The 72,089-nt window shown below is 37.6% G+C and overlaps 2 protein-coding genes across 23 annotated transcripts; both read right to left on the bottom strand.

Annotated features, from left to right (window-relative positions):
• Positions 1–32,239: 32,239 nt before the first annotated feature.
• LOC114302254 (putative mitochondrial-processing peptidase subunit beta, mitochondrial) lies at positions 32,240–39,546 on the bottom strand. 22 transcript variants are annotated; one of them, XM_082868957.1, is made up of 11 exons: positions 38,995–39,545; positions 37,028–37,992; positions 36,778–36,822; positions 36,651–36,680; positions 36,395–36,514; positions 35,998–36,108; positions 35,820–35,913; positions 35,115–35,216; positions 34,779–34,847; positions 32,810–32,974; positions 32,240–32,636 (listed from the first exon to the last, which is right to left on the bottom strand). In XM_082868957.1, the coding sequence occupies exons 7-11, from the start codon at positions 35,850–35,852 to the stop codon at positions 32,613–32,615; spliced, it is 393 nt and encodes a 130-aa protein (XP_082725083.1). In that variant the 5' UTR covers positions 35,853–35,913; positions 35,998–36,108; positions 36,395–36,514; positions 36,651–36,680; positions 36,778–36,822; positions 37,028–37,992; positions 38,995–39,545; the 3' UTR covers positions 32,240–32,612. The 22 variants fall into 22 exon arrangements, with proteins under 22 accessions (XP_082725083.1, XP_082725086.1, XP_082725087.1 ...); XM_082868960.1 differs by having other exon boundaries at positions 37,825–37,992; XM_082868961.1 differs by having other exon boundaries at positions 39,082–39,544.
• LOC145791430 (uncharacterized) lies at positions 36,420–37,754 on the bottom strand. The gene is made up of 4 exons (XM_082871786.1): positions 36,978–37,754; positions 36,778–36,822; positions 36,651–36,680; positions 36,420–36,566 (listed from the first exon to the last, which is right to left on the bottom strand). Exons 1-4 carry the CDS (start codon positions 37,752–37,754, stop codon positions 36,420–36,422), a joined length of 999 nt encoding a protein of 332 aa, XP_082727912.1.
• Positions 39,547–72,089: the final 32,543 nt, after the last annotated feature.

The following is a 72,089-nucleotide window of genomic DNA, read 5'->3' as shown; positions in this document are numbered from 1 at the left end:
GATCAATGAAAATTATAGATCAAATTCCCACGTGAGTTTAATTCTTAAATCACTCTACAATTCTCCATTGCACAGTTTCATGTTAATTTATATCAAATCCTTGATTCATTAAACTTAATTTGTGCCGATATTCTTAGTGTTACTAATTTTTGAATTAGAATATATTTATGAAATTCTATTTTCCTGTGTATTGATCTAATATATTACTAGCTGATTCTGCCCAACCAAGAGGAAAAATATTTATATATACATTTTGAAATTATTGAATTCAGTTGGCTAGCTTACTCAATAGATCATAGGTGTACGTTAATTTGAACATTTTGAATGATCAATGATATATCAAATCTCTCGTGTGAGTTTCGTACTTAAATTGCTCTAGAATTCTCTATTTAACAGTTTCATGTTAATTTATATTAGTCCTTGATTCATTAAACTCAATTTCTGCCAATATTTTTGGTCTTACAGCATGATTTATCCAACAGGTACTTCTGCCATGCTTCAGGTGAGATGGTTGTCATATCCCAATCAAATGATGAGAACTACACTTTTGAAGCAGGGAATGGGTTTTTGTTGTCTATCATGCAATTCTGGTATCAAATTTACTGATGTTTTGCTAAATATACACACAACTTGTAAAATCTATTTCTGTTAGCGGATTGGGTTGAAGTTAAAGAGCTCGTCTTAGTTATTGATTTTTAACTTGGTTTTGCCTCCTTCATATGGTCAATAATTTAGAATTGAGATTTTTTTAAGAGAGCATATATATAATTTTAGAGGAGAAAATTGGATAACATTTTCAAGTTAAAATTCTTTGGCATTTTGATTAACTAGATGATAATTGCATGTTTGTGTCTCTGGTTTTGTTTGCTAAGAGATGGATAAGGAGAATAAGACGAATGGTTCTTCTTCCTCTGTGTTTTGTATCTTTTTTCCTATAAGTACACTAATTGGTGATTTACACATGATTAGGCAAGAGGGCTACTATATTTTATTACTAGATAAAGTGCAAATGGTGGAAGTTGCAAAATCATATTCAAGAGAGGGGATGATCTTTGGTAAGACCAGTTGGTAGATTAAGTAGTCTATTCAATAGATGTACGTCTTTTCTTTCTTCCCTTCTCTGTCTCTCACAAACAAATATGCATGGGAGAGGTAGGGGTGGAAGGAGGGCGATCAGTTGATTTGATATATTGATTGTGGTCGCTGTAGGTTATTCAAATGGCATTGTTTATGGATCGTTTGATCTGCATTTGACTCCATACAGGTCCTAGCAACTGGACATGATGAAGGCATGTTGGAATTTATACCATCTAGTTCTTTAGAACAGGTATGAGATGCTTCTGTTGTAGTGCAAGTGAGCAACAACTTATAGTTACATAACAACTTATAGTTACAGTTTGCATAGTTCTCATTGATAATTGAGTTGCAAAGCATCATCATTATCACCTTTATATTAACAAATTCAATGCTTAATTCGGTTAACATGCATTTAGTTCTTCTTAACATTGATTATTGTTATTTAGCTTCTCAAAAAATTGAAATTTTGAGTTTCAAGTATCCTGGTCTAATGGAATCATACTTTCAATTTCAAGGATGACATGGTTTTTTTTTTCCTTTGCTTGAAGTATTAAGTTGTTCATCCCTAAAGGCCTACTCACATCTATGCAAATTACTTTTTTGTGCAACTATGTCTAGTGCGTTTCTAGTTCATTAGGAAAATGGCTTTGAGAGGAAAGTCATGCTAATAGAATACGTTTTGGCATTCCATTTCTATTATAAATTTATATTACGAGGAATATTGATTACTTTGAGGAGTATTAGTTGCATTAAAAATGAAAGGTTTATGGGTTCTAAATTTTTTGTATGATGTATATCTGTTGAGGACGTTTTGTAACTAATTTATCTATATAATTGCATGTGCCACCAGATAGGTTAAATTGCAGTGTCTGATCACAGTGTTTGTGATTTCCCATAATATTTAATGATTAAAGTGGGTGTAGTTTTAGCTTTGTCGTGGATTGTCACAAATACCATGTTGCAATGGGTTCAATAGAGGTTAATCATTTTGATTTCTAGATACTCTGAGAGCACCAAAGTATTATAAGCTTCTGATCTTGAAAAGGGCATTACCTGTTTATTTAAAGAATATAATTGTTTATTTTTGTATGACCATGTTTGTGATTATATCCTTATAGCTTCAAGAGAAGTTTCGGTTGGACTTGGATGATGAGGAGTGCATACATTTTTTCCAGGATCTCATCAATGAGGGTGTCAAGGCTTTGTTCCCTCAAATACATCGATGGGCCCAGCACTAGCGTTGACCCCCACAAAGTAAAGAGTTATTCATGTCTTAGCTCATTATAATTTCCAAGTTGTTTGTGTTTTTGTTGCATAGCAAATGATCAATCTGTTCAGGTACTAACTGGAACAAACTTAAATCATGTTGAAATTGGGTTTTTATCAATTTTGCTGAAAACTGGTTTTGGACTTCAGTTGGCTGTCTCTATGCCATATCCGCTTCCCTCTCTCGACATCTATGGATTCATGCACCATGGTAGGTAACAATATTTTTCTCATATACACCTTTATCATTGTTTCAAGACTAAGAATTAAAAGTATAGAATAATTTAGTGGATTGAAAATTTTAATGTTCTATTGTTCTTTGAATTTTATTACTATGCAGGATAAAAATCGCATACCCAATACAATGGGGAGCGCCTACTTTTAACGCAAGTCATCCTTTTAGGATGATGATTGTTGTATTAGTCTCCATGATTGAGGTAATTTTTTACACAAAAAAATCAATCAAGTATATTTTTATCAGTGATTAACACAAATATTCATATTGACAGTCAACTGGAGCATTTAAGGCTGCGTCTCGTCTAGCAAGTGCCACGCCACCTCCTACTCGTGTTCTTAGCCATGTTATTGGTTGGCAGGTCTGCAAACTACACAAATCTTGAAATTTGGTGAAATAAAAAATAAAAAATAATTTGGTATTTGGTATTTGGTATTTGGTAAAAAGAAAAATAATTAACTCGTAATCCATGTTGCAATATATTGACACAGAACATCATCATATAGGGAATTGGGATCCTTTTCAATGGACGTTTTGGGACAGTTACAAGATCTACAGTTTCTGTGTAAGTACTAACAGAGACTTTTCTATCCAATCCTTTGCTCTTGAACACTGTTCTAGTTGGAAATGGATGCTAACAATTTTATTTTGAAAAAAACCAGAGAAAATGTAGGTCTTCTTCAAACGGCTCGTGTTGGAAACCGCAGGGTCGTACAAATTTCTTTTTTCCATTTGGCTTCTACTTCATTTCTTTTTTCCGATTCCTTCTTTTTGTGCATTTCACTTTGTGTTCCTAGAGCCTCGGACCTTGTTAGTTTTTTTGATTTCTTGGTTCTTTTAATTTTTGGTGAGAGCAGTTTCAAGAGTGTGGTTTGAAATTGAATTTTTAGTGATTTTTTTTTTTTTTTTTGTCAAATCACAGATTGTACATACTGTTGCTCTTGTATACAAATAGTAAATTCTCAAGCTTTTTTCTTTGTTAAATTCTTTGGCCCAGTGTTATGTCATATTTTGGTTAAATTGTTTGGTTGTGTTATGCTATATTTTAGTTACATTATTTAGCTGTGCTATGCTAGATTCAGAATCCCCCTCCCCCCCCCCCACACACAAAAAAAAAAAAAAAAAAGTGGCATTTTTTTAAAAAACGCCACTAAATGACATCATCATGATGTCATGTGACGGAAAGGTAGCAAACGTCAATGTTTTTGCGACGTTTTTTAAAGCGCCGCCTAATGTTTTTAGCGACGTTTTTAAACGTTGTAAAGCTATTACGGCGGCTGTATCAGCGACAAAAATATTAAACGTCGTTGTAGCTTATGATGGCGTTTTTGAGACTTATAGCAGCATTTTTAAAACGCCGCTAAAAATCAATTTTCTTGTAGTGCTATCCCAAAAGATAAATACTTGAACCACTGAACTAACTATCCCATCCTGTCCTATAATGTCATATACATATGGTTAAAACCTTGGTTTATGTAGGCCTATTTAAGAACACAAACATGTATCAAACTATCATTCATTTTATTTGGTTTTAGAATCAATTGTTTGTGTTTTGTTTGGTTGGGTCGGAAAATGAAAAGAAAATAAATAAATATTTCTAAAAAAATCACTTTTTGTTGTTTAGTTACCCACTAAAAGAATAAACAAGTACAATTAATCTAATTTTCTTTCTTTTTATTTTTATTTTTTACTTTCCCTCGATAAATTATATATTCAAACATAACATTAGCACTGAAGTTGAAGACCTAGAGGGGGGCACTAGAGAGCTTCTCTCTAGGCGATTTTCGGCACCCCTCTGGCGACTTTCCAGCATGTCTCTAGTGACCTTCCAAAACGCTATCATATTCAAACATAACATTAGCACTGAAGTTGAAGACCTAGAGGGGGGCACTAGAGAGCTTCTCTCTAGGCGATTTTCGGCACCCCTCTGGCGACTTTCCAGCATGTCTCTAGTGACCTTCCAAAACGCTATCAAAGTGTGTATCTAAATTTTTTATGCTTAGGAAGAGAGGTTTGAGAGTTTCTTCTCTAATTTTAGACATTTTTTGATTTTTCACACCTACAGTGGTTCTCTCTTCTCTAAATCCTCCTCTCATACTATCGTGGGTGTTCTTCCTCCTAGTTTCTGGTGTGGACCAAAGTACGACAGTGGTAACAATGGAGTTGGGAAGTGGTGACATGGATGACGGTGACGGCAGGTTTGATGTAGATCTTACTTTTTCAAACCACATCTATTAGAAGATTGGTTATTTTTCCTAAAACATAATTGTTTTATTTTTGCGGCTTTGTATTAGGTTGTTTGTAGTCCTTATTTGGTTGTTTGTTTGGCCTTTTAGCATCTTGTTGTTTTTATTTTTCTTTATCAGTATGTTGTTTACTTTTATTTTAATATAATTGTTTTATAACTTTTCTCAAAAAATAAAAAAGAAAATGAAAAACATTTAGTGTGTTTGGTTTCAATTTTCTGAATTCAATTTTCTAAAAATTGAGTCTTTTATTTTTCATATATTTTTTTTATTTTTAATGATTATTTTCAAAATTTTAAGTATTTTTTTTTTGGCACCTTACTTAGATTCATCTAAAAAGTAAAATATTAGTAAAAAAATATTTTTAAAAAATCAATAAATACACTAGAATTCAAAAAATGTACTGAATTTTAAATTTTAAATTTTTTTTTTTTTTTTTGTATTTTTGGTAATTAGTGAATTTTTTAAAGATTATTTTCACAAACATTATACTTTTTAAGTCTATTTATGTTAAGTGTATCTAAATTTTTTTTTTTAAATGCTTAAAATATTTAAAAAATTAAATAAAACAAAACAAAATTACCAAAAATAAAAAGTTTCAATTTTCTAAAAGGTGAATTCAAAATTCACAAACCAAACAAGCTGATTGGCACTCATAGTTTTGGATTCACTTTAGGCCATATTTATTTGGATACACTAAAATGGTATTACCATTATTGGGATTAACAATCTTAGGATTATTCCCTTTGATTGTATAACAATTCCAGTTTAGACCCGACCCATTTATTATTTTGGATCTGGGATTCTTGTCTTATTTGGTTGTTCTTACCTTTATACATCCTATTCTTGATTGAGTTTGGTTATTTGGATGTCATTATTGCATTTGGAATAGGCTGGGTATTCCTTTTTTTCAAAGAAGTCTTTGCCCAGATTTTGGTTAGTTCGCTCAAGCGATCCTTTGATCACTCGAGTGGTCCCTGTGAACTTCCAGTATATTTGCAAGTCTGCAAAAGTACTGGAAGGTAGTGTTTTTCGCTCGAGTGCTTAAGCGATCTAGGCTCTAGCAATCCTTCTTATGCTCGAGCAGTGTTTTGGAACTCTCAATGCTTTTGTAGGCCTGCAAAAGTACTGGAGGGTGGTATTCTTTGCTCAAGCTGTCACTTTGTTCGCTCGAGCAGTCTCACTTTTGTGTTAAGTCGCTTGAGTGGTCTGCGCGTATATCAGTTTGAAAAGTAACTTTTTGGATCAGTTTTTCATCTCTCTCTCTCTCTCTCTAAACATTTCAAAACCCTAAATCTAGACACTCTATCTCTAAAACTCATCTTCAACCCTCAAATACACTATCATCCATTGATCTCTACATCGTAGTCCCTTTGAGAAAAAGGTAAAGCTCACCTAGAGCTTCCATTTGATCGAAGCAAAGTCTATTTTTGACTCCATTGAAGTTTCAACTTTTCTCTTACTTGTCTTCTAACTTGAGGTAGGGATTTATCCGCACTTTAGTATGATTTTTAACTTAGTTATTTGATTTTCTAAACAAGATTGTGATTTGGGAATTTTTGGATAAAAATCTAGGGTTTTGGTTTTGAAATCAAAATACGAGTTTTCAATGGATTCGTGAAAATGGCCGTGGAATTGAAAATGTGGTTAGGTTGTGATAAAATGGTATATTTTACCCTTGGAATTGATTTAGAAAGAAAATGAACTTTTTCCCTAAAAATATGAATATTTGATTTTGTAAAAAAGAGATGGAAATGAGGTTCGGTTTTATGAAATTGAAATGATGATGATGATGGCGGAGTTGGATATGCATTATCACTTCAATCTTAAAATTTTGGAAAGTTTATCTTTATTGGAAACTAGCTATCTATTTAGAGATATTTGTTTTGGCCTATAAGTGGAGGATAGCTATAATTTTTCTAGAAATTGCATGAGAATTAGGAGAATTGAAACTAATTTCTCATCAATTTGCATTGAGCATTGTTGCATACTTAACACATTAAAAATGTTTATTGTTTTGAGAAAAATTGATGAATAAATTGGTAAATCTGGGTAGGGGGTGTGGCTGCAGTATTTTTGTTGGCCTATGTATCCTTAGTGAAAGTCCAGAAACCCGTACGGTTAGGTGTCGAGCCTTCCAGTTAGTACCGGTAAAAATGACAATTGGTAGTGCTTGTATAACCTACTTACAGACACGTACCTAGAAATTTCCAATGTTGCATCCACTGTACTGTTTTCTATTGTAAAGAAAATTATTTCATGAGTTGTGATCTAATCTGGTATTGCATAGTTTTGGAAAATGATATAAAACGTTTTGACATGAGCATTGCATATGCATTCACCTTATAACTTTGTTAAGATTCATACACTATGTTAGATTATCTCTACTAGATTTTGGCTCACCCTATGTGGAAAATCATTTTCAAGTACTGATGATATGCATCCACCAAGGCTATAGCTTGGAAGAACTTGAAGCCGAGAGTTTCTTGTTTTGTTTTTCTGTATTTATTTTGTACAAGCCTAGAGCTTTATTTGTATTGAGTTTAAACTCACTTTTGGTGTAACCAAGCATTGTCTTGGAAAGTTGTATCCATTAAGGCATTTATTGTCGCGACCTGAACCTGCCCCTATGGGTTAAGGCCATAACCGACCAGTAATCACGAGATTACCTACAGTCTCAAACTTACTAAAACAAAACTCGTCAGAGTAAAGGGGCCAAACGGAAGCAAATTTAAAACTTTGTCCATAGAGCTGTGCTTATATGCACACAATAACATTTCAAACATTTATATGTTAATAACTCATATCAAAATATGTACTAACACAGAGCACTATACATACAGGATCATACAAGTTTAAGTCAGTCGAACCCAAGACTTATATACAAAAGTAGTCCAATGCTTTCGCCGACATAACAAAACTATGAACAAAGGACAAAGGCAAAGACAGTCTCGTGCGTGAGTCGTTTGGGCTGACTCCTCAAAACTTGGACTGTTTCTCATAATTTCACCGAAGTTGGTTCTGGATGTCCCTTGGCTCACCTACATGTACATGAATGAGCATGAGCGAAAGCCCAGTGAATAATATCAAATAAGGAAGATACGTAAGCAATCTTTGAAACAGTTACAGCAGACGGCCTTTGGCCCAATCACTTGTATCAATCGGCCTTCGGCCCAATCATTCATATCAATCAGCCTTCGGCCCAATCCTCTATATCAATCGGCCTTCGGCCCAGTCATCTATATCAATCGTTGTCCGCCATACAAATTAATGAACTTACAAAAATTTCATAGAAGTAAACAATAAATATCTTGTTAAGATATTACTCACATTGATCGGTTGGTTGGTATGCCCTGGAGCTCGACCCTACACATTCCATGAACACAAAAGGGTCACAAACAATTCGATCTGTTCTAAATTCACATATTCCTCTTTAGGCTTCATTCTTATCTCTTTAACCCAATTACAATGCTTAATGCATGCCTAAGAGTGCTTGCAAGTGAAAGAGAACGGAAAACGAAACACATAACGATCACACAAAATTTTCAGAAACAGGGTCCCCGCTCGAGTGTGGACTTCCCCGCTCGAGTGTGGACAGCGGGCCCAATAGGTCTGCAAAAGTACTGGTTGCATCAAATTCGCGCTCGAGCGGAAGGTCTATCTACATAGCTCCCCGCTCGAGCATGGACTTCCCCGCTCGAGCGGACTTCCATGTCTGCAAAAATACTGGGAGCACGAATTCCCCGCTCGAGCGTCGGTTCCCCCGCTCGAGCGGACATCATAAATTCTGGGTTTCCCAAAATGGTTTCTTGAGTTCAATTTCGACATTTCAACCACATTTCTTGCATATAATTCAAATATACTTGTGCTAACATGCTACAAACATCAAATTACAACACTTTGAAGCTCAATTTCATAAATCAAACACATGCATGGCTCATTTTCCACCAATTCCTTTATCAACATAACAATTTCATGCATTCAACACTTACACCCTTATGAATGGCACATGCATGTGACTTATTACTCTCATTCTCAACTTATATGATGGAGAGATGGTCAAGAACATGAGCTTCAATTAAAAACTTACATGGATCATGCATTTGGTGCTAAAATATGCAATTTCAAAGTAATTTCATACATGCACGCACATATTGACCTTTAATCCAACAAAACCAACTCAATTCCATTTAAATCCTCACTCTTGATTACCCAACTAGCTTGAATACATAATTTACAACATTAAACTCATGAATTACTCACCAAGGAGCCTTAATCTTCACAACTATGGTTAATTCTTGAGCTAGCCCTCAAGACTCCCAAGCTTCAAGAGCAAACTTAGATGATTCCCCCCCTTCTCTCTCAATTTCGGGTCTCTCTCACTCTCTAGAGAGTTTAATCCGCCAAAATCATATAAAAGGAAGGAATTGAACATAATAAGGCCTTTAATATAGCCCCACTCACACACATTGTTTTTATATAAAAATAATGAGCATTAAGTCATTAATTTAATCTAATTAATTTGACCCGAATAAATTTTCCATTAAATTTCACTGTAGGCTCTAAAAATTACACTAATCACAAACGCGCAATCGATTTCAGTTTCTGTGGCCGATAGGGCCTTCAATCTAATTTCCAAAGTAGATAGTCAAACAGATATTCCTACAGTGAACACATAGAAATTCAAAGCCACATATTTTCATATGATGGCACACAAAATCACATTAAACACATAATCATATTCATATTTGTAGACACCCCATTTTTGACCAACCTTAAGACTCAGACATCACCAGTTGAGCACTCGGTGATATTGCATGTTGTGCTTGTTCAGAAGTCTCAGAGTCGCGGCTGCGAGCCCTGCCTCCGGGCTTCCGAACCCTCTTCTGTGCCTTGCCTCGGTTTGCGAACCAGACTCGGTTTTCTCTGTTTCTTTTCCTGAGGGGAGGGAGAGGTCCCGTAGACCATCTCTCAGTGGCCGTGAGCTACATTTGGTGGCCGTAGGCCATTTTGCCCATTTCGGAGCCCGGTTCTCGGTTTTCGGAGCCGTCAGGCCGTGTGCCTCGGTTCGGGACCGCCTAACCACCTCCGTTTACTCTAATTTTCGGCATACTTCTTATTTGCTCCCTTTTGAGGGACACTGGGGTCTGAGAAACCCACTTCGTGGCCGATTGCCATTTTCGGTGCTTAACAGCCCATTTTCGGGACTCCAAACTGCGTGTTTTGGCCCCCGAGCATTCGTTTTGCATCGATTTTTGCTCATTTTTGGCAGGTACCTCTGTTTTATCACCAGGAAGGTCACTAAAGGGTGGGAGGCTAGTAATTGTTGCAGCAACCAGTTATCTCTCCTCCGGAGCCTCCCGGCGCCCGTTTTTCCAACTTCCGGGCCAATGTTGAACACCTTGGAGTTAGTGTTGCCAACTTTCGACCACATATTTGTGATCTACACACTTGGGAGGCTCCTAAAAGTTTATGGCCGGCCATTAATTTTTCTTTCCATTTTTGCCCCTCCTCTTCCGGGCCAATGTTGAACACCTTGGAGTTAGTGTTGCCAACTTTCGACCACATATCTGTGATCTACACACCTGGGAGGCCCCTAAAAACCCATGGCCGGCCAGTAATTGTAAAATTACTTTTTTACCCCTCTCTTCACATGCAATGTTGAACACCCTGGAGCCTGTATTGCCAACTTTCAACCACATATATGTGATCTACACACATGAGAGGACACCAAAAGTTGGTGGGAGGCTAGTAATTTTGCCGAAAAGCCAACTTCTTTTTGGTCAAAAGTGTTTCAGCATGAATCCGGGAAGGAGAAAAAGCTGCGCGGCTTCACCTAAACGGGCGTAACTCTTTGTACAAGAGGAATTAAGATATGAGGCCACCACCATTGGAAAGCTTACTTCCGGGGCTTCATTTTGCACTCAAGAATCTCCCAAGTCCAAGTCCGGGGGGGAGAGATGTGGTTGGTTGAAGTCCGCTTGGACTGAATCTGCGCGGCTTCACGGAAAAGGGCATAACTTTTTCTACAGGAGGAATTTTAATGCAAGGTTTGCGCCATTGGAAAGCTAACTTCTAGGGCTTCATCCTAGGGGGTGGCTGGCCATTTTTTCTGGCCGGCCGGCCGTTTTTTTCTTTGATCTAGCCGGCCGGCTATGTTAAGTGGCCGGCCGGCCACCTGGAGCAAAAGTGATAGGCCGGCCTGCTTCTTCAGGTTGAGTGCATTCTAGCTGTGCCTTGGTTTTCTCCCAAAAATATCTACATCCGGGGGGACCCTTTTGGGGGAATTTTGCTCTCCTTTATGCCCCACCTTTACACCCTCCTTTTGGTCCATATAACCAGCTGGTGGCCTCCTTTGTAAGGGTTAGAAAAATTTCTCTTCAAGTCTCCATAGCCAACTCCATCTTCTTCCTTCTCAATTCTTCAAAAAACCCTTAGTCCCTAACCATCATTCCTTATACACCACCAAGCTCTACCACCACCATCTCATTTCCAGCAACAAGGAAGGATTCTTGAAGGCTAAAGAAGCTGCAAATCCATCCAAGAAGCAACAAAAGTTTGAATCTTCAAGGGTAAGTAATACTTTTACCCTTTTGACCCTTTTTCTTGATCTATTTCTAAGCCCCACTTCCTTTTTGTTTCAAGCTCCGGCCCTAACTGAAAAGGGCCATCTTTTGAGCTCATCTTCACTTTTCATTAAGGGCTCAACCCTGTTTGAGCCCTCCATGACACACTTGCTTCATTGATCCTCTTGTATGTCATAGTTTTGCATGCTATTTTTGACCCATGAGCAATTTATTTTCGAGCATGTTTTAAACTGATATAAGGCTTATTTTGAGCCCCTCTTCAACATTGGAGAAGGGCTCAACATTGTTTGGTATCTCCATGTGTCACTTGTAGTTATATCCTTTATTTGGCCCCATTTTTGCATAAATTGGTAGTCCTCTTTGCTTCTGTTTTTGGACCTTGGTCCGAACTGAAAGTGGTCTTATTTTGGCCTATACTTCATGTTTCATTAACACTTTTTTTCTATTTGGTGATTATTTTGTATACTTCATGTTATAGCACCTTTTGAGCCTTGTTTTGCATCACATTTTTAGCATATTTGTATACTGATTTTGAGGTTGCCATATACTGTGAATGTTCATATTTTTGGTCCATCTTCAGTGTTGTAGAAGGAAATTTTTCAGTTTGGGTTTTTCTTGTATTACTTGCTTCATTACCCCTCTTTTGGCCTCTATTCTTGCATGCTATTTTTTCCTTACCTATGCTTGCTGTTTGACCATGTTTATAACTGTGAAAGTGCATCTTTTGGGACTTTCTAGCTTCTGTCTCTGCATTGCGTGTCCATATTGTGCATGTTTGGCATGGCTATAGGCCATTTTGGGTGCCTAATGTTGCATTTCGGGACATTTCCTTGCATTTCATGTCATTTCGCTTCATTTCGGGACTGTTTTCCCCCATATTTTGTTGCTGAAATTCCATTAGCATACTTGCATATCATTTTTGCCATGTTTCATCGCATTTTGCCATTGTCTCGGTTTGCGTGCCCGTGTGCACGCATTTCGAGGCACTCCTTTTTTTATCCGCCGGCATCCGATGTGAGTGTGGCTGAGGCTCACTCATGTTGGTATAAGCCCATTTATCATTTCCATGCCATTCCATCGCATTTTGCCATTGCCTCGGTTTGCGTGCCCGTGTGCACGCATTTCGAGGCACTCCTTTTTTATCCGTCGGCATCCGATGTGAGTGTGGCTGAGGCTCACTCATGTTGGTATAAGCCCATTTATCATTTTCATGCCATTCCATCGCATTTTGCCATTGCCTCGGTTTGCGTGCCCGTGTGCACGCATTTCGAGGCGCTCCTTTTTTATCCGCCGGCATCCGATGTGAGTGTGGCTGAGGCTCACTCATGTTGGTATAAGCCCATTTATCATTTCCATGCCATTCCATCGCATTTTGCCATTGCCTCGGTTTGCGTGCCCGTGTGCACGCATTTCGAGGCACTCCTTTTTTATCCGACGGCATCCGATGTGAGTGTGGCTGAGGCTCACTCATGTTGGTATAAGCCCATTTATCATTTCCATGCCATTCCATCGCATTTTTCCATTGCCTCAGTTTGCGTGCCCGTGTGCACGCATTTCGAGGCATCTCTTTTTATCCGCCGGCATCCGATGTGAGTGTGGCTGAGGCTCACTCATGTTGGTATAAGCCCATTTGTCATTTCCATGTCATTTCATCGCATTTCATCATCGCCTCGGTTTGCGTGCCCGTGTGCACGTACTTCGAGACACATATCATCGCCTCGGTTTGCGTGCCCGTGTGCACGCATTTCGAGACACATATCATTTCCTCAGTTTGTGTGCCCGTGTGCGCGCACTTCGAGGCATTTCATTTTCATAGCATTCTGTGTATGTTAGGATTATATCTTAGTTGCATTTCATGCATATCATGCATATTGCATCATGTCCGGAATAGGAGTTAGCCCGGGCACGGGAAACGAGGTACATTTCGTACTCCGAGTGACGGAATGTGTCTCAATTCCCCCAGTCACCGACACTCCGGATTATCCATGATGGAGTTAGGTTTTAGCTGTAGTTTCATGTGCATTCATCCTATATTGAGTTGTGCATTTCGACTCCTCGGCCATCATGCCTCGGTATGCGTGATTGGTGGCACGAGGATCGAGACATGCATATATCTGTGCAAATACATTGCTATGCCCCTTTCATGCTCTCTGTTGCAGCAAAATCAAGAATCAGCAACTTTTTGGGAATTGGCACGCATTTCAAGAACAGGTGTAAACAGAGGCTAATTGGGGCATTCCGGTGGATTTCCGCGCAAGACAATCCGGACATGCACCATCCATCAGAAGCAAGGCAGTCCCTGGCTTGCACGCCAGTGTTATTTGTTTTCTTAGTTAATTCTTTAATTAATTAGGATTTTGTAATATTTTGGACTGTAATATTCTTTTATTCGGGACTGTAATATTTGGACTCTATATTTATTCGGACCCTCTCTGCGAGGGCACAACTGTAATAAGTGTGGGTGAGTGTGATGTATGTCTTCCAACCCCACGTCTTTCTCCCTTTTATTTATCCGCTTATGATGGTTAGATTAGGGCATATTTAAATTAGCATACAGTATGACAGCATGTTTGCATCATTCATCTGTATTGCATGCACCGGGCTCGGCGCACCATACTAACTGCATCGTACTTTCAATTCCAAGTTGAATACATGGTAATTGTAGCATTTCATATACCATCTTACAATAGCCGAGCCTGCTATAGTTGCATTTTGCATGTGTTGCATTAGGCATTTCTGTATAATTAGGATTCATGCATGGTTTCTAATAAGTGTCTATTTTGGCTTGGAGTACTCGGTAAGTTTTTATGCTTTAGCATCCTCGCATGCGTGTGGGTGTTGCCATGAATAGCATGCTTACCATGAGGCTATGTGCTTATCTGATATAACTGTCTGAATGCCTGTGGGTGAAGGTTGGATTATCTGGATTGGAGTAAATCATCAAATGTTTCAAGCCTACCTACGGGTAGCAAAACCTCTTTCGAAAAAAGGCAAACATGAAATGTTTTGTTCCAATTCGGGCGACCCGGTCTATACTTATATGCTGTGCGCATCACATAGTAACCTAGGCTAATAAACCGGAATAAGAACTCACATTGTTTTCAAAATTTGATATCATGGTTAGTAGAGGCCGGTCTATGACCGGGCGAGCGGGGGTGCTCACGAAGTGACCTTCCCCAATCGTACCCAAGTTCCCGAGCCGAGGCAACTTTGGTGATGACGGATACGTGGCCTTTTGGCACCGAGTCAGGGTTTCCTAAATTTCCCAAAATAAAATATTTAGGTGGCGACTCTGTATCTGGCAAAGCAGTCCATGTTTGGCACTACTTTTTCAAAAATCAGTTTCTCAAAACGATTTGCCGGATTTGGACTCTTTGGTTCAGATTAAGAACCGTGACTACAAATCGAGTCCGAGCTGTAGCGAGGTTCCCCGCGGGCTTGTTACAATATTAAGGACCAATTAGCATAAAACGGAATAGGGTTATCACATTTATACATCTATTTAACTTTTATTTCATACCAGGAACTTGTGGCACATGCTATAGATTCAGTGTTAGGGCTTCTGAATGTATAACGACATATGTTACCTTTTATACAATGGGATGATATGAATGGAAGGATATTATATTCAAAACTATGTTGTTATTTAATTAATATTGTGGGATGAATTATGGTTATTATTTTAGGGCTTTACAGATTGTTTATCTTATCCTACTTTTAAAATAACTTAGGATTATGAAGAGAAATTAACAAAATCTTAAAAATTTTATAATTTAATTAATTAGTCCAAACCCTTTTTTAGAGCATCTCCAATGATGCAAGTCATAATGGCTTTGTCAAAGCCACTTTTTAGCTTGCTATAGTTATGCATCTCAAATGGTTGAACCAAATGGCTTGCCAAAGTCAAAAAATGACTAGACCTTGTAAAAATAATCCTCCAATAGTAAGCCAAAACCATTGCCAAAAAATGGCAAAGCCAAACCTTGCCATTTTTTTGCCACATCATATTTTTACCAAAACTTAAACAGTTTTTTTTTTTCCACCACTTTCACAAATCAAAACTCTTCCAAAAATTTTATAACTATATAAAATTTACGAATTACAAAAACTGAATAATATTAAAAAGTATAATTTTAATTGCATAGATTATTTACTCACAATTCATTATCTTAAGACCTATAACTCTATAACTCTATATCAGCAATACTAACTTCATCTTTTATGCATAATTTAACTTCAATTCACTGTATATACTTTTTCAATGGTGAAAATTTTGAAAGTTAGTTAAATTTGGCACTTGGTTGTGCGAAAATAGAATGTCACCATTGTAGTGCTATAACTAAAAATGACTTTTTTCCATTGTAGCAAGCCAAAAAATGACTTGGGCAAAGTTATTTTAACTTGCACCATAGGAGATTCTCTTAAAAATGCCATTTTTTTAGCCATATACTCCAATAGTGACATTCTATTTTGGCACAACCAAGTGCAAAATCTAACTAACTTTTAAAAAATTTACCATTGAAATAGTAGATGCAGCAAATTGAAGTTAACTACTAATATGAGAAGAAGTGAATGTTGCTCCTATAGAGTTGGAAGTGTTGAGACCTATATGTAATTATAATTATAATTTTTAACATGAATCAATTTTTGTAATTTATAAATTTTTTATAGTTTTAAAATTTTTGATAGAGTTTTGATTTGTGAAAGTTAGAATAAATAAATAGGGTTTGAATTTCGGTGTAAGAAATATGATGTGACAACAAAATGGCTTTGTCAAATTTGAAGCCAAATTTGACTGAAGGTTTTGTCACGACCCCAAGCCGCCCCTAGTAGTTTGGTGCCGTGATGGCCAGTAATCTGTGATTACCGATGGCCAACTGCCAAAATTCACACGCAATCAGAATATAGATATAGGGGGCTCACAAGTGCGGAAGCAATAATCTAAAATATAAGTGGTCCATAAGAGCAGTGCAAAAGTCAAATGAAATGGCATACATCTGTACATAGCTTTACAACTTGAATACAAATAGAAATGAAGTACAAAAATACATCTTACATATTGGAAAAAGGCTTCTCGAGCTGACATGTTCAAAATACATAAGCTTCAAAAATTGCCAACATAAACAAGTATACAAAACACGCATCTTGATGAAAAGGCTTCTCAAGCCGACGTATGCAACATACAAGTATTACAAATCGAGAAGCATGATTTTCAAGACTGCCGACGTAATTACAGGTTAGGCCGACATAATCAAAATCCAAAATAAGCTCCAGATTCACATCTAGGCGTCGCCGCCTTCTTGCTCATCACCTACATATATATAGAGAGGGTGAGCTTGGATACTCAGTGAATGGTATAAATAATAAAGGGGTTTGCATGAATACTAGTCGAAGTCCTTTCAAAACATTACAAGACAAAACTCTATATATATATAACACGGAATGGACCTTGCCCATCTAACAGATCTTCAAAGTTTCAAGGGATACTTACTAGCATCACATATTACAAATAATAACATTTCGGCAAACATATCCACGCAGTAACCGTCCGTGGCAAAACAAGACAAAGCAAGATAGGCATCCCAAACAAGGGTGCTACGAAAGTTTAGAGTCCTCTAGCACAAGGGACTTTCAGGACAAGATGTGCTGCGAAAGTTTAGAGTCCTCCAGCACGAGGGACCTATGTTACAAAGGCCCGTAGCCCTTTAACACTAGAGTACAAATCAAGGGTGCTGCGAAAGTTTAGAGTCCTCCAGCACAAGGGACTTTCAAAACAAGATGTGCTACGAAAGTTTAGAGTCCTCCAGCACGAGGGACTTTCAAGACAAGATGTGCTGCGAAAGTTTAGAGTCCTCCAGCACGAGGGACTTTCAAGACAAGATGTGCTGTGAAAGTTTAGAGTCCTCCAGCACGAGGGACTTTCCGAGAAGGTCATCAAGGCAAGATCATACTTGGTATACAAAGCAGGGACAAATTATTCATGCTTAAAAAATACTTTCAAAACAAAGCAAAGCAAACTCTTTATCAAAACATATAACATAGCTTTATCAGAAATACCACTCACCTTGTTCTTCAAACATCGGGGTCAGGGCAAGTTCAAGTCCTGACAACACATGGCAAAGTCCATTGAATGCACTACTCAAAATAAATCTAGCACACATGCAATGACCTCGGCATTCTTCAAAACCTAAGTCAATCAAGTTGCAACACAGTTTCTTATCCTTGGAAAACACGCTGGGCAACTACCAGGTCTAGGCCGAGGTCCTACACCTCCTTGTCGAGGTGTAGCCTCGACGGCCACATTCAAAAGTGGAGTCGAGAAAAGTCTGGGTTTCCCTCTTGATAAACATGAAGAACAAGAGCATGAAGAACTTGAAGAACATGAACATGAGGAAGATGAATGCAAAGATCAAAACTTATTATACAAACGCTGAGATTTCATGCTATAACTACAAAAACGTGGACCTGGGTACCCACACGCAATGATCTTATCAAAACAAACACAAATGCATGAGCTTCGATGCAAACTTTCGGATCAAACGAGGCTTTTCTTCAAATGCACATGAAAACAGTTTTCTCTTTCTAAAACCAACTTTAAATCGATGAATGGTGTGCAAAACAGGTTTGAGCGTGCAATGCAGCTAGATGATGAAGAAGAACAACAAGAATAGGTTAAGATTCTAACCTCAAAACTCGAATCTAACGGCTCAAGCTCTAACGATCAAGCTTGGAAGTCACCTTCTCTAGCTCAAACTTCTCCTCCTTCTAACTAGAGCTTCCCTCTCTAAAAAGGCAAGATTGATACAAAAATGAAATGCCTCACACGACAAACACTGGCTTAATCCCTCTGTCGGGACACGTGGCATCGGCTGATTCGCTCAACTCAAAAAGGTGACTGACTTGACAAGACAAGACCAAGACAAAGCGTACTCAGCAAGCTAGGCGGCACGAACACACCGGCAAGTAACGACATCGGCTAACAACAAGACTCCGGCAATCAAGGGGCAAGGACAACGGCTTGGGAGGACAACACTTGACTAAACTGTGCCACACCCTGGCCTAGGTGTGCCACACCTCGATCCAGGTCACACCATTCCAGGAACAAAATCACTCATGCAAGGATCAAGGATCTAGAACGCCTAGATATTAACATCTCGGCCTAGGCAACGCGCACCTCGGCCTAAATGGTGACATCTCGGCCAATGTGCCAGGGCGAAGATGGGGGTCAACCAACGGGGTTCTAAGATAGTTCTAAGTGACAAAGGTTTCAAAGGTGCCTAGGCTTAAGACGACCTCAGCAACACACCAGGCAAGAACAAAGTATGCAAGCAATCATTCAAGCAAAACAAGACAAGATCTGCAAATGTAAATGTTAACACAAGATCGCCCATAAATATATGCAAGTATGACTAAGTCAAAATGAGGGTTGTTACATCCTACCCCCCTTAAAGAAGTTTGGTCCCCAAACTTGAGTTACCTTGTTCCAAAAACAATTCTGGATGTCGAACTTTCATTTCCTCTTCCATTTCCCATGTAGCATCCTTTCCGTAATGCTCCTTCCATTCAACTTTCACCATTGGTATCGACTTACTTCTCAACTGCTTCACTTGCCTATCGATAATCTGTATCGGCTTCTCTTCGTAGCCTAAATCTTCATTTATTACAATTCCGAAATAGTCGACCACATGTAGCGGATCTCGAATATACTTCCTCAGCATCGAAACATGAAATACATTATCGACTTGGCTCAGTCCTAGTGGCAAGGCAAGTCTGTAGGCAGCGAGGTTAATCTTCTCAAGAATTTCAAAAGGCCCGATGTAACGGGGTGCTAACTTACCCTTCCTCCCAAATCTTGTAACTCCTTTCATTGGCGAAATCTTGAGAAACACGTGGTCCCCAACTTCAAATTCTAATTCCCTTCTTCTTTGGTCGGCATAACTCTTCTGGCGACTCTGTGCGGTTTTGATCCTTTGCTGAACAAGCTTAATCTTCTCGGTTGTCACTTGAATTAACTCGGGACCAAGCAGAGCTTTGTCTCCTACCTCGGTCCAACATATCGGCGACCTGCACTTCCTTCCATACAGTGCCTCATATAGCGCCATGCTAATGCTAGCTTAATAGTTGTTATTGTAGGTAAATTCCACTAAAGGCAAATGTACTCCCCAACTTCCTTGGAGGTCCAATACACATAGTCTAAGCATATCTTCAAGTGTCTGAATCGTCCTCTCTGTTTATCCATCCATCTAGGGATGGAAAGCTGTGCTGAACTTCAACTCGGCTCCTAAAGCTCTTTGTAGACTCTGCCAAAATCTGGAAATCAGCTTCGGATCTCGGTCTGACACAATGGACATCGGCACTCCATGAAGTCTAACAATCTCATTTACATACAATAGAGCGAGCTTATCGGCGTTGAAGGTGGTCTTAACAGGCAAGAAGTGCGCTGACTTAGTTAGCCTATCCACGATAACCCAAATCGAATCCATACCCTTTTGTGTCTTTGGCAAACCAACCACAAAGTCCATGGAGATGTGCTCCCATTTCCACTCAGGAATTGGTAAAGGTTGAAGAAGTCCTGCTGGCCTTTGATGTTCTGCTTTCACTTGTTGACAATACAGGCACCGAGACACGAACTCGGCTATCTCTCCCTTCATGTTCGGCCACCAAAACGTCTGCTTCACATCTTGATACATCTTGGTGTTCCCGGGGTGGATAGCAAACTTAGAACCATGAGCTTCCTGCAAAATTTTTCTTTTCAAATCTGGGATGTCGGCCACACACAATCTTCCTTCAAACTTGAGCACTTGATTTTCTATGGTATATCCTGATCTTGGCTTTGTGATAATCTCATCGGCTACTTTCTTCAAGAATTCATCCTCCATCTGCCTTGTCTTTACTTCCTCAACAATAGTCGGCTCTAGTAAGATTGCGGTTAAACACACCAAATTTCCAACCATTTTCCTGCTTAAAGCGTCGGCCACAGTGTTAGCTTTACCTGGGTGATATTGGATCTGCATATCATAATCTTTCAACAACTCAAGCCATCTTCTCTGCCTCATATTCAATTCCTTCTGAGTGAACAAGTACTTCAAGCTTTTATGATCTGTGAAAACCTGACAAGAAGCTCCATACAAATAGTGGCGCCAAATCTTCAAAGCAAATACCACGGCCGCTAACTCTAAATCATGGGTGGAGTAGTTCCTTTCATGTGGCTTTAACTGACGAGAGGCATATGCTATAACCTTACCTCTTTGCATTAATACACAACCCAGACCCTTATGCGAAGCATCACTATAGACATGAAACTCTTCATTACCTGATGGGAGTACAAGAATTGGCGCTGCGACCAGCCTCGTCTTCAACTCTTGGAAGGCTGCTTCCCTATCCTTAGTCCATTCATAAGCTACTCCCATCTTAGTCAGTTGTGTCAACGGAATTGCAATCCTTGAGAAATCCTTTACAAATTTTCTATAATAACCGGCCAGTCCCAGAAAACTACGAACCTCGAACACAATAGTCGGCCTTGGCCAATTCATCACGGCTTCAATTTTACTAGCATCGACCGAAATACCCTCCTCATCAATTACATGACCCAGAAATGAAACAGTGGAAAGCCAAAACTCACACTTGTTAAATTTAGCATACAATTTCCGATCCCTCAAGGTCTGTAAGGTAAGTCTCAAATGCTCCTCGTGTTCGGCTTTACTCTTAGAGTAGATCAATATGTCATCGATGAAGACCACCACAAACTCATCTAGGTATGGTTTAAAGACTCTATTCATCAAATCCATAAAGGTCGCAGGGGCATTGGTCACTCCAAAAGGCATCACTAAAAACTCGTAGTGGCTATACCTCGTCCGAAAAGCGGTCTTCTCAACATCCTCGGCTTTGACTTTAAGCTGATGGTAGCCTGATCTAAGGTCAATTTTGGAAAAGACTCGTGCTCCTTGCAACTGATCGAACAAATCGTCTATCCTCGGCAACGGGTACTTATTCTTAATGGTTACCTTATTCAGTTCCCGGTAATCAATACAAAGACAAAGTGTGCCATCCTTCTTCTTAACAAACAAGACGGGTGCTCCCCAGGGTGAAGTGCTCGGCCTAATAAAACCCTTATCGAGCAACTCTTGTAGTTGAAGTTTCAATTCCTTAAGCTCAGCGGGGGCCATCCTATAGGGTGTTTTAGAGATGGGCTGGGTACCTGGCACGATGTCAACAGCAAACTCTACCTCTCTATCAACTAAGTGACCAGGCAAATCATTTGGAAAGACGTCGGGGAATTCACTAACCACTGGGACGTCGGCTAACTCAACGCTTCCATTCAAATTACTTAATATGCTACACAGATAACCTTGGCACCCTTTTTGGATCAATCTATAGGCTTTCATGGATGAAATTAAGTAAGGTGGAGATACTACCCCTTTTCCTTGAAACGTGACCTCGGCTAGGTTCGGCGGTTTTAACGTGACACTCTTTGAAACACAATTTATGGACGCGTGATTTGTCACTAACCAATCCATCCCCAAAATAACATCAAAATGGGTTATGTCCAATGGCATTAAGTCGGCTAACTATTCAACATTCCCAATCACAACAACACATGCTCGATAGATGGATGCAACATTCATAGATCTCCCAGATGGAGTAGATACAGATAATACATAATCAAGGGGTTCTAGCTTCCTATTAATCTTCTCGGCAAACTTTGCAGAAATGAATGAATGCGTAGAACCCGAATCAATCAATACATATGCACTTTGAGAGCAAATCGAAAGCATACCTGACACCACTGTCTCAACATTTTGAGTGTCCCCTGGTACTAGTGCAAAAACTCTTCCTTGTCTCATCGGTCCTTTCCCAGCGTTACCTTTCTGTACAGGGCCCGAAGCATTCTCATCTTTCTTACCTTCCCCAGCCTTCGTTTTTGGACAGTCCCTCACAGAATGACCTACTTCACCACATTCGTAACAAGCCCCAGACGCCTGACGACAGACCCCGAAATGTGGCTTCCCACAACTGGAACATATCGGCTTAGTACCACTCTCTTGTCTTGGGTTGCTTGAACTGCCGACGTTCGCTTTCTTCTTAGTACTAAACTGTGCACGGCGATTGTCATAACTCTGCCTCTTCCTCTGGCTCTCTCCTGAACCCTGGTATCTGTTCAAGTTAGCTTCGGCCAGAATGGCTTTGTCCAGTACTCCAGTGTAAGTCGGCATGTTGAGCATGTTAACCCAGTCTTGTATCGGTCCACGGAGCCCATTTTCGAACTTCCTAGCCTTCATATATTCATCATTGACCATCTGGGGTGCGTACCTCACCAACTCTGTAAAGGCACGGTCATATTCAGCTACTGTTCTACTACCTTGCGTAAGAGTCTGAAATTCGGTAGCCTTGCGATTCCGAACACTTAAGGGAAAATGCTTGGTGTAGAACAATTCTAGAAATCAGGTCCAGGTCAAGTCTGGATTGCTTTCTCGAACCATCATCCACCATCTGCGGGCGTCGTCATCTAGTGTAAAAGCGGCTAACGTCACCTTCTGGGTGTCAGTGCTGGGAAAGATCTCGAACAGCTTTTCCATCTCCAAAACCCAAGCCTCGGCCTTCATCGGTTCTATGCCCCCTTGGAATCTTGGTGGCTTCATTTTCTTGAACTCCCTGATCAGAGCTATCGTGTCGTCCCCATATAAAGCTGGTTGTGGGGGCACTTGTGGTACTGGAGGAGGTGAAGGTGGAACTACATTCCGGCCGTTCATCTGCTTGGCCTGAGTCGATGTAGCACTAGCGTACTGCTGTCTTGTCTGTCTTAACTCGCGGGCCAAACCTTCAACTAGCCTCTCTAGCCTGTCTATTCTGTCCTCCGACTGATCTCGGCCAACTGGAGGTCTACCTCTCCTCATGATGCTAGTTGTATGCAAAAATGTGGCTTTTAAAACAAAGTGAGCAAATAATCACGTAGGCAAGTAACAGTTAAGCATGTCGGGACAATGTACAACTTGTTCACATAGCAAGTAATATGATGCAATACTAACTTCCTTCTAAGGGGAAATCCTATGCTCTTTAGGACTCAAAGTGTGTGAACAACGTATACTAAGGAACTTGTGCTTTGATACCATTCCGTCACGACCCCAAACCGCCCCTAGTAGTTTGGTGCCGTGATGGCCAGTAATCCGTGATTACCGAAGGCCAACTGCCAAAATTCACACGCAATCAGAATATAGATATAGGGGGCTCACAAGTGCGGAAGCAATAATCTAAAATATAAGTGGTCCATAAGAGCAGTGAAAAAGTCAAATGAAATGGCATACATCTGTACATAGCTTTACAACTTGAATACAAATAGAAATGAAGTACAAAAATACATCTTACATCTTGGAAAAAGGCTTCTCGAGCCGACATGTTCAAAATACATAAGCTTCAAAAATTGCCGACATAAACAAGTATACAAAACACGCATCTTGATGAAAAGGCTTCTCAAGCCGACGTATGCAACATACAAGTATTACAAATCGAGAAGCATGATTTTCAAGACTGCCAACGTAATTACAGGTTAGGCCGACATAATCAAAATCCAAAATAAGCTCCAGATTCACATCTAGGCGTCGCCGCCTTCTTGCTCATCACCTACATATATATAGAGAGGGTGAGCTTGGATACTCAGTGAATGGTATAAATAATAAAGGGGTTTGCATGAATAATAGCCGAAGTCCTTTCAAAACATTACAAGACAAAACTCTATATATATATAACAAGGAATGGACCTCGCCCATCTAACAGATCTTCAAAGTTTCAAGGGATACTTACTAGCATCACATATTACAAATAATAACATTTCAGCAAACATATCCACGCAGTAACCGTCCGTGGCAAAACAAGACAAAGCAAGATAGGCATCTCAAATAAGGGTGCTACGAAAGTTTAGAGTCCTCTAGCACAAGGGACTTTCAAGACAAGATGTGTTGCGAAAGTTTAGAGTCCTCCAGCACGAGGGACCTATGTTACAAAGGCCCGTAGCCCTTTAAGACTAGAGTACAAATCAAGGGTACTGCGAAAGTTTAGAGTCCTCCAGCACAAGGGACTTTCAAGACAAGATGTGCTGCGAAAGTTTAGAGTCATCCAGCACGAGGGACTTTCAAGACAAGATGTGCTGCGAAAGTTTAGAGTCCTCCAGCACGAGGGACTTTCCGAGAAGGTCATCAAGGCAAGATCATCCTTGGTATACAAAGCAGGGACAAATTATTCATGCTTAACAAATACTTTCAAAACAAAGCAAAGCAAAGTCTTTATCAAAACATATAACATAGCTTTATCAGAAATACCACTCACCTTGTTCTTCAAACATCGGGGTCAGGGAAAGTCCATGTCCTAACAACACATGGCAAAGTCCATTGAATGCACTACTCAAAATAAATCTAGCACACATGCAATGACCTCGGCATTCTTCAAAAACTAAGTCAATCAAGTTGCAACACAGTTTCTTATCCTTGGAAAACACGCTGGGCAACTACCAGGTCTAGGCCGAGGTCCCACACCTCCTTGCTGAGGTGTAGCCTCGACGGCCACATTCAAAAGTGGAGTCGGAAAAAGTCTGGGTTTCCCTCTTGATAAACACGAAGAACATGAGCATGAAGAACTTGAAGAACATGAACATGAGGAAGATGAATGCAAAGATCAAAACTTGTTATACAAAAGCTGAGATTTCATGCTATAACTACAAAAACGTGGACCTAGGTACCCACACTCAATGATCTTATCCAAACAAACACAAATGCATGAGCTTCGATGCAAACTTTCGGATCAAACGAGGCTTTTCTTCAAATACACATGAAAACAGTTTTCTCTTTCTAAAACCAACTTTAAATCGATGAATGGTGTGCAAAACAGGTTTGATCGTGCAATGCAGCTAGATGATGAAAAAGAACAACAAGAATAGGTTAAGATTCTAACCTCAAAACTCGAATCTAACGGCTCAAGCTCTAACGATCAAGCTTGGAAGTCACCTTCTCTAGCTCAAACTTCTCCTCCTTCTAACTAGAGCTTCCCTCTCTAAAAAGGCAAGATTGATACAAAAATGAAATGCCTCACAGGACAAACATTGGCTTAATCCCTCTGTTGGGACACGTGGCATCGGCTGATTCGCTCAACTCAAAAAGGTGACTGACTTGACAAGACAAGACCAAGACAAAGCGTACTCAGCAAGCTAAGCAGCACGAACACACCGGCAAGTAACGACATCGGCTAATAACAAGACTCCGGCAATCAAGGGGCAAGGACAACGACTTGGGAGGACAACACTTGACTAAACTGTGCCACACCCTGGCCTAGCTGTGCCACACCTCGGTCCAGGTCACACCATTCCAGGAACAAAATCACTCATGCAAGGATCAAGGATCTAGAACGCCTAGATATTAACATCTCGGCCCAGATGATGCATATCTCGGCCTAGGCAACGCGCACCTCGGCCTAGATGGTGACATCTTGGCCAATATGCCAGGGCGAAGATGGGGGTCAACCAACGGGGTTCTAAGATAGTTCTAAGTGAAAAAGGTTTCAAAGGTGCCTAGGCTTAAGACGACCTCGGCAACACACCAGGCAAGAACAAAGTATGCAAGCAATCATTCAAGCAAAACAAGACAAGATCTGCAAATGTAAATGTTAACACAAGATCGCCCATAAATGTATGCAAGTATGACTAAGTCAAAATGAGGGTTGTTACAGGTTTGGTTTTGTTGTTTTTTGGCAATGGTTTTGGCTCACCATTAGAGTGTTTTTGAAAGGTCCAGACATTTTTTTGGCTTTGACAAGCCATTATTATAGATGCTCTAGTCCTTCATTTTGTATCTTACAGCCCCTATCGAGAATTAGTATTTGAGAATACTATGTTTTTGTGAATTATTTGTAACCCCAATTTTATTAACCAAATATTAGATTATGCATTTTGTTATATTATTAATCCAATTTCAAGAGTATATCGGTCCAAACAAATATGACTTCACTGATAAACTAAAAATATATTTACTTCTTGTTTGTTTGTTTGTTTTTTTTTTTTTTTTTTTAAGTATCCTATTACTATTATACGATATTCTTATGATTTGATAAAAATAAGCATCGCTTTATTGGTACAATATTCTTATGAATTAATAAAAATGCATTCATTTGAAAGAAAAACCTAACTAGGTTTGTTTTTATCAATAAATATTTCAATAGGTTGCTCAACAAATAAATAAACAAATACAAATAAAGGAAAAGGAATCATTAAAGGTGGTCAAATGTTCATTTAATAAGGTTGCAAACAAGTCGAGTTGAGTATTAAATTATTTAAACTTGATTTAAAAACTTAACGAGTTTTAAAATGTGTTCAATTTTAATTTGTTTACATAATGAGCCGATAGCGATGGCAGTGAGGCATCGGCGACAGAGGTGTGATGTTGGCGGGGACTTTGAGTTTACAGCGGCGACAACGGACTGATGGTCCATCGGTGGTTGTCATAGGCAGAGGGAGAGAATACGGTGGAAAATGTAGCGTTTTGGTTTGGGTTAAGGTATATATAGACATGGGTAGTTTAGTCATTTCGTAAAAACTTGTCCTTATGAACAAATTATTTTGACAAGGTGATTCTATTTACGTACCCCACATCATCTCAACACACACCACTTATTCAGTGCACATAAAGCATAATTTTGATTTTATTATTTTTGCTCAATGCGCACCATCCCTTTTCAAATATATCTACAATATCCTCATCTTCTTCAACCACCCCATCAACCCTAACCCTAACCCTAACCTAGCCGCTATCACTCGCCGTCGGCCGTTGCCATCTCCTCTTTCTTCTCCGTCAAATTTCTTCCTCACTCCTCTATCCATCATTCTTCCTGCCTCACCACGGCTAGCCTCACTCCCAAACCCTTTTCCACCCACTTCCTCCCTCCATCACCTTTCTGCCACTCCTTCCTCCCTCCCTCCACCACCTCCCCACCATCGCCGCTGCAACCTCTCATCCCATCCCATCTCATTATTTTTCTTTTCTCTATCTAAAAACTACCAAACCGACCCTCACCACAATGACCCTCCATCGACAACTATCTTCCCCAACCCATTAGAGAAGAACTTCTCGCTGAAGGCAACTGCAGTGACGGAGCTTCGAATCGGAGCTGGAAATCCTAGATCGAAGCTTCGAATCTAATTTGCATGATTGGACTCCTGTAAACCCTAGATCGAGATCTGAAAACCCTAGGATTTCCTCTCTCTCTCTCTCTCTCTCCCTGATGGAGAAAAGCAGGCCATGACTGAGGTGGGGGGCTGGGTTATTCATTGGTGGGGAGAAGGAGAAGGGTTTGCAGAGAAGAAATGGGTCACCAGCGAGGCATGAAGGTTATAGGGGTTGCGATGGTGGCTGGTTTTTGGTGACAGTGGCCGAAGGTAGAAGTAGGCAGCAGAGACCAATAGTAGGTGGTGGTGCCCAAAAAAGTGTAGGGTTTAGAATTATGTCCAAAATGATTAATTTGATGAAGGGATATAAGTGTAATAAAAACAAATTATGGAAATGGTGTATATAGAGAGGTTTTGTGGTGTATAAATGGAATTACCCATTATTTTGAATCATTCTACCTACACCACAAAATTATCTCCTTACACTCTCAAAAAATTAAAATTTTATTTTATTTTTTTACAATTTTTATAGTATCATATCTACCTTTATCCATACCATTTAATCTTCTCCTTACACCCCAAACCTTTCAAACCCTAGTTTCTTCACGTCCACCCCATCACCACCACCTCCACCGACCCACTACTATGACTGCCACCCAAGGCACCAAAGCAGCAAAACAACAACTTACAAACATCACCCCTATTATCAAGATACACAGAACAATCTCAACTCCACTAACAATCAACAATCAATGATGAAGGCTCTCCTACAAATAAATCGAGACATACACAAAAATCATCAAAAATCATCACTATCAACATAAGGTCTTGTATAAAGTGGTCTGTTGTTCCAAATTCGACTTCATTATATAGATCAAATTCGTAATGTTACAGTGCTTAGGAAATACTATACAATCTAACCTAATCAAAGTAAAAAATAAAAAATATAAATAAGACACACACACAAATCATCCGAATCAATACATCAAAAATCACGACTATCAACATGATTTCTTGTATAGAATGGTCTGGTAGTTCCAAATTCAACTTCATTATATAGATCAAATTCTTAATGTTACAATCTTATGAAAGAATATACAATCTGACATAATCAAATAAAAAGAAATCGAGACATACAGATAAATCATCCAAATCAGTAAATCCAAAGATTATGAATATCATCAAAATTACACAAAAGTAAGCAACATAGAAGAGCATGAATTGACTAAAAATTAGGAAACTGAAGAAATTCAAGGACCGATAAACAACACAACTAATAATACTTGTCAATAGATCTACGCAAATGAACTTTGACCTGAGAAATCATAAGCAGGATCAAATTAGGATAAGAGAATGATGTGTCTCTCTCTCTTTATGCTCTATCAACGATGGAAAAGGACGACAGGCTGGGTCACAATGGCAAAGGTGAGGGTAGGACTTTGAGAAATGAGGCAGTGGTTCTATTCACGGTGGTGTGGTAAGAGGTGGGGCTGGGTTGTGACATCGGAGATGGCGAACAAGGTCGTGATGGCGGTGGGGTTAGGTTAGGTTAGGTTAGGTTACCAATGGAGGGCAGCAGCGGCGAGAGAACTTACATGGTGGTCGGTGACGGCAGCGGTTGTAGATAGCAGCAGTGTTGTATCCATTGGAGATGAAGAAACTAGGGTTTGAATGGTTTAGGTGTAAGGAGAAGAGTGAATGGTGGGGATGAGGATAAGAATCAGTGTGTTTGGTTTCAGTTTTCTGAATTCAGTTTTTCGAAAACTGAATTTTTTATTTTTCGTGTTTTTTTATTTTTAGTGAATATTTTTAAAATTTCAAGTAATTTTTTTACTTTTTTAGATGCACTTTACTTAGATATATCTAAATAGTAAAATATTTGTGAAAAAATATTTTAAAAAATTAATAAATACATAAAAATAAGAAAATGTACTAAATTTTTGTTTTTGTTTTTTTTTTTTTTTTTGTATTTTTTGGCAATTAGTATATTTTTTAAAGATTTTTTTTCACAAATATTATACTTTTTAAGTGTGTTTATGTTAGGTGTGTCTAAAAATTTTAAAATTGTTTAAAATATTTTAAAAAATCATTGAAAATATTAAAACATGAAAAATAAAAAGTAGAATTTTCTAAAAACTTGAACTAAACAAGCTGAATAGTATTATAAAAATTGTATAAAACTAAAATTAAAATTAAAATTTTTAAGGGTGTAAGGAATAATTTTGTGGTATAAAAAGAATCACTCATTATTTTAGACGATGGACTTTTAGACAAAAAAATTCAAAATTGGATTTATGAATCAAGTGTCCGAAAATTAGTATAAAAAAAATAAAAATAAATAAAAAACAAACATTGACAAAAAATAATATGATAATATCATTATTGTAAATAAACTTACCTTTAATTATGTTTTGTTTTAAATTAAAGGGTTTTTTTTTAGGGTCCCTGATATTAAAATTTTATAGTATAAAGGACATTTAATATTTTCATAATGTCTAAGGTCCCTCAACATGGATCCAGAGAAATTTCAGTTCAGAGAAATTCCAGTCCAGAGAAATTTCAGCCCAGAGAAATTCCAGTCCAGAGAAATTCCAGCCCAGAGAAATTCTATTCAGAGAAATTCTGGACTGCACAGAGAAAATCTCACATTTCTCTGGACTTTCCAGAGAAATTCACTTCGATCCAGAGAAATTTCCCTCTCTAACTCAGAGAAATTTACTGAAAACCAGAGAAATTCTCATCTCCAATCCAGAGAAATTCACTTAACCCAGAGAAATTCTCCCTCTCCAACCCAAACCAGAGAAATTCTTCCTCTCCAATCCGGAGAAATTCCAATTTCTGTGAATGGGATGCCAGAGATAGAGGCAAATTTCTCTGCTTTAACATCATAGGCAACTTTGTATACATCAAGAAAATAAATACAGAGGAAGAAAAATGCAATGAAGCCTATTATATTACATATCTACATTACATATATACATTACATTACATATATATACATTACATTACATATATATATACATTACATATATATACATTACATACATTACATATATATACATTACATTACATATACATTACATTACATTACATATATATACATTACATATATATACATTACATTACATTACATTACATATATATATACATTACATTACATATATATATATATATATATCATTTGTACTTTGGTGGCGGTACCATCATCTAATTTTCCTGCTTGTGACATTGACAGTGCAAGCATTAATGAAGCCATTTTTTGGCTTACTAATGTAGTAATAAGTTCTTGGGAATTAAGGAACCAAGCGCATCCCTTGTGATGTGTTTTGACGGATTTTAAAGATCTTAACCTTGTGGTAGTTTTGATTGTTGATTTTGTCCATGTTCACTCTATTCCCACATTTATTGATACTGATTCTATGCATGTTTTGGTTGTGGAATATCCTTTTGATTGTCCCTTCATATAAAATGAGATTCTATTGTTTTCTTCAGGCTGGTGAATTTTTCTACTCAGCCCAAAATAGTGCTACAGCTCGGCAGAGAGAATTCGGATCACAGCAGATTGGTGAAGAGTCCTTAGACACTCCTCTGCTATTGGAGCAAGTAAAACTTGAGCTGATATATATATATATATATATATTTTTGTTTTTAGTATTGAGTGAAAAATTTGTTTTCCTCAGAGAAAATATGTCTTCATGGTGTGTTATTTGGTGTAGGAAATGACAGCTGATTCATCCAAGCAAGCCAAACATAAACAATACCTGAGAAAGAGACAAATTGAGAGTGTGAATCTGAGAAGCTCTTACTTTAAAAACCCTGAAAGCTCTGAAAGTTGAAATCTGGGCAAAAGCTTCCTTCTTTCGTCATCAATGAATGTCTCGTGTGGTCTGTGAATTGCAGAGAAATGGTGATGATGGTGGAGGAAAGACACTGATCTGAAGGGAGAGGCAATCTGCGAAGTTGATCTGAAGGAGAGGTGCTGGCAGCAACAGTGGAGGAGGCGATAACTACGACGGAGGTGAAGTGATGAGATCGGGGAGAGACAGATAGTGGTGGGAGGGGGTGTGGAGGACCTTAAACATAATAAAATAAGATTGTGGATCTGTTACATTATCAAATATGGAAGAGGGACCTCAGACTAATTTTCCCTAAATTAAAATGTTCACAATAAATCACATTATTATATATAAATTTTTTATTTGTGTATGATTACTTATTAATATTTTATATTCTGCTTAGAGGACACTGCTGGAAATAAGGCTTTTAGCGGCGTTTAAAAAACGCCGCTATAAGTACAAAAAACGTCGCTAATTTTTTTTGTGACGTTTAGTATCAAACGCCGATGATGCGGCCGTCGCTATAAGTTTATGACGTTTGGAAAACGTCGCTGTATTAGTATAGGCGGCGTTTATAAAAACGCCGCCAAATGTCCTACCCTAACAATATTATGACGTCACTATGATTTTAGCGACGTTTTTAAAACGCCTTCATAGGTTTTTTTAATTTTAAAAATTCCAACCGTTATAGTGGCATTTTAAAAACGCCGTCTTATCTTTCTTTTTTTTTCTTTTTTTTTTTTGGTTTTGAAATTGTGCTAATTTTATGTGATTGAACTAAAAGAACACCAATAATAAAACTAAATAACACTAATATGAAATAATAACTCCCATTCAAATAACAAATATAGCATTAATTCACTTTCTCATTCAATTTAATATAGCATTAATTTTCCCACAAAATAACATATCCAAAAATTGAATTCACAATTCTCAATCAAAAAATTACTACCTTATATACAAAGCCACAAAATAACATTACCCTCCTCTCTCTCTCACCACTCCCCCATTTAATACAAAAAATAAGGAGTGAACCAAAACACCCACTGTCAGATCCGAGGAAAAAAAGAAAAAATAAGAGAAATAAAAAACCAAAGGATTTTAACACAAAAAATTCTGAAAAAATTGCTGGCCCTTTGGCAACTAATTCAGAAGTCGTGGTTGGATCCGATGACAATTTGGTAAACAACTTCTTCACTTGCTCAACAAGGTCCTCATGCTTCACACTCCAAAAGCATAAATTACCTAGAATAGTAGCTCCAGGTAAACACCCAATGTTTAGGACTTCAAGAAAGTAAATTGACGGCATTGAATAATTGATAGATGAATGAAGGTGAAGGCAACATGTTAACAACTAAATAGAACTAGCAATAAATTATGAACAGACAAAATGCTCATAACTTTATGACACCACCTACCATTCTGGATGTAGTATAGCGTGTCAATATATACTTTTGAAAATGATCTTTGGTGATTGTCCTGACATTTTGAGCAGGACCAAGAATGGTTCTGCCTAAAGGCGTGTGCTGGAAAGCAGTTGCATGCAAATGGTCAAAAATAACTTCCTCTATTTGGCCTTCAACCTATAAAGAATAATACAATAATCAGGAGCAAGCACTCAAACAATTAATAATAAAGTAATTTGATTTGACTGAATCAAAAGAACATCTAGAGATGATTTAGTTAATGAAATGAAGAAACCACCAAAGAATGCTCAAAACTATTAGTCCACAAATCAGATCATTCAAAATCTAATTTCAATCAACTTCTGCCATGCCTTAATAATTAAATTTATGTCCTATCATATCATATCCCCATTTGCTTTTGTATTGAAGCATGCACCTGTATAAGATCAAAGTACCTTCATTAGTAGTTGAAGCATTGACAAAGAGAGAAAAAAGGAATGGCCTACTCTTTGTTTTGGCCTAGTTTCTTTTTGTTGGTTTCACTCTTACTTGGCTTCTTATTTGCAGATTGGGTTAACAATATTTGTAGCAGGTCCCAAAATGCTAGTTTTTGCACTGCAACTTTGAGGCCGGACCAAAATGCTGGGTTAATTAACAATATTAGAACCTTTAAATTTTATGCAGTTAAATAGTCTACTAGGATCCTTTTAATTTTTGTCCAGTTAGATCCACTTTGATCCAGGTCTGTGGTACATAATGTTAAATCCACACATTTTAAATCCACATCCATTCAAATGGATCCTAAGAATTTCAACTCTTTCTATCTCTCTGCAACTTTCGTAATTTTTGAGTTGGATGGCTATTTGACACAAAATAAATAATAAATAAATAAAATTTATTCATGCATGATATGACTACTACTCTTTGTGACAATTTGGGATGAAGTTTCTAAGCACTGATGATGCATATTCAGTACTAGATGTTTTTGGTGGCATCTCAATCAACTTGATTAATGTGAATTGTGTAATGAGCCAAAATGACCATGCCTCAAGGAAGAGATGGCAATTGGCGATGATGTAGATCAATTAGAGATTGATGATGGAAGAGATTGTATTCCCTTGCCATAATGTGGTGTGCTTTCTGTCATCCAATGTGTTTGATTACTGTTGCATGTATAGTTTTTCTAATGCATTCTCTCACAAATTTTGTTCACTGATCGAGTTTTTTATATCTCGCCTTGTCCTCACCATTATAGGGAAAGTGGTGAAATGTGTGCAATGAAGGAGGTTACATTACTCTGGGATGACGCAAAGTCAAAGGACAGTGCAAAACAGCTGTGACAAGTAAGTTTGGTAGTCATAAATTTAATTGAGGTTCTCTGCAGGATAAGGCTTCTTGTTTTTCACCAGAAATTAGTTCTCTTTTTGCTTGTTTTGGTCTAATTTCTATTAACTGTTGGATGGAAGTTCTTATGGGGAGTGTTTCTGACAGGAAATTGCTTTATTGAGCTGGTTAAGGCATCCTAATATTCTGCCGTATTATGGGTTTGAATCAGTAAGTTTTATGCTTTCCATTTTATGCAAAAAAAATATCATTTTCTCAAATGTCGATCCTACTAATCAATTTACAAATCACTGGTCAGAATAGAGCACTATAGACCTAAATTTTAAATGAACCTCAAACAAACAAGAAGAAAGGAACATACAGTCTGAGGGTACATAATTGATAGTTTTTACCAAGAATGAATATCAACCTATGAAGTAAAATCATAGAATGGTTTATTTCATTCAAACAAGTGTCGAGAAGGAAAGATAAAATAAAATCAGTCAATCACTGTCACTAGCATTCAATATGAGCTGTTGATGGCATTCAGTTAAAAGATTTTCTTTAGCAGTCACAATATTAATTCTTCAAATCTGTAGAGAGGGCCAAAAAAAATTCAGATTGAATATGATATGTAAACTAGAAGAAAGGAACATACAGTCTGTATTGGTTCCGCAAGCACCTCCCATGACTCATTCAAGTCTTCAAACAAAGAAGCTTCATTAACCTATGGCAAAATTAGTTCAACAAAAAAGTCAAATAACAAAAGGGAAGTAAACAATGGCAAGGGCAATGGAGAATGCTGCCTGATAAAAGTCAAATAGCAAACGCCAATTTCATCATATCAATAATATCAGAGTAATAATGTGTGACATAATATTTTCATAAGAAAACAACCTATAATAAGCAGATAATTACTACTACACCTTTACCGTTGACAAGATGAAAAGTAGTTAGTAATTATGCAGCAATGTTTTTCAATTTAACTTTTTACCTGCAGCTTTGATATTCCCTGTAATGCACTTCTGTACGCAAGAAGAGAATGTCCTAAACCTTCACCCATATTCCTCAGAACTGTTGAATCAGTTAAGTCACGCTGCACATAATGTACAAAAATAAATATTCACTTCCAAAACAGAAAGCATGTCTCACTCTATCACCACCACTAAAATTAGATGAGAAAAATTCTAACAACTAGCAAAATCTGGAGCAGTGGTTCAAATGTTCTGTAAATTTCATTAAAAAATATCCCTAAATAATCATTCTGTTTGTAAAAAATATTATTAGAGCAGTGGTTCAAATTATCACATTGATAATCTGGAGCAGCAACTAACCTACAACACATGGTTAAATTATGAAAGCATTTGCTAAAAACAATAAGGAGCAAGGACTGGATGTAAAAAATTGGAAAGAGAGTCCACTAATGAGTAACTAATAGATAATAAAGACTACCGACTTCTCTAGCTTTGATACATAGAGCAGCCGCGGTAGTGGATGGTTGGTCTCTACAAGTCAACAAAGAACAGAGAGCATATCAAAAGGAGCCATTAAAATGTGGTTGCAGATTGCTAACTTAACACGTGTAGATAAAAATAAACTGATTGATTACGTATTTATTAGTTTCAGCTCCTCCTAATTCCAAAGTGACTATTGCAGACCAATGTTCAACATAATCAAGACATGAACATGAATTACTCACAATGAAGAGAAAATGCAGATAAAAAACCAACATAACCCCCAGGGGTAGAACATTTAGTCAGAATACAGCCTTCCAAATTGCAAGTCATGGGTCCCTAAAGGCCAACATCTTATTTAGAGAAATTTACTAATTAAAAAATAAAATAAAAAAAGCGAGAGAGAGAGAGAGACCAATATACCTACTACTCTGTCAGGAATGTATCTGAGTGCAGCCCAAGCATGCATGCTCCCTCCCGAGTATCCTACCACCCAGAACTTGCTAGTCTTATGTCCAATATTTACACTCAGTGCTGCAGATTCAAGAGCTGTGTCAGTGTTACTAAGAACTAAGTTGTAAAAACAATATGGAATGAGAATCACCTCCAATGACATAAAAACCAGAATGAACTACTTTCCCATTTTGAACTATCAATAGTGGTAAAACTGAATTTTGTTGACGAATTCTTTCACCATCACATTGAGCATCAAATGCCACAAAACAAATCTATTTTCATTCCATACTCATATATGAGCTGATGTTTTAGGGTCCCCTTACAAATATATTGCCAAATTTAACAGGTGAAATTCCAGGCATACCCATTTGAACATGTAGCCGTAATGATCATTCCATGTATATGGAATATTCATGCCAAATATTCCGGCCAACAAAGAATAGATGGATAAAGAAACAGTTCCTGAACTTAGAAAAAGCTCTAGCTGCAGCCACGCAGTAAAAATATGAAAATTTTCTATTGTCAAGACAAAAACTCTACAAAGTTCAGTTACTTAAAACAGACAAACAAGAAAATAATCAAGACTATCAATATCATAAAAAGCACGCATAATAAAATACCTGAATCAACTGGTTTCGATGATTGTCAAGCTACAAAAAGGGAACATGAAGTGTATTTAGACTAACATAGGTAAATCCCAACCAATTTAACTCAATCAATTAATTCAAATTTTATGTCCCAGTTTACCTGAATATTAATGTAATCCTCTGTATCATCAATATACTCACGCAGCTGCAAAATTTGTGAGCATGGGTTTTAGTTGTGAGCATGGGTTTTAGCGGTTTTTCTATGTGCAATAAACAAATAATAAATAGGGAGTTTGACAATTTCTATGTGCAATAAACAACTGAATAGGGAGTTTGACAGTTTAATGTAATAATTGATACTAAATGGTAAAGCTGTGAAATATCATGAAACTCGTTAGTTTTGAATTCACCAGGATTCAACAGCAAGTCCTTCCATATAGCTTGAAACTCAGGTACATGAGCCAAGTCTTGTAGAATGCGAACCAGATCCCTCCCTATCTTCAAACACAGATGGAACTGCTGCCTCAACATTCTGACACAAAAATCAATCTCCTTTTGCTTCAACACCTCTAATTTTGTATTACTCGATAACCGACAATGATCAGACAATAACCGAAGAAATGTATAAAGAGCACTTGTTAAGACTAATGGCTCTTCTTCTAATAAACAATCCCATTTGGCCCAAAAAAGACTAACCAACTCTGAACACAACCACAAATTCCCTTCACTAAAATCCCCAGAAACAGTTTGCCTAAGAAGGGCCACTAACAAGCCATCGATTCCTATAGCTGAAACACATACCATTTCAGTAGTAACCCAAATCAACTGAATCTTTGCCGAATCAACAAGTTTTGGGTACAAATCATTAACCACCTTCGTAAGGATATTCGTGAAAAAACTATAACCATCTGTTATTTTTCCATGTAAGTGCTTAATATGAACTTTGGCCAAATGGGGTTCACAAAAAATTCCATAGAGAATTGCCCGGTTAAGGTTCAAGTATTCTGGAGGTGTTGGAATTTTTAGTGGAAACGGGGGTCTTAGTTGTGGTTGAAGAAATTCAAAAGCTTCTCTTAGAGAGACTTCAATGGGGTTCTCAGCTTCATGGCTTGCTGTTTGGATCAGTTTTGAGGCCATGTGAGTATTTATTAAGCATGTTTGTTAATGAGATGGCAGCATGAACTTTCAGAAATAACTTCTTGGATACCTAGAAGGTTCACAGATTCTTCCTGTTAGCAATGACTTCTATGTATACGTGAACTTGCTCCCAGCTTCATCATGTTGTCTCCTTTGATATTGTTGTTTGTCTTGCTTTGTTTTGTTTTGGTTCCTTTCCGCTGTTCCTTTTTTTCTTCCCCCTCTTTGCAATTATTGACTGAATAAAATAAATAAACAAATAAAACATTTAATCACCAGACAGAACAATATACAACTAACATATGTACAAATAGACATATATCACTATAAAACACACATTCACATACATACATATATTATATACACTCTAATTAAATATCTTTAAAGGTGTAAAACACATCTTCAGTATAGACTTATCCCTACTAAACATTTATTATTTGTAATACCATTTAGTATCAATTATTACATTAAACATTTATTATTTTCCTTATCATGTTGGTTATAAGTTCGCTCCATCCTATTTCATCAACTTCATGTTTTCATCCGGTTAACTGGTCTAGGCTAGCAATGCCTATTTTTACCTCTGATAAGAAAGTTGATTAATGGATATAGATTGATAATTCTAATGTGAAGGATGCATAGAGATAGGAAAGATGAATTTTGTTAATAAATTTTACAAGTACAATCATTCATTAAAGGATTTCAATTAACCATATTCACTCAGATATTTCAAATCCATTAATCTAAAACTCTCAAATCCATTGTTGAAATCCATACCTAGAATATTACATTGAACTAGACGTTATACTCCTTGAATGAGTGATATCAAATCCATTCATTTCAAATCCATGTATATATATATATATATATATACCCTAGTGTTTCCCCTGTATATCAGATTTTTATCCATAGAGGTCTTGGCAAAAGAGAAATAATCAAAAGGAGATGCGGGAGGAGGGAGGGACATGGGTCATATAGCTCTTGGAATCTACAAGATGACCTTAATTTCATGACCAACTTAGTTAGAGGTGAATGACAAATAGGTCATGAAAATTCCACACACAAAGAAAAAATTAACAAGAAATGGAACATGTATACATTTTTAATTGATCATTCTGTGTATCTAAAAATTATCCTCATAATAGAATTAAAAAATATATACTTTTTTTTTCAAATGAAGTTAAAATACAAATTATCGCCATTCTGATAACAGAGAAGTAAATAATGTGAACTCAAAAACCTTCATATTCGAGCTTTCTGTCACTTGATTTTCAAATAAATTGATGTCAAGACAGTTTAGGTTTTGTTTGAAGGGAAAAACAGTCACCAAAACTCCGCCATCTACTCCGCCGCCACCAGCCCCACCACCGCCTTCACCGCCCCTCCCTTCACCGTACACAGCTTGTACAGCGTCGTCATCGCGTCCTTCTTCCCCCTATTCGATCCATTCATCAACAGCGTTATCAATGGCGGAATCGCTCCGCAAGCTCCGATCGAAATCTTGTTCTCGTCGATCAACGACAAGTTCAGCAACGCACATGCCGCTCTGAATCTTCGAAATCGCTCGAAATCGCTCTGAACAGCCGATTGATATCGATCTGAATCTTCGAAATCGCTTTGAACAGCCGATGGAGCTTGTGTTCTTTGAAGCTCTCTTCAAGAACAGCCGATTGATCTTTCGAGAGATGAAGTTTCTTCCTAGAGTACTCTCCTTCGTCTTCTTCGTCGCTGAGAGAGAGAGAGAGAGAGAGAGAGATGTGTGCGTATAAGATAAGAGAGATGTGTGGCTATAAGAGAGAGAAAGGGCTCAGATTCATGAATAAGGGTTTCAAAAAGGGGCGCGTGTATGCACCGCATTCGGAGGCGTTTCTAAACGCCTTCCATTACAAAACGGTACCGTTTTGGTTAAAAAAAATATACGGCGATTATAAAAACGCCGTTAAAAATTAAAAAAGGTGACGTTTTATAAAATGTCGTTAATTAAACGCCGTTAAATCCCTAATTTCCTGTAGTGGGAGAAACGTTGATCTTGAGAAAATGTTAGGCTTTTAGCACATCTGACCATTTTGGGGCTTACAAAAAAGATCATTTTGGGGGATTCTATTTAAATCCAAAATATATCTCAAAATGCTAAATTTAAATTTATAAATTTTAATTCCTAATATATTTTAGTATGAATTTATTAATAAGAACACATATTAAATCTCAAAATATTTTTTTTTCTAATAGTACACCCTAATCAGTTATTCAATTCAAATCTTTGTATCTTCTTCTTTAAGAAATCAAAGTTATTTCTTCTTCTTCTTCCTTTCAAAACTCTAATTGACCCTACAAAGCTCACCATCATCATCAATATCATTGTTTTTTTTATTATTTTGAAACCCTAAACCCTAAAAGAAAGTTTGAACAAAATCAAACAATGGATGAGAGCAATAGTCAAAATAATTTTTTAAAAAAACTCATCAAAAATGAGGTAAGTATTCTTATAAAGGGGTTCAACAATTTTTTTTAAAGTACCATCAATTATTTTCTATATCGTTTTTTTGACAAAAATTAAAAGGTCCAGTAATTAAATTAACAATAATATATTATTGAAGTTGTTCTTATTTTGTCATTTAAACAATATTTAAGAACTACTCTTTCTTGCAAGTGCTTGATGTTTATGTAAGTATGATTTTTATTTTTTCACGAACATTCTTGTGGATAATTTATAATGTAAGAGTTTTTTTTTTATATTGAAAAGGTTTATAATACTTATGTAAAAGTTTGATTTTTTTCTGTATTTGTAATGTTTATGTGCATAAAAGTTTGTTTTTTTTTCTGTATTTGAAAATTATTTTTTGTATTGAAAGATTTGAAATAATTTAGTTTTTTTGTTTGTTTATTATTTATTATTTAGATTTACCTTGAGAGTAATTTGGAAAAAATAATAAGATGTAAAAAGAGTAAAATAAAATTTTAAATAATTAAATGTACTTAAAATTAGGACTACTTAATATATATATATATATATATATTTGGTGTAAATAGAATCTCCATTTCAGTTAGAACATTCTGGCACATATTCCCTTTATTTATGGGCTTTTGGTCCAAAGGTTCAAATTTAAATTGTTTTTTGTCCAAAGATTCAAGTGTCATGAGAACAAACTTATGCAAAATGATCAAAATATCCATTCCTATCTTCAAACCCTCTCTCTCCTCAAACTCTCTACTCTATTTTGAATGTCCAAATTTATATTTCCTTTATCCAAAGTCCAAACCCAGAAATATTAAGTCATAAATACAAACTTATGCAAAATGATCAAAAATACCCATTCCTATATACATACACGCAAGATCTCAAATTGATCTCTTCAAATCCTTTCTGTCCACCACTTCACCTTACTTATACCCTAACCCTAGAACACCGCCATCTCCTCCTCCTCTCTTTTTTCTCCTCCACCACCACCACCACCACTTTCGCCACTATCTATAACGTTTTTCGGCGAAGCTCTAAACAATGGTTGCTCCGATAGTCTCGATCGCCTTGGCTTGGATCACGGCATTTAAAGAAACATGAAGACGATCAGAGCTTGCGATTAGTATCGACAACGGCAACTTTGTTGGCGATAGACGGAGAATGAGGATCGGAGCACACGATCTCGGTTCGTCTCAACGATCAGAGCTTTAAAATCACGATGGCGTCTCTTTAAGATCACGATCACGTTGTCGCCATGATCAATCAGCTCTCTACTCTCCAGCGAGACCTCTGTCGTTTCTGTCGAGATCTACGTTGTCGGTACATCTCTCTCTCTCTCACTTTGGATCTCCTTCGACGGCATAAGTCACATCCACCGCCGCCACGGCGCAGAAGTTTTTGCGAACAGAGATCTGTACACAAATCTGAGGACAAAACGGTAGGGCAGATTTGTACACTGACATATCTGTATATATAACGTGTATATATATATATGTATGTATAGAGACAGATGCTCAACGTATATACATATATGTTTGTATGCATTCAAACCTGGTGCTTATATCATTACTCAGAGAGGAAGCAGCTTTAATACTATCTCAAAATATGAAGGTGAAGTCTCTGGTAGGCTCCCACGATTTCAAAAGATGCTCAAGATGTTTCAATAAAAGGAATGTCAGAAAGAAAGAAAAAAACTAAAAAAAACAAATCAACAGATCAGTATCTAAAATTCAACAGATCACTTTAAAACTGAGTTTAATAGATTAAAAAATTCAACAGATGAGAAAAAAAAATTAACAGATAAGAAAGTATTGGAACAGATAGTTAAAAAATTAAACAGACAAAAAAAAATAGTCAATAAAAAAATTAAAATGATAAAACATTTGAACAAATAATCAAAAAAAAATTAAACAAATAAAAAAATTCAACAGATAAATTAAAAGATAGAATTAAAAATAAAATATTCTCTAAAATGATAAAATATACTTGTCACCATAATATTTTGCAAAGAAGGTACTTTTCGCCAAACAAAAATACTCATGAGACCTATTGCATCATACCCTCCTTATGTTGACTTTTTAATAATTTTCTCTTTATTTATTTGATCACAAATAATAAATAAATAAAAACACACGTCAGGCTTTACCTTTTTAAAAAAAAAAAGAAAAAAAAAGTATGAGCGAATCAGTAATGCTTCATCTTCATTTTTAGGCTGAGGGAAATAACAATTTTTTTGAGATTCGCCCATGATCAAACAACAATATGTATTAAGAATTCTAGAAACTTGGGAGTCTTCTCAAATATACGACCTTAGAGTATCTCCAATGGTTTGCCATTAGAGCTGTCATTGCTATATATAGCAGTTGTCATTGAATTTTGATGCTTCAATGGCAAAACATAGCAGCTGCCAAATTTGAGAAATGCCAAAGTTTGTATCAAATTTGACACAAGCTTTGGCAGCTGCCATTCATGCCAACTCAGGCAAAATCAACGGTTTCCTTCCCTCCCTCCCTCCCTTCATGCCAACTCAGCCAATTCATCAAACAGATTCACAGATTCACAGAAAAAAATTATTATATGTTTCTCAATTTGATTCATCAAACAGATTCACAGAAAAAAAACAAATCCAAAAAATTACATATTCACAAATTCATCAAATAGATTCAAACAAATCCAAATCCAAAAAAATTACAGATTCATCAAACAGATTCACAGAAAAAAAAAAAAAAAAACTGATTAATTCATTCGGAAACTTGATCCGATATATTAGATAGAAATCTGATTGGAGCCGAAGTGATTTAGCAAATAAACCAGCATCAAAAAAATAAAATTTGCAAATAGAATCAAACCATCAATGATTTATAATCAACAAAGCATCGGTACATAGCAAAAAAGGCACATAAAACATTGCAGATAAGCACAAACACATGTATCTATGTACGTGTATAAACATGAAAGCATTTGATGAATTTGAACAATGAAGAGAAAGATAACTGAGTGGTATTACCAGTAAGCAAAAAGCTTCAATCACAGCTCAACTGTATGATTAAAGGAGAAACAGAGATATACGATACATACGTATATAGATATAGATACAGATGATTTAGAGAGAGAAGTGGAGACCGAGAGAGGTGGAGAGAGATCGGCTTCATCGATGGAGACCGAGATTAGTGGAGAGAGATCGACTTCATCGATGGAGATCGAGATCAGTGGAGAGAGATCGAGATCAAGGAAGAAAGATCGGCTTCATCGATGGAGACCAAGATCAGTGAAGAGAGATCGACTTGGTTAGGGTTTGATTTGGAAGATTTGAGGAGAGGAGATGAGAAAAGAAGAGAGAGAGATGATGATCGATGGGTGAGGGCAATGAAGAGGAAGCAGACAGGGAGAGAGAGCTTGGTGTCATAGATAGATAGATACGGATTGTTCTAGATAGATAGATGGATGAGCCGTTGGATTATATAATCCAACGGTGCTATTTTGTGAAAGGAATGCACATGGGTTTGAACAACGGCTCTTTTTGTTTTTTTGAAACAACAGCTATAAATTAACGGGTATTTTTTACAAACGGTCATATTTTGTATTTCTATAAATAAAAACTCTTAATCTCAATTTTATTTCGCACCAAACATTTTAAATTTCATTTTTCTTTTCTCTTCTCTTTATCTGAATTTTATTTCACACCAAACTTCATTTTTCTCTTTTCTTCTCTTTATCTGAATTTTGTATCTAAATTTTATTTCACACCAAACTACACCCCAAACGGTCATCTGAATTTTATTTTTCTTCTTTGTTTTTTCACACAATCACTATGGAAGGTTCATCAAAAATAAAGAGAGGAAAATGATTTACCACTCAAGAAAATGTGGCAATTTGTAGAGCTTGGTGTCACACTACTGAAGACTCAATTGTTGGGAATTCACAATCTCATGCTCATTTTTGGGAAAGAATTTTTGAAAATTATTGTTCATTGCAGAATGATCACTCAAGAACACAAGTGTCTATCTCATCTCGATGGGGTGCAATCATGAAATGTTGTAACAAATTTCGTGGGTGTCTAGCGCAAGTCGAAAATCTACATCCAAGTGGGGCATCACAAGTTGATATAGTAAGATTTCATTTACATTTATTATGTTAGTTTTTTTATTTGTCTTATATAAAAATTAACTGATTAATTAATTTAATATTTTATTGATATAGATGCTTCAAGCAAAACTGTTATACCATCAAGATGAAAACAAACATTTTCTTTTTGAACATTGTTGGCCAATCTTGCAAAACAATATTAGGTGGCAAGATGTAACTCCTACGAACACGGTGAAGTCAAGAATACATACACCGCTTTCCCCTAATTCAACCCCTGATTCCCCTATGGATAACTCCATTCTCTTAAAGATGACACCAGTCCAAGTGTTAGTAACAATCCAACTGTTGGTGAGGGCAGCGTCTCTGCAAGGGGTAAAAGGCCGATGGGTGGGAAATCTTCAAAAGAATTATTTCGAAGAAATCAAGTGGTTGAAGCTGAAGTCCAAAAATGAGCATACAATTGGAGACATTCAACCAACACCTTGCTGAGAAGGAAAAGAAAAAAGATGAAAGAGAAAAAAAAAGGATTCAAGCACTGCAGGAAATGAAAGAACTTGAGATCAGAAAAGAAGAACATGAGATAATAACTACGGACATTTCTCTTTTGGACCCTTAGACAAAAGCATATTACACAATGCGAAAAAATGAGATTTTCGCCAAGTGGTCCTCAAATGTCAGCAGTCCAAATTACTATTTCCCCATGTCTCCTGATGAATAATTACGTGATAATTGGTGATTGTTTGTTTTTTAATTTAGTAATGTCATTTAATTTTTAATTTTTAATTTGGATGGTTGTTGGTGGTTGGTAGGCAATTGATGATTGTTTATTTCTTATGTGTAGTTAAAAAAAATTATTAAATATGTAGTGATATGTTTTTTGGTGGGGTGAGTTAATCAAACAATTTTTTTTTCCAATTTTTTATTTTTTTTTAATTTTTTATATTTTTCTAGTTGGGAATAATATAAATATATAATTTTTGTAACAAACAGGTAAAAAAATGTCACAAAAGATAAAAAAATAAACAAAAATAAAATCACAAAAAACCTATATCCAAACAACACCTACAAACTTGGAGGAAAGTTGGTTGAGATTTGCCAAAAATAACAAATGATCATTGGAACATCATTGCTATAATTTGACAAAATAACACTATTTATTATCAAATTATACCAATAACAATAATAAAATAACAATAATTATTAGAGATGCTCTTAGACAGTTGTCAAACTCGTCTAATGGACAAGTCACACTGCTACTCTATGTTGTAGTAAGAGTTGCAGCAATATCAGCATCTTACTTTTGTTTTGGATTACAAGGAGGGCCGGCTTTGGCTCAATGCCGTCACTTTAAGCCCCGGAAATTTATTAACAAGAAAAAGATCCTAAAATATTTTTAGTTATTATGATAGCCCATAAAAAAATATATATCTAAATTTAAAGGTCCCGATAAAATTCGATGAAGATTTAAAATTAATAAATGGTTAATATGATAAATTATTTAAAACTAACAGATGATTCTTTTTATTCCAAAAAGTTTGAAAAGCCTATTGATTTGATGAATTATTTGAAATTAATAAATGATCGTTTCTCAAATATATGGGCTACGTTTAGAATACAATTAATTATGTCAGTTACAATTGTTTCTGGAAGGAAAAAAAATCAAATTTAAAATTGAATAAATTTTACCTATGTCACAACAAAGATTGAATGTGTTAGTAATTTTATCCATTGAAAAATATTTACTTGATAAGTTGAATTATGCAATTTTGATTAGCAATTTTGCAATTAAAAATGAGAGAATTGTGATGTTTAAGTAATATTTTGTTACAAATTGTTTACATTTTATTTAGTACTTTTGTTAAGATTATTTTGGTTGTTTTTTGAAAATCTAAGTGATTCGTGATTAGATCAAGATTAAAATATTCCAAATCCCAAAAATCCAAAACACACAATCTAAATCAACAAGCACTTACGAAAGTGATTTAGATTGTTTGTTTTGTCAGATTAAATAATAAATCGACACAAACGATTTTTACGTGGAAAAAACCACAATTGGACACCTCCAACTGTGATTAAAAAACCACGGGCGAAACGCCATAAATCAATCCACTACTGAAGTAAAAAGATTACAAAGATATCTTACAAATTACCCAACTTAGTCAATCTGTCTTCGAATCTTCTGTAACTCTTTTTCACGACTTCATCTCGGAACTGATCAATCTTGAAGTTGATTCCACAACCTCACTCACATATAGAATCAAACACCTTTCGAAACTATATGCTAGAATCTTCGGAATCCACCGAAGAGAACTCTCTCTTGAATTTAAAGAAACCAACTCCTTGATGTATGTATTTTAGATCATGAGTGAAGAACTCTTCTCAAGACATCAAGAAAAAAACTCACCAAAAAATCTCTCTACAAGAAGACCTCAGAAAATCTCAAAGTAGATCTCAAAAAAGTAATCCTAAAGTTTGGAGAAACCAACTACTTATAAAATCCCGGATTCGGAAGCTCGCTCGAGCGAAGCTTATCTCGCTCGAGCGAGAAGCTTATCTCGCGTGACTTCCATAATGACCTTCGCTCGAGGCAGAAAGTCTTCGCTCGAGCGAGGAATTAACTCTTTCAGGTTTGTACGCAGATGCAGTTCTTCGCTCGAGCGTGGACTTCTTCGCTCGAGCGAGAAACACAAAACAGCACAGAAATTACAACTCGATTACACAAGTTTGTTCGTGGAATTGACAAGACTTAGGGACCTAACAATCTCCCCCTTTGTCAATACCCGGACAAAACTTCCTAACACAATTTCCTAAACAAACGAACTAGCTAAAATGATTACAACTCAAAGGAAACAAACTAGCTAAAACTATTACAACTCAAAGCAAACCAATGCAACCAATCTTAAAACAAACTGGAACGAATATCTTGAACCAATAGGGACCTAACAATCTCCCCCTTTGTCAATACCCGGACAAAACTTCCTAACACAATTTCCTAAACAAACGAACTAGCTAAAATGATTACAACTCAAAGGAAACAAACTAGCTAAAACTATTACAACTCAAAGCAAACCAATGCAACCAATCTTAAAACAAACTGGAACGAATATCTTGAACCAATAAACCAAACTTGAGGAAAACCTGTAATCAAAGCTAACTCCATCAAACCTGAAAAGTAACATATCAAACCAAACCATCAAGATATAACACAAAAACATATAGATATTGATATGCCACATCATATAAACATAAACATCCAAATAGCCATCTGCAAAAACAAACATGAGTACCAGTACCCCAAAACTACTCCCCCTTTTTGTCCGGGAGTGACCCAAAAACATCAACAGGCAGATATAAAGTAAGAAAACGATCCAAAGGAATAACAAAAACTGTCCAAGAGAAGCATATGCCAAAAACTAAGAAGGAGAAGATGGTGGCTGCTGCAACTGAAGAAGAGAAATAATCTGAGTAAGCATGACACTCTGCTCATCAAGGCGACCATCAACACCATCAAGACGTGTAGCCAAAAGATCAAGGCGACGTGTAACAGACTGCTCAAAGTGTTGTAGCTGGCCACGAAATGAGCGAGGACGTAGCTCAGGAAGATCAGGGGCACCGGCATTGGCGGCCTCAAACTCCTCCTCCTCGGCAAGGGGATCATCATTACCTGCACCAGAACTCCCAACACCCGACACACTCCCCCTCACATGAGCCTGACTCTGAGAGACTGTCAATTTAGTAATGGGTTTGATAGGGTAAGCAAACTCATCATCAGCAAAAGAAAGAACACCAAGGGCCGTGAGAAAACGAGTAAGCAAACACCCATAAGGAAGCCCCAAAGATTTTCGGCCCTCAGAGACTCCAATCATTTTTGACATAATCATCTCCGGAAGGTCAATAGGTAGTCGGTGATGGATACAATACAGAACATAACCTTGGTCCTGAGTAATATGCGAGGAATGGGTGGTGACATAAAGATTTGCACATACGATGATATTCAAGAGACGGAACCGAGGAAGCAACTCATTTTGCTGAAGGAGATCCCCAGTGACCCAAGTCCGGTCAACACCACATAACTCAGTCGCAACACAATTGAAATCAACACCTGACCGGGTAAGAAACGGAAAATGACAATTGTGAACCTCAGGAAGACCAAGTAAAATCCGAAACACATCCCCAGTGATAACAAGTGACTTCTTCCTAACCCAAGTCTCAAAGGAGGCCGGAAGTTCTTTTCGAATGGAATGGATATTGCAATAGAATTCCCGGATGAGACTCAAATTTTGTGGCCCGGAGAAATACAACACTTGATCTCCCCCTAAAGTATCAAATAAAGACCGAATGGGAATAACCTCAAAGGCATTTGGGAGGATATTGCGCTCTAAATGTACGGTCCGAGATGCAAAAGACTCCCGAAACAACTTAGATTTTTCTTTAGATGGGAACTTCTCAGAGTTGAAGGACGAACGAGAAACCGTAGCTTTACGACGCTTGGATGACTCGGCCATGACTATTACAACCCAAACAGAGCAATATAGACTAGAGCCCAGAAATACAAGGAATATCCAATAGACAACACCAGAAAAACCCCCAAAACAAAACACAAAGAATCAGTCAAAACCAATTAGTCCAACAGGGGTTAGAAAAGCAGTGAAATTCGTAACATTAGCATAAAAGAAATAAAATGAAAATGAATGCATAAAGAGACAAACAATCAGCCACAGAGAGAACAAGATATTGCAGCCATTATAGAATCGAAACATCAATGTATGAAACAATAGAGAGAAAACAGATTACATAATGGCAATATATGTATATATCAATAAAATCCCCAATGTTAAACCCTAACAAACCCCCAATGGTAAGCCTGAAGCACAAAGGAGAATGCAATAGACAGACTCACGAACCCTAGATGCAAGAGTGAGGCTGGAAAAATCGAGGGAAGAACCACAACCAGCAAACATCAATGTAAGAACCACTACAACCACAACTCAACCCAAGGAACATACGAAAAAAAATAAATACAGAGAAGAAAAGAAAAAAACTTACCAGAAACGGGGAGAGAAGAGGAAGAAAAAAAACTCCAAAAGCAAGAGGGAAAATCGCAGACGATCGCAGCCAAGAGACCCACGAAAAACCCTAGGGGGGAGAGAGAGAGAGAAGACGAAGGGGGGAAAAGATGAACAGAATGGGTATAGATTCAGAATTTGAACTGCGAACGGTCGCTCGAGCTAAGACTGTATCGCTCGAGCGAAAGATAGAAAAACCCAGGCGGTCGCTCGAGCTACGAAAGGGTCGGTCGAGCCAAAAAAACAAGTTCTCAGGTCTCAAGCAGTGGCAAAAGCACGCTCGAGCGAGTAAATGGTGGCTCGAGCCAAGGGAAGAAAAACAAGCCAATTTTTTTTTTTTTTTTTTGAATAAAAAAACAACACTATACTCAAAATCAAGAGGTGAGACCTGAAACAAAAATAGATGATCATACTGAGCCAAGTGAATACTAAGATGAAATAATCCGTAATTCATGAATCGTGTGAACTTGCACTTTTAAAAAAAAACGACACTGGAAATCATGAGCAAAGCAGATAAAATATAATCAATGATCATAAGCTACATGAGAATGTACAACTCAAAATCCAATATGAGAGCTCACATAAAAAAGTGTGTGTGTGCAATCCATGAGAGGTCACTGAGCTAGAGTTAATCCTAGTAGTGATCGGATGGCTGGACCTCCATCAAGAGTAACTCAACAATACAGTGAAAAGTCAAACCACTAGGAATCACGGGGTATTTGTTGAGTAAATGCGGAGGCTCCCCCTCAGTCAAAGAGTCCCTTTTTTTTTTTTTTTTTTTTTTTTTTACATTTTTTTTTTCTTGTGGGCACTCACTGGTGGCTTTCACTCTCAAGAGTATGGAAACCAAACCAGAGAAGAATGAAATCATAAAGGATGGCCTGGTTGGTGCCTCTGAGGTAGCCTTTTCCTAATGCCCGGACTTCAAGGAACTGAGGGAGAAACCGTGGAAGTGAAAACAGATGGTGGATGGTTAAGAGACTCAACATCACCCATGATATGCTAGTATCGGTCAATTCCACAGTAAAAGTACAAGAAACACTGTTAGTGGTCCATAGAGAACTTTGATCACATGTGCGGAAACCCCTGCAACAATTAATCTCAAGGATGTGTACAGAATGAGATCATGAGGTTAATGAGCATGGGCATTCAAAATGAGCTATGACCAATGAACAATGAGATCTTGTAAGCAGCATGAGTAGTGTATAAAAATTGGATGCAAGTAAACAGATATCAATGATAATGAGATTATCACATCCAAGCATTCATAAGGCACAAACATTTACACCTACTCAAGAAACAGGTAACACTCTAGCTATCGAGCATGACACCCAAGGTCTTTCTAAGGAACTCAAACCGAAGAAGATCAAGGGGTTTTGTAAAAATATCAGCTTTTTGATGCTCAGTGGGAATGTGCTCAAGAACAACAAGGCCCTCTTCCACTAACTCTCGAATAAAATGATGACGAATGTCAATGTGTTTGGTGCGAGAGTGTTGGACAGGATTTTTTGAAATGTTTATGGCACTTGTGTTATCACAGAAAAGAGTAAGAGTGTTCTGTTCTATCCCATAATCATGAAGCATTTGCTTCATCCACAACATTTGAGCACAACAACTCCCTGCAGAAATGTACTCAGCCTCAGCAGTCGAAAGAGAGATGGCATTTTGCTTTTTACTATGCCAGGAAACCAGATTATTCCCAAGGTAAAAACACCCTCCAGATGTACTTTTCCTATCATCAGCACACCCTGCCCAGTCGGCATCAGAAAAACCAGTAATCTCAGCTGTAGTATCAGTAGAAAACCAAACCCCATACCCCAAAGTCCCATTAACATATTTAATGATGCGTTTGACAGCAAGTAGATGAGACTCTTTAGGACTAGCTTGGTAACGGGCACAAACACCTACACTGAAAGCAATATCTGGACGACTGGCTGTGAGATACAAAAGACTCCCTATCATACTCCGATAAAGGGTAGGATCAACATCAATACCAGAGGAATCTTTGGAGAGGTGAAGACTGGTGCTCATGGGAGTACGGGCATGTTTGGCAGACTCAAGACCAAACTTAGACACAAGATTTTTCGCATACTTAGACTGAGACACAAATATACCTGAAGGAGACTGTTTTATTTGTAGACCCAAAAAATAAGACAACTCTCCCATCATGCTCATCTCAAACTCATGTGTCATGCAATCCGAAAAATATTTCACAAGATGTTCCGCAGTGGATCCAAACACAATATCATCAACATAAATTTGAGCAACAAGAATATGAGACTTAGTATGTTTCACAAATAAAGTCTTATCCACACTACCCCTTTGAAAATCATTATCAAGAAGAAATGTAGTGAGTCTATCATACCAAGCACGAGGGGCTTGTTTCAATCCATACAAAGCCTTGTCTAACTTGTAGACATGATTAGGACATTTAGGGTCCTCAAACCCTTTTGGTTGCTCAACATATGCCTCTTCTTTCAAGTACCCATTCAGAAAAGCACTTTTCACATCCATTTGAAACAATTTAAAGCCAAGAAAACATGCAACACCAAGTAAAATACGAATAGATTCGAGACGTGCAACTGGGGAAAACGTCTCATCATAGTCAACACCCTCTACTTGTGTGTAGCCTTGAGCAACCAACCTAGCTTTGTTCCTAACAACTATACCATTCTCATCAGATTTATTTTTAAAGATCCACTTGGTACCTATCACATTCATGTCTCTAGGTCTGGGAACTAGAGTCCAAACTTTGTTACGTTCAAATTGACCTAATTCTTCATGCATAGCATTGACCCAACTATCATCTAGCAAGGCCTCTTTAAAATTCTTAGGTTCAATTAAAGAAACATAACACATATGTGATACCTCATCCCGAATCTGTCTTCGGGTTTTCATTCGATCCGAGACACTTCCAATCACCTGTTGAGCTGGATGATTCAGTTTCACCCTAGCTGATGGTTTAAGCTCAGGACTTGTGGTGACAAGGGCAACAGGAGTGATGTCCCTTGGAGCACTCTTTGGACTTGGCCTTACCTGTGAGGATGGTTCGGTAACCATTTCTTGTGATGGGTCTGCACCTTCTCCTTGATTTTGAGATTCGGTATCTAAGATTGGAGACTCATCATTATCATCCTCATTTGTTGCTGGAGGAGGTGCACCTGTGTCATCTATAACCACATTGATAGATTCCATTAAAGATGAAGTTCGCAGGTTATAGACTCTAAAAGCCCTACTAGTGGTTGAATACCCTAGAAAAATACCTTCATCACTTCGGGAGTCAAATTTGCCCAAAGGCTCTCTATCTTTGAAGATGTAACACTTACTCCCAAAAGTTTTGAAGTATTTTACATTAGGTTTCAAGCCCTTCCACAATTCATATGGAGTTTGTAAAGTGCCGGGCCTTAAATACACGCGATTTATGACATAAACAGCAGTATTTATGGCTTCGGCCCAAAATTTTGGAGGAAGTTTCTTACTAAGGAGCATGACCCTAGCCATTTCTTGAACAACCCTGTTCTTCCTCTCAACAACTCCATTTTGTTGTGGAGTAATGGGTGCAGAAAATTCATGCTTAATTCCATGTATATCACAAAAATCCGAAAACGAACTATTTTCAAACTCACGACCATGATCGGTTCGGATTCTTGTGATACGATCAATGGAAATACCTTGTTCATTCTGGATTTTAAAGACTAAGGCCTGGAAAGCATCAAACGTATCAGATTTTTCCTTTAAAAAGTTTACCCATGAAAAGCGAGTAAAATCATCAACAGTTAAAAAAATGTATCTTTTACCTCCGATGCTTTCAGTGCGAGTAGGACCCATTAAATCCATGTGAACCAATTCGAGAGGACGTTTGGTTGTAAAGCTGTTCACCTTTTGATGCGGGGCACGGGTTTGCTTTCCAAGTTGACATGGTCCACACACATGGCTCAAATTCTTACCCAGTTTAGGTATTCCCCTCACAAGCTCTTTGTTGGCTATCTTAGTTAGGTCATTGAAGTTCATGTGACCTAATCTTTGATGCCACAAGTCAATGTTACTAATGATGGCAGAGTGACAAGTGAGATCATTAGTAGTAACAATCCCATAGCAGTTATCAGATGTGCGAACCCCATGTAAGACAGTATTTCCCTTTTTATCCAAAATTTCACATTTATTTTTTGAAAACAATACTTCATGATGGGAATCACACATTTGACTAATGCTTAAAAGATTAGCTTTAAGACCATCAACTAGTAGAACATTATTTAGCTTGGGAAGACCAGCAACACTTATAGAGCCCTTACCAATGACTCTCGAAGTGCCGCCATCTCCAAAGGTAACAATTCCTCCTTCATATTTTTCAAGGGAGGTGAAGTAGGATTTGTTACCAGACATATGACGAGAACACCCACTATCAAGATACCACATGTGTGAATCACGTGCTTTTAGAGCAGTGTGAACAACTAAACAAGTCAAATCATCTTTTCTCACCCAAATCTTTTTAGTCTTGGTATTCCGCCTAGACATGTAAGGTTGTCTCCTAGCCCAAAAAGTATTAGAATTTCTACTCTTTTGAGACACCTTACCAAACAATTCATAGCAATAAGGACGAATGTGGCCATACCTACCACAGTGATGACAAATAAAAACCGATTTTACCTCCTTTTTGTTGATCTTACCAGCTTTTGGTGGACGAAGAGAGAGATCAGCCTGGTCTACCTTCAATTTTCCCTTTGCTTGAGTCTTCTTGTCATGTGAAGTAGAGGCCTGTCCCTTGTGAGCTGTTGCACCATAGCCTAACCCGCTTTTGTCGCAACCCATTTGTTGAGACCCGAGGATGTCTTCTAAAGATTTGGAACCTTTGTTCCACATGGCAATAGTGGCTCTAGCAAGACGAAGCTCTTCATTCTTTTGACAGACTATCTCTTCCAATCTGGCTTGTGACAGCTCAAGACTTGCAAGCTTTTCTTCATATGTGGAATACACCTTCAGAAGTTCATTCCTTTCAGTTTCACAGGATATTAGTTTTCCACCTAAGTCTTGCCTGTCACTCGAGATCTTGACGATATTCTGTTTTGCTGCTACAAGTTCTCCTTTCAGCCTGACATTCTCACTCTCACATGTTTTGATCTTGAGAGAGAGTTTGTCGTTGGTTTTGGACAAATTTAGAGATTCCTCGTATAGCTTTTCGTAAGCTTGTTGTAGTTCATCGCCATTGATCTCATCATTGTCATCAGATGTTCCATCATCCTCTTTTTGCTCTTCATTCTCCTTTGCCTCTTCCAATCTAGCAACTAAGACTGAAAAGTTGCTGGATGGTGGTGAATGTGAATTTCCTCCTTCATGAAATTGGCTCAAAATTTCCCATGCCTCTTTAGCCTTTGTGCAACGAACAACCCGTTGCTGTTCTTCAGTAGAGATTGCTCCACGAATAGTGATCAGGGCTCTTTGATTGCTCGGATTGTCAGCCCTGTCTGTATCTTGTTCAATGGCCTGCCAGCCTTCTGGATCAAAAGCTCTCAGAAAAGCTCTCATTCTGATTTTCCAAAACAGGTAGTTACTCCCGTCAAAGGTGGGAGGAAGATGCAAATTCTGACCACGAGCTAACTCTGCTGGCTCTGGAGGAGGTGGTGTCAAAGTAGACCAAAAAGCCATGAAAGCACTATCCCCGTCTTCTCCAGATTCAGGTTCTTCGGGTTCTTGCTCCGACCCGCTTTCATCATCCCAAGTTACAGTGTAGACTTTCTTTCGATTCTTTTTCGAAGGGCATTCAAGGGCAATGTGACCAAAACCTTGACATTCATAGCACTTGACCCCTTGCCCCTTTACAATCTTCTTTTCAGTTTTTGAAGCAAGTTTTGGTGGAAAAGTTTTGGGTTTGTCATTACTCTTATCTTTTGAGATAGGGGCTCTGAAATTCGGCTTCTTTTTCAAAAAATTTTTAAACTGTTTTGTAAGCATAGCCGTCATCTCAGATTCTAAATCAAATTCAGTCTCTGGAGGTTTTGCAGTCTCATGGGCACTCGTGAAAGCCATATTTTCTTTTTGCTTTTTCTTAGAAATTTGGTGGGCTTCATAAGTCTGCAAATTTCCAACCAATTGATCGAGCTTGAGGGTATCAACATTCTGAGCCTCCTCAATGGCTGTCACCTTTGGTTGGAACCTCTCGGGAAGGGACCTCAAAATTTTTCCAACAACTTTTGCTTCAGGGATTTTTTCACCGAGAGTGAAACAGGAATTCACGATATCACTGAGTTTTGCATAAAATTCATCGAACGTCTCATCGTCGCGCATAAAAAGGGTTTCAAAGGCGGACGTGAGACGTTGAAGTTTTGCCCTTTTAACAGAGGTGGTACCTTCGTGAATCGTTTCAAGAATATCCCACGCCTCTTTTGCTATTTCACACGTGCAAATTCGACGGAATTCTTCAGGTGTGACAGAGCAGAAGAGGGAGTTTAGAGCTTTGCTGTTCCAACTCGAATTCTGGTAATCGATTGTGTCCCATTTATCTAGGGGTTTAGGAATATCAATCCCATCAACGGTGATTGTAGGTTCACTCCACCCAAAGATTACGGAGTGCCAAACTTTCTCATCGATGGATTTTAAAAATGCTCTCATACGAGCTTTCCAATAAGAATAGTTTATACCGTCAAGTAAAGGGGGTCTATGAGTGCAGTTACCTTCACGAATAGAATCCATGATACTAATCACACAAAATCACACTCCTATAGTTTTTAAAAAAAACAAAGAGTGACCTGCTCTGATACCAATTGAAAATATAAGTGATTCGTGATTAGATCAAGATTAAAATATTCCAAATCCCAAAAATCCAAAACACACAATCTAAATCAACAAGCACTTACGAAAGTGATTTAGATTGTTTGTTTTGTCAGATTAAATAATAAATCGACACAAACGATTTTTACGTGGAAAAAACCACAATTGGACACCTCCAACTGTGATTAAAAAACCACGGGCGAAACGCCATAAATCAATCCACTACTGAAGTAAAAAGATTACAAAGATATCTTACAAATTACCCAACTTAGTCAATCTGTCTTCGAATCTTCTGTAACTCTTTTTCACGACTTCATCTCGGAACTGATCAATCTTGAAGTTGATTCCACAACCTCACTCACATATAGAATCAAACACCTTTCGAAACTATATGCTAGAATCTTCGGAATCCACCGAAGAGAACTCTCTCTTGAATTTAAAGAAACCAACTCCTTGATGTATGTATTTTAGATCATGAGTGAAGAACTCTTCTCAAGACATCAAGAAAAAAACTCACCAAAAAATCTCTCTACAAGAAGACCTCAGAAAATCTCAAAGTAGATCTCAAAAAAGTAATCCTAAAGTTTGGAGAAACCAACTACTTATAAAATCCCGGATTCGGAAGCTCGCTCGAGCGAAGCTTATCTCGCTCGAGCGAGAAGCTTATCTCACGTGACTTCCATAATGACCTTCGCTCGAGCCAGAAAGTCTTCGCTCGAGCGAGGAATTAACTCTTTCAGGTTTGTACGCAGATGCAGTTCTTCGCTCGAGCGAGGACTTCTTCGCTCGAGCGAGAAACACAAAACAGCACAGAAATTACAACTCGATTACACAAGTTTGTTCGTGGAATTGACAAGACTTAGGGACCTAACATTTTTCTTATTGTAAACTTTGTTACATATTTAATAAATTTTATGTAAAAAAAAATAAAAAATTATAGTAATATTTTTATTAAAATTTTTTTTTTTTAACGTATAAAAGTATATTATCAAGAGTTCACATTGGGCATAAAAATGTCAGAGTCAACTTGATTATAAGTAATACATATTCTTGATATAAAGTCACATAGGGAGGAATCTCGAGGCCAGATCATCTGTCGTAGTTTCCTGCGGTGGTTCAAAACAACGTCGTTTTGAACCATTTTTTTTTTCCCTTCCTTTTTCTCTCACTTCTTATATTTTGCTCTTCAGCCTCTTTTATGGTCTGGTGTTTGAACCCTAGTAAGACGAACACAGAGACGACTACAGCGAGGAGAGGAGACGCAACGGTAAGGCGAGGGGAAGCGGCAGGAGACGGATAGAGAGGGTGAGGCGACGGCGACGGCGACGAGGTCCATTTGTTGATTCTCATTTTTTTCCCTTCGTTCCTTCGTCTTCATTCTCATTTTTTTTGCTTATATATATATATATATATATGTATGATTTGTTGCCATAGTTTGATTTGTTTTTCAAAAAAATAGATGCATTTGATTTATTGAGTTTGATGGGTTTGATTTATTGAGTTTGATGGATTTGTTGTTGATTTGTTGTTGTTGTTGATTTGTTGCCATAATTCTAGTGTTTGTTGTGGATGTTTAATCTATTCAATTTTTTCGCAATTTTTTTTGTGTTTAATCTGTTGATTTCGTGCTTCATCTTTTTTAGTTGCAGTAATGACATTAATCTGGGGAAACAGATTTGTGTTTAATTTGTTGAATTTTTTCCCAACTTTTTGTGTGTTTGATCTATTGATTTGGTGCTTCATCTTTTTTAGTTGGAGTACTAACATTAATCTGGGGAAACAGATTTGTGTTTAATCTGTTGAATCTTTTTCCAACTTTTTGTGTGTTTAATCTGTTGATTTGGTGCTTCATCTTTTTTAGTTGGAATAAACAGCAGCTAATCTGGGGAAACAGATTTGTGTTTAATCTGTTGATTTGGTGCTTCATCTTTTTTAGAGTTCCTGACCCAGAAATATGTTGATTCTCTATGTTAATAAATGTTAATGAAATGTTAAAAATGAGAATCAACAAAAGGTATTGAAATGAAATGTTAAGAATGAACATGAGGCATTAAGAATGAACATGAACATGAAGAATGTTAAGAATGAGGCATTAAGAATGAACATGAACATGAGGCATTAAGAATGTTAACAATGAGTCATTAAGAATGAACGTGAACATGAACATGAATGCTCTTTTTCATATTAGGAACATGAAGAATGTTAAAAATGAATGAGGCATTAAGAATGAACATGAACATGAGGCATTAAGAATGTTAAGAATGAACATGAACATGAACATGAAAATGACAATGGTTAGTAGACAAATCAAGTGATAAGTATGGACTAAACACTGTTTGAATGTTTGAATGTATGGACTATGAACATTGTTTGAACTATCAACACTGTTTGAATGTATGGACTAAACAACCCATTGATTATTTTTTTTATTTTACATCATTGTAATGGACTGATTGTGTCATAAAATGGTCTTACTAGGATCATGTCAATGGGTTCAAACATTGATGCTGGATATTTGCAAAATAGAAGATGCAATTGTTGAAAAAAAGCTACAATGTTCATATCATAATCTAAGAAAAATCCAGGGAGGCTGTATTTCAAGTGTGTAGATAGGATGTGCGAGTACTTTGCGTGGCTCCGACTGGAAATGCATCAAATATCTAAAGGAGAAGTAAAGCTAGTCATATGAAGAATGAAGATGAGAAAGGCTATGATTATGATTTTCACAAAATCAATGAAATTATCCATAGATTGGAACGAGTTGAGGAAAACGAAGAAGCTATGAACCTGATTATGTTGACAACCATAGTGTTGGTTGGTTTTATCATGCTAATAGCACTATTGAAATGAATGTAACCTTTTAGTTATTTATTTTTTATTTTTATTTTTTTGGTGGTTGTATTTGGGTTTTGAATTTAGTAAACCTTAATTATGAGTTTTGATATGTAAAACTTAATTAAATTACCTATGCTTGACAAATGTGATGTGCTTCTTTTTTGTTTCTATCAATGAAGTTGCTTTCTGATTCAATCTTTTCATTCATTATTTTATATTGTTATTGTTGGTCATACTTGTTCTAATCAAGATTTGTTCTGCACCTGTGAAATGAATCTATGCCCTCTGTTGTTTGCAATATAAATGGGATTTGGTAGTTCATTTGTACAAAACAAGGAGAATAATCTGTCCAAAATAAAAATAATCTGTCCAAAACAAGTAATCTGTCCAGAAACAAGAAATATGTCCAGAAATAATCTGTCCAAAAATAAATCAGTCCAAAAATCAGTACAAAACAAAATAAATCTGTCCACAACATAATATCTTTCCACAAAATCTATCTTCAACATAATAAATCTGTCCAACACAAAATAAACCAAACCAAATCTGTGCAACACAAAATAAATCAGACCAAATCTGTCCAAAACAAAAGAAATCTGTCCAGAACAAAATAAATTTGTCCACAACATAATAAATCTGTCCAACACAAAATAAACCAAACCAAATCTATCAAACACAAAATACATCAGACCAAATCTGTCCAAAACAAAAGAAATCTGTCCAAATCTATCCAGAACAAAATAAATATGTCCACAACATAATAAATCTGTCCAACACAAAATAAACCAAACCAAATCTGTCCAACACAAAATAAATCAAACCAAATCTGTCCAAAACAAATGAAATTTGTCTAAATCTGTCCAGAACAAAACAAATCTGTCCACAACATAATAAATCTATCCAACACAAAATAAACCAAACCAAATCTTTCCAACACAAAACAATCTGTCCAAAACAAATGAAGATAAAATAAACTTCTCAAGGATGTCCATCTACATGACTGTCAGCAAGACTATGTGACGCTTGCAAGACTTGGACTATAAAGTGTTGAACACTTGTACCTCCAAGCAACTCCTGAAAAGATCTATGAGTGTGATACACAGAAGGCGTCGACTGAGTCATGTTATTTCCCTGCAATAGACCAAACCATCTATTAAACTTTGATTACAATGTATACTACATTTTTAATGTAAACTATGTAATCATTGATAACTCACATCATATGTACCATACGTAAGAGGAGGACCACTTGTATCACCCATGTGAACTTGAGGTCTAGGTTGATATTGAGAAATGTAGACACCATGACAATGATCTTAAATACAGCCAATATAAAGTATGTAACCAAAAATTTTGAAAAACAAAAGAAACATTATTCAACATTAATATTACCTGATTATAATTACTACCTATGACGAAACGAGGTTGTGATTAAGAAATATAGACACCAACACCATGATCCTAAATACAACCAATATAAAGTATGTAAAGAAAAAAATTGAAAAAAAAAAGAAATAATATTTAACATTTTCTTAAAAGCTTACATACAAATAAATATCACCTGATTAGAATTACTACCCATGATGAAACGAGATTGTGATTGACCTTGGGAAGTATAAATAGTAGCACCTGACTGCATTGCCAAGCAAACCAATTAAAGATAACAAAAATTAAATGCCATCTGGATAGTTCATCATGTCATACTAGTGAACGGACTCAATGAAAGGAATTCATAAAACTAACCATAAAAAAACCGCATTACTATTACATATTACCTGAATAGAATTACTACCCACGACGAAATGAGGTTGTGATTCACCTTGGGAAGTATAAACAATAGCACCCGACTACATTGTCAAGCAAACCAATTAAAGATAACAAAAACTAAATGCCATCTGGATAGTTCATTATTTGATAATAGTGACCGGACTGAATGAAAGGAATTCATAAAACTAACCATATAAAGACCACATTACTATTACATATTACCTTAATAGAATTACTACCCATAACGAAACGAGGTTGTGATTCAACTTGGGAAGTATAAACAGTAGCACCCGACTACATTGTCAAGCAAACCAATTAAAGATAACAAAAATTAAATGCCACCTAGATAGTTCATTATTTGATAAAAGTGAACAGACTTAATGAAAGGAATTCATAAAACTAACCATATGAAGACCGCATTATTATTAAATATTACCTGAATAGAATTATTACCCATGCCGAAAGGCGGCTGAGATTCACATTGGAGAGTATAATCAATGGCACCCTACATACAACGAAAAACCATAATGAAAGTGGGTCATTAATAAATAAATAAATAAATCATTGTTTTAGTTTATTAATCTAGTGTATTTTAATCATATGCAATTTTTCATATCCAAACCTGAATAGATTGCATTCTTTTCTTCTTTGCAATAGATTTTTCCATCCTGCCTTTGATCCTCCTTCTTCCCTTACTAGTTGATTCTCTTTTCTTCAATCCCTTAGCTTGGATTGGACAATCTACTTCATCACTCTGTGGGCATGTGTTGCTTGACGAATTTCTCAAATCAGTTACCTCCACTTGACCACAAATGTGGACACTTAATTTGTCTTCAACCATTACACTCAATTCTTCACCTTTTGAAACTAACAACTGATAAGTTTCTTCACTTTCAGCGGCTCTACTCGCTATTGCTCTAAACATGGTCATTAATGATCGATATAGGTCACTTTGATGTAGTTTCACATCAGCCTTCACTTCATACCCACGTCTATCTTTCACACTTTCAGCTCTTGCTTTTTTAGTCCATCGTTTGAGTATATATTGTGGAGGAAGTTCCATTGCATTGAATATATCTCTAAGCACCTTCACACAATGTTGACATAGTATGCACTTCACTTCAAACTTCTTGCAACTACAACTCAAAGAACCCCCTCTATCCATTGTCACAATCTTTTTTTTTTCTCCATCTACCATTGTTCTTATTGTGAATATGGTACTCTCACCATCATTAATAGTGCCTATAATGGATGCATCAATGGACTGCACGTACTTATTTTGGAATTCCTTAAAAATTGTTTTCGTGTAAATCTCTACCACTTGCTTTAACATCAAAGTTGGAATTGAAACTATAGACATCCCATTTTTTAACCGACTTTAAGACTCAGACGTCATCGATTGAGCTCTCGGTGATGGTGCATGTTGTGCTCGTTCTGAGGTTTTGGAGTTTCGGCTGAGAGCCTTACCCCTGGACTTCGGGACCCTTTTATGTTTTACCTCGGTTTGCGAACCAGGTCTTGTTTTCTCTTCCCGAAGGGAGGGAGAGGTCTCGTAGACCACCTCTCAGTGGCCGTAGGCTACTTTTCGTGGTCGTAGGCCACTTTTCTCGTTTGGAGATCAGTTTTCGATTTTCGGAGCCGTCGGTCGTGCGCCTTGGCTCGGGACCGCTTAACTTTCTCTATTTGGCACTGTTTTTGGCTCACACCTTGTTTCCTCCCTCTAGAGGGACATTGTGGCCCGAGAGACCACCTTTGTAGTCGTACGCCACTTTCGATGCTTAACAGCCTATTTTTGGGGCACCCGGCCGCGCGTTTTCACCCCCAAACCCTCGTTTTGCATCCGTCTTGGTTCATTTTTGGCATGGACCTTGTTTTCATTGTTTGGAAGGTGGTACAAGGGTGGGAGACCACCTTTTCTCCTTGGAGACCACCTTTTCTCCTTGGAGACCACCTTTCTCTTCACCGGCCAGTTTTCTTGACAGGAAGCTGGTCTCCTTGGTTTTTGGGCCACATTTACTGGTCTCCCACCATGCCACTTGCTTGCATTTCATGTAGAGACCACCTTGGGAGGCTGCCGACCACTTGAAACTTTTGACCCTAGTCGGCCGACCACTTGAACTGGTCGGCCAGCTCCCATCAATTCTGTCTCAGTGAGTTGATTCCAGCTGTGCCAGTTGGGAGGCACAGACTGCATCCTCCATATGGAGGATGTTTGCCCTTGGTTTTAAGCTTCTGGGAGCAACTTTAGTCCCTCTTGTCTGTAAAGGAAGGGCTCCCCTTCCTTGTAGAGGGTTCAAAAAAATTTGTCTAAGGCATACAAGACTTCTCCCTCTATATCTCTACATCCAAGCTCAAAAAGTGCATGATTCTTGCACCTTTGCATACCATCTCCCAACCTAACCCCGCCACCATCACTCTAAGCATCTTGGAGGCCATTTTTAGAAGTTGAGAGGCTGTCTTTGTGGTCCAGAGGTTGCTGGTCCTTTTGTGCTACAAGGGTATCACACTTTCTCCCTTTTAAGGCTTTATTTTGCTTCATCTTTTAGCTATACTTGCAAGCATATTTGAGCTTTGGTGTAAACTGAAAAAAGTCTTATTTTGAGGTCCTTAACATGTTTGTTTAAGATCATTTTTCTATTGGGGGTCATCTACCCCCTTGTATGCTTCATTTTACCTTGTTTTGAGCCATGCTTTAGAGCATTTGTGTTGGCCTTTGTTTGGCCTTTTAGTCACTGAAATCCAGTGGATTTTCAGTGGCTAGCATGCTCTCTCTCCTTGTTTTGTTTTCTAGCATTTTTGGCCTTACAAAGGAGCCCTTATTTGCATGCTTCCAAGCCATGTTTCAGGCCATTTTTGATGAGTTTTAGGACCTGCATAGGCTCTGTCCAGGGCTTGTTTTTCCATATTGGATGTCCATCTTGCATGTGTAGAGAGTAACCCTCTTCATAGCATATCAAAGGAGCATCTCATTCTTGCATGCATTAACCATGTTTCAGTGGGTTTTGGGGCTTTATTTGGCATGTCATACCTCTGAATTTTTCTGATTTTGTGGCCTCTTGATTGCCTCACGTGCTTGTAGTGCAAATCCTCTTTACTAGCTTACATTGCATGCCATTTTGGCCTTTGATTCTAGCACTTTTTGGCCATGACTTAAACTGATTTTGTGCATGTTTTGGACTGCCTTAGCTCTATTTTTGGGCCTCATGGTCGAATGATGTTTGCTATGCATGGTTGTAGTTCAATACCCTTGCCTAGCTTTGAGTTTTGAAGCCTATTGCATGCGTATTTTGAGGTGTTTTCATGTTTTAGCATCATTGTGAATCATATTTCAGAGCTTATATGTATGCCATATTCCCATGTTTTCCACTCTTTAAATGTGTTTGAGAGTTGTGCATGAATACCTCATTTTTGGACCATTACATGAGCTTCATTTCCATGCTTTGCGAGCCATCATTTTAGTCCATATTTGCTACTATTTTGGCCTGCATAGGGACTATTTGGGGCTGGTTTGGCCATTTGAGTATTGCCTTGCATGCCTATAGTGTAATCCACTTCACTAGTTTCGGTATTTGGGCCATCTAGCATGCATTGTGTGAGGTGTTTGCGTGATTCGGGACCATCTTGCATGTCATTTCAAAGCTAAAAAATATGTGATTGTATGCCATATTTCATGCTTACCATGCTTTGGTGGAGTTGCACTTTGTGCCTTAGGTTTGGTCCCTTGCATTTGTGCATATTTGCATGTGTGTTGTTGCTTCATTTTCATCATGTATGGCCACTGATTTGAGTTTGGCTGAGGGCCATTCATTTTAGTTTAAGTCCTTCTTGCATTATGTATGGCATATCCATGTTGTCGCATGCTTGATCGTCGCATTGTGTATGCCTTGTTCATGTCTTCGTGCATGTCTATCTTCGTATGTGCATTGCGTATGCCATATAGTTCATGTGCATTGAGTATATCATTCTTAGTTCATAGCATTCTGTATGCTAGATCCATGTTTGCATATCATCCCTCGCATGCTAGCATGATTAGGTTGCATTGCGTTTAGGGTTGCATGCTGGTCGTATTGTATATGCCATGCATATTGCATTGTGTTTGGAATAGGGTTAGTCCAAACACGGGAAACGAGGGACGTTTCGTACTCCAAGTGACGAAACGTGCCTCGATTCTCGATCGCCGACACACCAGATTACCCATGATGGAGTTTAGGCCTTGTTGCGTTTATATGTGCATTTATTTTACATCGAGTCGTGCAATCCGACTCCTAGGCCATTATGCATCAAAATGTGTGATTGGTGGCACGAGGATCGAGGACTACACTCCCTGGAGCTTGTGCAATGATGGGGAGAATGGTCATGCACACATATGTTGAAAATACTTTGCCATGCCCCTTTCTCGCTCTCTGTTGCAGCAAATCGGAAACCAGCTTTGTACAGTGTTCTGGGACTAGTTGCAAACAGAGGCAAATCGGGGCATCGCAATGGATTTCCCGACAAGGCGACTTGAGCATGCATGCATCCCTATCATTCGGAATAGAGCTGAGGCAGTCCATTTTGTTTAATTTGCATGCTAGTTTCCTTACTTACTTAGTTAATTCGTTAATTAATTAATGTTGTGTAATAATTAGTTTAATTAGCTTAGATTAGCTAGTTTATTCTGTACTATTCATTCGGACCCTCCGAGAGAGGGCAATGTTGTAATAAGTGTGCGTGTGTGTGTGATGCATGTCTTCCAACCCCACGTCTTTCTCCTTTTTATTTACCAGCTTATGATGGTTAGTTTAGGGCACGTTTCAATTAGCATACTTATGCTCGCATGTTTGCATCCATTTATCTATCTTGCATGTACCGGGCTCGGTGCATCATACCAACTGCATTGTATTTCAATTCCGAGTTGAATACGTGTATCAATTATTGCATTTCATATGCCATTTTAGAATAGCCGAGCCTATCTTAGTTGCATTTTTGCATGTGTTGCATTAGGCATTTCAGCATAGTTAGGATTCATGCATGATTTCTAATTAGCTTCTTTCTTTGGCTTGGAATACTCGGTAAGTATTTACGCTTTAGCATCCTTGCATGCGTGTGAGTGACTGCCATGATAGCATCCTTACCATGAGGCCATTTGCTTATGTGATATAACTGCCTGAATGCCTGTGGGTAAAGGTTGGGGTTATTTGAATTGGAACAATTCACCAATTGAGAGTGGCAAAATCATGTTTGCTTAAGCCCACTTGAGGGTGGCCAATCCATGCCTTAGCCTACTTGCGAGTAGCACCATCAAACCATCTTTCAAATAAACAAACATGAAATGTTTTGTTCCAACTCAAACGATCCAGTCTATACTTGTATATTGTGTGCATCACATAGTAATTCTAGGCTAATAACCGGAATAAGAGCACATAATGTTTTCAAAACTCGATATCATGCTTAGTAGTGGCCAATCTTTGATCGGGCGAGCGGGGGTACCCGTGAAATGACTTTCCCCAATCGTACCCAAGTTCCCAAGCCGAGGCAACTTTGGTGATGACGGACACGTGGCCTTAGGCACGAGTCAGGGTTTCCTAAATTCCCACAAAATAAAATATTTAGGTGGCGACTCTGTATCTGGCAAAGCAGTCCATGTTTGGCACTTCTTTCTAAAAATCGATTTTTCAAAACGATTTGCCAGATTTGGACTCTGTGGTGATTTATCGGTCTTGCATTGCACTTTGCGAGATTAGATTCAGAACCGTGACATTTGAGTCCGAGCTGTAGTGAGCCCAAATGAACAAAACGGGATTCCCTCTCGGGACGTTCGGGGACGTCTGCAGAAATCCTTGGTAATTTTTGGAACAAATTATACTCGGCTTCCAATTCCTTATACCTCTTCTCATAAAGCACCCTTTCAAAATGTATGAAGAACTCCATCAAGTTATGGTCACAATTCAAATAATCCTTCAAAAATGCATTGAAGGATTCACTAAGTTGATTAGTACTCATTCCAGCTGCCTAAGAATTCATAATATATGGCCATCCCCATTTCTCCTTCACGCGAAAAGTCTACTTCAACCAATGATTGTCGCATGCATCATACTTATCAAGCATTTGGTCCCACTGTATTCGGAATTCTTCTTCATCATCAATGTCATGCATAAATTTTGAAAACACAACCTTGACCCCTACATCATCGAAAACATAACTTACATGCTTGACAGCATTTTGCATCAAATGCCATGTACAAAGTCGGTGGTTTGTAATGAGCATGACAATTGGAATGGCCTTAGCCATCGCAGCATCTTGATCTGTGAAAATAGTTTTCGGAGCTTTGTTTGACATTGCCTCCAGAAAAATTTGAAACAACCATGTAAAAGATTCAACAGTCTTATCATACATCAACGCTGAACCGAATAGAACTGTTTCTCGATGATGATTAAATCCAACAAATGATCCAAAAGGTCTATGCTCATTATTTAATTTGTAAGTAGTGTCAAATGTCATTACATCACCAAACTGAGCATAGTCCATGATCATTTGAGCATCGACCCAAAATATATTACTTATCTACTCTTCACAATCTAATTGGACTACATAAAAAAAAAGATGGATTTTTCACAGTTTTCTTACGAAAGTAATGCAACACACTACCCGCTTCTCCATATTCCAAATCTTTTTGTCTCTTCAATCTTAGGTAAAAAAAAAATTCGTCCAATTTGGTGAAACCAAGTGATGCTCTTCCACTAGATTCCCTACCAAATAATTCATAAGTGGACCTAAGAGGAATTCCAGATTCTGAAGCTAATTCTACTTCAATTGTTTAAATGGTAGATATTTTTCTTTGGGATGGCAACATATGAATGTAATCTTGAGCCACAAGATCATGATTATGATGTTCAACAAAATCACAAGCAATATATTTTCTTGAAATTATATCTAACTTGATACTAAATCAGGCACCACAACCACATCTTACCTCTTGTCTCAGATTTTTGACAAGTATATCTCATTTGTCAATACCCCGAGTTCCCTCTTTATAACATACAAACGTCCGTGATATTATCTCCTTCGTATGTTTGTTCTTGTTTGCATAGGCCTTCCTAATACTAAAGGCCACATTTCCCCTATACGTATTGTAAAAGTCATATGCGGCTTGTTCAGAGTCGAAAGGCATTCCCACTTTCGGCTTCCAATCACAATCATCAACAATATTATTTTCTTCCATTACCTACAATTTATATATATAAATCACATTTATACTTAATTGCAGGTTCTGGGTGTCAATTGCACAAATCTGAATCATCTATATATATAATGGAAGCAAATTATATGAATCCACAAATAAATGTATGAATCATAAAATAATATTTATAAGTAAATGTGATTAACTGCCTAACAACAGATCTGAATCCACTAGAACAGATCAATGTCATTAACTATATATATAGAACATAAAATTTCATATGAAAAAATCTAACTTATATATATACAACATAAAATTCACGTACTTCAGTGAGTGAACCCATTTCAATGAGTAAACCCATTTCATATGAAAAAATCTGAATTAATTGATTTTAGAAAAATCTAAATCATGGGTTAAAATCTGAATCAAATAGATTAAAATCTGAATTAATTGATTTCATATAAATTAAGTAAAATGGGTTAAATAAATCAACATATATGGGTTAAGTGACTGAACCAAACAATCTATGAATCGATAACAGATTAATTGATTTCAAAAAAATCTGAATCAAATAGATTAAAATATGAATTAATTGATTTCATATAGATTAAGTGAAATGGATTAAATAAACCATATATGAATCAATAACAACCCATCTATGAATCCTCAACAGATTAAGTGACTGAACCAAACCAAAATTAATAACAAATCTATACATATCTATATATATATATATATAACAACAAATCTATATATATATACATATATATATATAACAGCAAGATGGTGAAAAAGACCTCGTCGCCGCCGCAATGTTGCCTTCCCGCCATCGCATCACCGCTGGACTCACCGTCACCCGCGATCCTTTGGTCGCCATCGCACTGCTCCTCCATCTCTTTTTTCTCTCAGTTCCCCTCTCAGTTCGCGTTCATTCTCTTTCAGTTCCTTACTCTGACTTTGAGTCGCCTCTCACGATACCTCTCTCTCTCTCTGTGCTAGGGTTCACTGACTCAGATCGATGGTGCAAAGCAAAAAAGACGATACAAAGAAGAGAAAATGAGGGAAATGAGGAAAATGAAATTTTTGAGTTTAAAAAAAAAACACCAAATAAAAGACGTCGTTTTGGAGACCACCGCAGGAACCACCGCAGAAAACCATGGCAGATGATCTGGACTTAGGAATCCCAACTATTTTGAACCTGCTTTGCTATTTTCAAGTGAAATTTCCCTTAAAGACTAAGATATACCATAAAGGCTTGATATCAAAATTGACAATATTGCATTTTATGAGAGGACGGTTTTGTGTTCTATAATCATACGCTTGGCATTTTCTCTTGCTACGTTTATTGAGACCAAAGCACTATTGCATAACTGGTTTTTGATGACACAAGTTTCTAATATAGCGAAATACACCGGAATTAGATAGATATTGTAAATGAAAGGGTTCTCGAATTTACGAAAAAATAGAACCTTAAATCCACAAGTAAAAAAAATAAATGAATATTACTGAAAAAATTTGTCTATTATGAACCTATTTTCCTAATTTTATATTCCTTGGATACCAAACAATCTTGGACACCAAGAAATATAAAACTAGGAAACAATTAATTAGTCTAATTCTTTGTGGAGAAGTGGTTTTGAAATACTCCAGTATCTAGTTAGATGTCCTTGATCACCTGATTACTACCTGAAAAAAAGGATGAACACTCCGGTCGGGGGTGCCGGAATTAGCACTTTGACGGTCAAGTTAGTACGCTCTCAGGTTTACTTCTATCTCAAGTTATTTTATCTATTCTCGCATACCTTTCTTTTGTAGACATTCCTCTTTTTATATTACCCATTGGGCCCATGGATCAGGCCCACCTTTAATCTCGCACTTGATGGCTTACTCGGCCTTTTCATTGCGTGCTAGTTCCTATGCGGCTATTTATATGGTCGACTCTACTCTACCTTAGATTTTAGCCGAATTGACTCAGGCCAGATGTCTTCAAATTCTTTGGCCTTCCTTAATACATCATTATTCGGCCCCTACAATTGCCCCCTCCAACATCTGTCTAAAGCCAATTATTCGGCATGTTTGGTTGTAATATGTGGAAAATAAAAAATGCAGCGCTTGCACTCCTTCCAATACCGAAGCGTCAGAATGACCACGATTTAGAAATCATTATAATTTCCCGCCCCTTCGTACGTCTTGTTCATTTAATGTGATACGAAGTCGCGCTGTCCCTTCGGATATTTTTTAAATTTGCAAAGCTCCATCGAATTCACCTCTGCAACTTCCACCTGCTCCCCATTGTCCTTTTCTCTCTACCCTGTAAGTTCTTCTCTTCCTTGCATTTCTTCCTTATTCCAACTCCCATTTTCTTGTTTGTTTTTAGTTTAGAATATTTTCCATTCTGATTCAGATGGCGAAACATTTGAAAGCTCTTCTTTCCACGGACCGTATCCCCGCTTTTCGACGCTATTTTTCCATTCCAGATGACGTTCATCTGTCACTTGTGGCAGATAGCGTACTCGACATAAAGAGGACCAATGAGAGTACGATCATCTTTCCTTTCTTGTCAATCGCTGAGGGTGGAGTTCGTTTCCCCCTTTACCCATTTTTAAAGGTTGTTCTTCATTACTGAGGTCTACTCCCTTTACAACCCAATGTAAACTTTTACCAAATCATAATGGGAATAGTAAACTAAATCGCCGACTTAGGATTAATCTAGGTGTCCCTGTTATTCGGTATTATTATGCCTTGGCGAAATCATCTGGTCGGCAGGGACGCTACTTTCTCAGGGCCAAGGACACTTATCACCATCTGGTAACTATGCTTGCCAGCTCTAGTAAGCGTGTTGTCGATGTAATGGTCATTGTCCGAGGCAACTGGGAATTCGGCACAGGCGAAGATCGCCCAGATCCTGTGCCTAGACAAAAAGGCGAACCAGGTGGCCGTATAGTCCCATTTCTATGCGCATTTGTTATAAATTTATTCTGCTTAAACTGCATACTTACTGTTTCATTTGTGCAGGTAATGATTTGAAAAAAGTACTTGTCTCGACCGACGACGCTGTGCTTCAACAAGTCAAAACTGCGCTACAATTCTTCGGCCATCCAAACCTCCAAAAGCAATGAAGGACTGCTCATATCTTATTGTGGTACGAGCCGACGTACGTTACTTTTCGGCCGCTAATCACATCTCGATTCCAAAGGGAGAGCAGCAGCTCACGGCACTCATTTTCTCAAATTTCAAGAACCTTAGGGAGATTGGTCTTAAAATTTCGGATTCAGAACAAGTCGCCGAGTAGGTCGCCGAACAAGTCGTTGAACAACCGGATCAATCCAACTTGGATAGATCTGACAGTCTAGGGGAGGAAGTTGACGCGACTCTTAATTTGGCATTTGTGGAAGCCAGCTTCAACTTTCTGTTCGCTTCAGGCAGAGTCGATGTGTCATTTGAAGACGATATTTTCACCGCCTTAGGAGATCTTCCCGGCACAGATCCTGAGAACATAGCAGGAGAGTCGCTTGTGCAAATAGCCAGAAGAATGGATGCCGTGAAAATGGTAGCCCGAAGGAGGGTCGAAGCCCCCAGGTCTGAACCCCTACCTGTTGTGGTTGAGTTTTCGCCACCTGCTCTTGCTGAAGAAATGGAGTAGAGTGTTATAGTCAAAATGGGGCAAATTATCATTGATCAGTCGGACAATCTTGTGGTTGAACAGGGGAGGAAAAATGCCCCGCCGAGCATGAAGACTCTTCAGAAAACTAGACTGATAAACGGCCGCGCGTAGAAGAGTCGGACTTGGCTACGCCGTTTATCATATAACTATAAATAAAGAATGTGACAGCTGCTTCAAATGCTTCGACTTTGAAGGATGCTGCCATGGCCTTAAGCCTGGCCTCGTCGATTTCTCTGCCAATTAACAAAGCAGCGTTCTGTGCAGAGCCAGATGTAGTATCAATAGCATTAGCCGCTCAATCGGCAACTTTGGTACGTAACTTGGAAAAAATATTTTGTTCATTCTTTTATGCTAGCTATCTTATTAATCCTTGGTTTACAGGCGGCGGGCAGGATCATAGAAATAGGCCGCCGTCATTATGACGTCATTGAGCAAATTGGCTTGCTCAGATTCGAACATGAAGCTGAAAAGGGCAAGGCTGAAGAGGCCTCCCTTAGAGCTGAATCTGAGGCGAGAAAAACAGTCGAAGAGCGAG

Source organism: Camellia sinensis, chromosome 5, assembly GCF_055761805.1.
Source record: "Camellia sinensis isolate YWXY chromosome 5, ASM5576180v1, whole genome shotgun sequence".
NCBI classification, from domain to species: Eukaryota; Viridiplantae; Streptophyta; class Magnoliopsida; order Ericales; family Theaceae; genus Camellia; species Camellia sinensis.
This window is presented reverse-complemented; position numbering and strand designations above follow the sequence as displayed.

What these genes read in the sequence shown, in the direction of transcription:
- LOC145791430 (XM_082871786.1), bottom strand. Translation starts at nt 37,754, where the DNA reads ATGGCCTCAAAACTGATCCAAACAGCAAGCCATGAAGCTGAGAACCCC. An exon ending in AGGATTACATTAATATTCAG is followed by an intron (nt 36,681 to 36,777) that starts GTAAACTGGGAC and finishes CCCTTTTTGTAG; the next exon opens with CTTGACAATCATCGAAACCA. An exon ending in ATCGAAACCAGTTGATTCAG is followed by an intron (nt 36,567 to 36,650) that starts GTATTTTATTAT and finishes TGAACTTTGTAG; the next exon opens with AGTTTTTGTCTTGACAATAG.
- LOC114302254 (XM_082868941.1), bottom strand. Translation starts at nt 36,190, where the DNA reads ATGTCATTGGAGGTGATTCTCATTCCATATTGTTTTTACAACTTAGTT. An exon ending in AGGGAATATCAAAGCTGCAG is followed by an intron (nt 34,848 to 35,114) that starts GTAAAAAGTTAA and finishes ATTTTGCCATAG; the next exon opens with GTTAATGAAGCTTCTTTGTT. An exon ending in GCTATACTACATCCAGAATG is followed by an intron (nt 32,637 to 32,809) that starts GTAGGTGGTGTC and finishes CTACTATTCTAG; the next exon opens with GTAATTTATGCTTTTGGAGT.